The sequence below is a fragment of the Triturus cristatus genome, chromosome 7, assembly GCF_964204655.1.
Source record: "Triturus cristatus chromosome 7, aTriCri1.1, whole genome shotgun sequence".
NCBI lineage: Eukaryota > Metazoa > Chordata > Amphibia > Caudata > Salamandridae > Triturus > Triturus cristatus.
Window position 1 is genome coordinate 1,280,889,383 of NC_140590.1, and position 64,490 is coordinate 1,280,953,872.

At 45.7% G+C, this 64,490-nt stretch overlaps 1 long non-coding RNA gene and 13 pseudogenes across 1 annotated transcript; all 14 read right to left on the reverse strand.

Annotated features, from left to right (window-relative positions):
• Positions 1–21,175: 21,175 nt before the first annotated feature.
• On the reverse strand, positions 21,176–21,294 carry LOC146811847 (5S ribosomal RNA; annotated as a pseudogene).
• Positions 21,295–21,398: 104 nt separating this feature from the next.
• Positions 21,399–21,507, reverse strand: LOC146811848 (5S ribosomal RNA; annotated as a pseudogene).
• A 342-nt stretch (positions 21,508–21,849) lies between these two features.
• LOC146811849 (5S ribosomal RNA) lies at positions 21,850–21,958 on the reverse strand (annotated as a pseudogene).
• A 113-nt stretch (positions 21,959–22,071) lies between these two features.
• On the reverse strand, positions 22,072–22,190 carry LOC146811850 (5S ribosomal RNA; annotated as a pseudogene).
• Positions 22,191–22,756: 566 nt separating this feature from the next.
• LOC146811851 (5S ribosomal RNA) lies at positions 22,757–22,875 on the reverse strand (annotated as a pseudogene).
• A 301-nt stretch (positions 22,876–23,176) lies between these two features.
• LOC146811852 (5S ribosomal RNA) lies at positions 23,177–23,295 on the reverse strand (annotated as a pseudogene).
• A 995-nt stretch (positions 23,296–24,290) lies between these two features.
• LOC146811853 (5S ribosomal RNA) lies at positions 24,291–24,399 on the reverse strand (annotated as a pseudogene).
• A 110-nt stretch (positions 24,400–24,509) lies between these two features.
• Positions 24,510–24,618, reverse strand: LOC146811854 (5S ribosomal RNA; annotated as a pseudogene).
• Positions 24,619–27,931: 3,313 nt separating this feature from the next.
• On the reverse strand, positions 27,932–28,040 carry LOC146811855 (5S ribosomal RNA; annotated as a pseudogene).
• Positions 28,041–28,149: 109 nt separating this feature from the next.
• On the reverse strand, positions 28,150–28,268 carry LOC146811856 (5S ribosomal RNA; annotated as a pseudogene).
• A 326-nt stretch (positions 28,269–28,594) lies between these two features.
• On the reverse strand, positions 28,595–28,716 carry LOC146811857 (5S ribosomal RNA; annotated as a pseudogene).
• Positions 28,717–28,819: 103 nt separating this feature from the next.
• Positions 28,820–28,938, reverse strand: LOC146811858 (5S ribosomal RNA; annotated as a pseudogene).
• A 1,249-nt stretch (positions 28,939–30,187) lies between these two features.
• On the reverse strand, positions 30,188–30,306 carry LOC146811859 (5S ribosomal RNA; annotated as a pseudogene).
• Positions 30,307–49,021: 18,715 nt separating this feature from the next.
• Positions 49,022–52,016, reverse strand: LOC146811860 (uncharacterized). The gene is made up of 3 exons (XR_014965842.1): positions 51,947–52,016; positions 50,156–50,540; positions 49,022–49,411 (listed from the first exon to the last, which is right to left on the reverse strand). It is a non-coding gene; the product is annotated as an uncharacterized LOC146811860 (long non-coding RNA).
• Between the last annotated feature and the right edge of the window lie 12,474 nt (positions 52,017–64,490).

The following is a 64,490-nucleotide window of genomic DNA, read 5'->3' on the forward strand; positions in this document are numbered from 1 at the left end:
ACAGCTCGAGGGGTGAGGTCATGGGTTCATTTAAAAGTCAGTCTGTTCTAGTGTACTGTAAAGTCAATTGTTTTCTGTCTTGGCCGTCTTCCCACTGTGTCCTTGCTCGGGTACATGGGGGACCAAGGTTGTGACGCGGTTTAGGAGACTTCTCGCGCCTGCGCAGCTCACTTCGCGCCTCGTGGGACAGTGGCCACTTCGTCGTGTAGCATCAGCGGCCATCTTTGATTTAGGCCCAAACGCCAACTTAAGCGAAAGAAACACAAAAGAGTCATTAATACATAGAAATAATAAATCTAATGTTAACCCCTTACTAATCCCTCTATGTGTTTGTATTTATCTAGCGCACAGCTTTCCAAACTTTTCAAGTTGGTGACACACCTTTTAGAGAATCTTGAAGTAGGGACACGGTAATGCGAGCGAGCGCAGCGAGCGAGCCCAAACCACATCAGGGGGGTCCGGGGGGGTTCTCCCCCCGCGAAAATTTTGACAAAATAGTGGCCAAATGGTGCATTTCCAAGCAAATTTGAGAAAGCAGGAAGGTTAATAAAGCAATTGTGAAGCTGTTCTAACAAAGACTGTGACTGGCAAAACTGGGTGTAAGCAAGATTAGGTTTGTGCCTGAAACAAGAATATAATCATGCACACATTGACACATGCCCCAGTGATTTACGGCACAAAAAGGTGGGGGGGTGCACGCACTGCCAACCCTTTCAACCATGCACAAAGTCCACCTGTTGCCTTGCTGAATATGAGTTATACAAAAATCCGTTCAGGAAGGGGATATTGCGAGTGGTAAAACTATCATTCAACCTATCAGCCGGTCTCGGCGCATTGAACTCAGGTGGGACCGCTTTCCTCATTGCAGCGTGCCAAAAGGCAACAGAAAATAAGACAAGTGATATGTTTTTCCATTCAGTACTTTGAGGTAAAAATAACCGGATATAAGACAGAAGGATAAATACTTACATGCCATATAAATTGCAACTATATCAAAATGTATGGGGACACAACATATCTCACGAAAACCTTTCATTGATTTTTAAACTGAACTGAACTGATTTTTAAAAGAAAAAAATAAGATTTGTAATATAACACACATATATTCCCAAAACATGTTGTTCTTTATGAGTAACAATATAAATATGTGCAAGAATGAAAAACTTTGAATAAAAACAACAGCACTTACTATTTTATTGAGATGAATGAGGTGGATAGGATGAACACAGCTGGTCAATATTTCGCATTTCGGCATTAAGCATTTTCATGGGTTTCAACATTTGGTAAGTAATGATGAAGGTTCTCTCCGAGCAATGTTAAATGGTCAACAATCAGGGGGCTGATATCACATTTCAGCAGGCACTTAGCAGTTTTGGAAAACCTTTCAAAATTTCCTCCTTGCGCTTTGCTTTTCCAAATTGCTCTTTTGTCTCTCATAGCACAAGAATGACAAAATTTGAATAAAAACCAACAGCACTTGTCTTACTATTTTAATGAGAAATATGAGGCTGATAGGATGAACACAGCTGGTCAATATTTGGTTGAATATTTGATAAAGACACTCGCATTTCATCATCAAGCATTTTCAAGCACCCACGTTTCAGTGTCTTTAAGTTTGTCATCGTTGAAAAGGATACTTCACAAATGTATGTAGTAGAAAACTGCAAGAGAATATGTAACGCTTTTTTACCTATGTTTGGATGCATTTTTGTAACACGAATCCAAAAGCTGTCTAAATCACCCTCTGCATGCATCATGAACATACTTCGATCATTTTTTATTTCAGCTAATTCTTCTTCTTCAATTAGTGAAAAGTTCCCAGTTGCAAGAAATGGATTTCTGATCCAATCATAGTCTTGGATTTCAACATTTGGAAAGTAATGAGAAACTTTCTCTCTGAGCAATGTTAAATGGTCAACAATCAGCGGGCTGATCTCATTTTTCAGCTGGCACTCATCAGTTTTGGAAAACATTTCAAAACTGCCTTCTTTCACTTTCCTTTCCCAAATTTTTATTTTGTCTCTGAAAGCACAAATTTTATCTACTGCTGTTAAGATATTTTCTCCTATTCCTTGCATACTGGTGTTAATTTTATTCAAATGTTCAAATATGTCAGCAAGATATGCCAATTTTGTGCACCAAAGTTTGTCTTGAATTAGATCGCAGAATTCGTGTTGCTGATTTTCCTCAAAAAGCTTCAGCATCATTTCCCGCAATTCGTATACACGACAAAGCACGCGACCTCTTGAGAGCCAACAAACGTCTGTGTGCAGTAGGAGCTTTTTAAACCTTGCCCCCATTTGTTCACAAATATGAGCAAATATTCGTGATTTAAGAGGTCTGCTTTTAATGTAATTGACCATTTGAATCACTTTGTCCATAACTTGTCTTAATTCATTTCCAATGGTTTGCGCGACTAGTGCCTCACGATGTAAAAAGCAATGAGTAAATATGATATTTGCATTTTCTTTCTTTGCTAAAGCTATAAAACCTTTTGTTGAGCCGACCATTGAGGGTGCACCATCCGTGCATATCCCGACACAATTTAACCAGCGCAAATTATTTTCCTTCATGAAGCAATCTAAAGATGTAAATATATCCTCACCTCTAGTTCTCAAGGGAAGTTCTAGGCAACACAGGAATTGCTCAATAATTCTGTCACTATGAATGAAACGTATAAAAACCAGTAATTGAGCTAACCCACTGACATCCATAGATTCGTCTAATTGCAATGTAAAGACCATATTATCGTCTTGGAAAATATCCTTCATTTGTAACTTAACGTTAGCAGACATATCTTGAATACGTCTTCCAATTGTGTTATCTGCCAAAGGGATTTTATTAACTTCTATCTCAAATTCTGGCCCAAACATTGTTCGAACAATAGCACAGCAAGATTGCCTTATGGTGGTTTCGGCAACAGTGTGTGGTTCCTTGTTTTTGGCAATTATTTGAGCAACCAAGTAACTTGCCTTTTGAGCTTTTTCTGATGTCTTCATTCTCTTTGTGAATGATGCAGACTGCTTCCTTGTAGATTTAGAAAGCTCAATAAAGTATTCTTCTGGTTTTTCTGACAAATGTCTGTGTTTTGTGGTAAAATGTCGTTTTAACTTATTTTGTACCATACTTTCATTTGCAAGTATTTCCCCACAAACTGAACACTGGGGGCAAGGATGGTTTTCATTACCAGAAAATGTGAACCCCAGTTTCATATAAGCTTTGTTATATAAACGAGGATTGGAGATTTTCCCCTTACACTTCTTACGTGCTGAGACAGACCGCTCGGTTGATTCTTGGGTACTTTGTTCAATAGCTGCTACATGTTGTTCTTCGCAAACGCCATCTTCACCAGCTTTTCGCTTCCTAATTATAAACTTATCCATTTGGAGTTTGTTTGCCTTCCGGGAATATGAAGAAATGTGGAAATCTAGAGATAGGAAGAACATGAGACACGGAGTTTAACATTCTTACGCCTTGCTTACAGTCCTCATTCTCTCTAGTATCCTTGAGTAGTAGACAATCATGTGAAATCAGAGCTCACAGCATAGGGGTGACAGAAGTAATAACTGCATTGACGCTGGCTTTGAGAGACTCAGGATGCCAAGTGAGCTGTCCCGAACCCACAATTGTATTCCATCCTTTATCAGAAGGCCCTTACAGTTCCATGCCATGGTCTTCCCCGCCAAACTAGATTGCTTACTTTCCTAAAAAACAATTTGTCTCATTTTTAATCTACCTATTTGAACAGGAAGCAATCAAGAGATAATCACATAAACAACCTCATATTCTTCCGCTATGATCCTGAAGCCTTTTTGACTGGATCAGAGACAGGCAAACTAAATGAGGTAGCACGCGGAAAACATGACATTGAAGGTGGAAGAGCCACGCCAACATTGCCCACGGGAAATTGTAATTAAGTTGGAGAACCATGTTTCTGAAACCTCAAAAATGGTTAGGAAATCAAACTGTTGCCCGAGCTGTGTTGTCATCTTTCAATAATCTAGTTCTAATCTAGTCAATAATATCAAAGGACTTAAGATTGGTCTAGAAAACAACGAAGCAAACACAAGGAGATGATGGACGGAGCGCAGAAACTTTACAGACACTGACCCCCAGTCACAGATCTGGGTTTAATCCATAATCATTCTTTAGCTCACTGTGCCACCTCAGTTCAGACCCAGCTATATGACAATGAATTTACACTGGAAGAGCAAGCAGTAAACACAAAGCTGGAATCTCAACCAATTTTGAAAGTCAGAAATATAAACAAAGCATTTACTTAACAGCAAAAAAACCAAAAACAGCTTGCTTGAAACGTGACTTTCGGAATGTACAAACAACCAGAGTGCAACACTACCTTGATGGCTAACTGACCAACTCTAGTTTTACAGTTATATACACAAACATCACAATCCAGCATATAGTAAGGCTCACTTTAGTGCACAAATAACAGAGCAGTCATAGGATGGTAAGCATATAACACAGGTTATTTGAACATGGTTTTTCACGTGCGCAGCTTTAAAAATGAATATCTAGATTAGAATTAGAGAAGCTGAACTGAGGCAGCTTGCTTCTGTGACTACATGATCCACACTAATGGTAAAGTATCTTCTGAAATTTGGAGAAGCCTGGTCAGCCCCAGGTCTGTTAGTGTTTGCTAGGCATAAATGTGCATACAAATATGTGACATTTCCAGACTCGAGCACACACTCTCTCACATAGACACACTCACACACACAGATATGCCCCAAAGAAGTGAATACCTTACGAATCACTCATTCGGTATGTCGCAACTGCCCTCATTTTCAAACATTGGCCACTTTACTAGCTGTATAATTAACTAATGGGGGGCAGGCCCGGTTCTAGTGGGTGGGCCGGGTGGGCCAGGCCCACCCAAACATAAGACTGGCCCTGGCAGTGAAGTCTTGAAGGCCAGTAGTAAAAGGCCACTTCAATTTAAAACGTTCTTCCGAAGGTTGATTTTATTCCTACGAGTTGCGTGATTGGGCCTGGGCTCTCCCACAGGCACCCCCAATCACGCATCGCCTTTTAGAAAGTACGTCCACTCGTGCACGTACAATTGGGTCACTGGAAGGGGACACATCCTTTCTTTGGCACCGGGCAACCTTAACTGTAACTTTACCCGTTCTGCGGCCTGGGTATTTCCTTTTCGATTCCACGCTGGAGAAAAAAGTTTGTTCATCCTGATTCACCTTTCCTGGCCTGACAGCTGTTTAGTAGATGGCTGTGAGGAGGAACCAGCACGTAAGAGAATGTGTGGCTATTTGTTCTTTTTACAAATCAAGGCAGGCCCAGCAAGACACATACTTCATGTATGCTTCATTTATAATAAAACATGTCTATATACATCTGGTGATTAATGATCCTGCTGGAGAGCAACCCTTTGTCTTTTGGTAATTTTGAAATGCAGATAAACTGTATTCTATGTGGATAGCTCATTGGGTTACTGCCTTTGTCACAGAGATTTGTGTGTTCCTTGCAGTTCAGAAGTTACAAACCTATCATAGGACAGTGACCTATGAACTGTCATCAAAGAGCTGCATGCAAACCTGAATAGTATAGTTAGAACGTAGCTTTTTTTTGTGTTGTGATATATTTAGAACTTTCCAGGTATTTTATTATTCTAATGTTGCTAAAAAATAGTTTGTTTGGGCAGATCTACATTTATGTTAGTAAAGCCAACCCGCAAGCACTGGAGACATCTTTAAATCCTGAGTTTGTGTTTCTCCAGACCAAACCCTCTTAAAATATACTGCCGACCAGTATGGCTGACGTGATTACTACACCTTGCAATGCTCACTGGTTTATTTGACATTCCCTGTAGACTGATTTACGTACTTGTATAATTCATTGTATCTGTATAATGTATGCATGATGTAAAGTACTGTGACACCCTACACTGCAAGTAGTGCTATACAACAAATGAAATGCATATGAGAGAGGGGCTACGGAGAGATGAGGGGCATTGGAGGAGGGTGTCAATGAGGGAACCCGAAGAGGAGGTCATGAGGGGTAAGGGTTACGGACAGATGAGGGGCACTGGCGGAGGGTGCAGTGAGGGAGTCTGAGAAGGAGGTAATTGGGAAAGGGGCAACAGAGAGATGAGGAGCACTGGTGGAGGGTGGTAGTAAGGGAATGCGAGGAAGAGGTCATGAGTGGGAGGGGCTATGGAGAGATGAGGGGCACTGGTGGAGGGTAGCAGTGAGGGAATCCGAGGAGGAGGTCATGAGGGAGAGCCCGAGAAGTGTCACTTGCCTTATACTCCCACCTCAGAAACCTCCTCTTCCCATCAAAGGGGCATTACATAGAAAAAAACACTTTTATAAAGTGATAACATATAAAAAGAGATTTGGAAAGAAAATAATGCTTTTCCTGGCCCTTGTAAGACTAAGGAGAGATAAAGGAGGGCCCTGAGTAGGCCTGGCTAGACATATATGTGACAAATCGGGCCCGCAGTGGCTCACCCGAATGCACCCTTGGCCCACCCAAATAAAAAGTCCTGGGGCCGGACCTGAAGGGGGGCCACTTTTATTTGATGCCAGGACTATTTTCGGGCCCAGTCCGACCCGGCTGTTGTGTGTGCATGGAACTGCACCGCTATGAAGGAATATAAGAAGGGTGGCACTGTACTGTGAAAGAAATGATGTAGTGAGGAAAAAATGGGACGGTAGGGATGAGGGGAACAGAGATGCAGCAGATTTATGTTGATGGATGATACGGAAATGGCAAAAGCGGGGTGTTGTAAGAATGGAGTGGATGGCAGAGTGATGGAGGGCATGATGAGAACTGTGGAAAGGGAGAAACATTAAGCTGGTGATTCGTGGGATAATGGATGCAGCCAACATCATGCGCCTGCCAGGTTTCAAGATTGTGTAATTAAATGATGTGTTTCGTTTATTATGTAGGAGGAAGGTGTTATGGGGGGATATTTAATGTGGTGGGTTTTGTCAGTTTTAATATTAATTTTCAACGGTTTATTGTGTAAAGAGAGAAGAATAGTTATGTGAGCTGGCAGGTTGCTCAGTGATTGTTGCCATTGTGCCCAGGATTTTGATTAGTGATTGCAATCCTGCATTCAACTATGGTGGCAGCTCTCCAGGCAAGGGAGCTTCATGTATGTGGTTGGTTGTGAATAAACTCTATTTCCCCTGTTGCAGTTGCATGAAGTTTACTTCAGTAGCACAGAAAATTAAATTAAACTTATCCACTGAATTAAATTCGAAATGCTCCTCGTTTTCCATTCTGGGCTCCAGGAAGCACACGCAGAAGTGATTTCGCTACAGCAAAGTGCCACGCAGAAGAGTGTATTTCTTGGCAGTGGGGCATGTCTCCCACTGCGCGACGCAAGGACTTTATTTTCTGAAAGGTGGCTAATTACTTACTGCTGGGTTACAGTGGCTTCAGGGCAGCCATGGTTTTAGACCAGAGGCTCCACTGACCCATATTCATTTGTGCTCATGGAGGGGGGCTGTTAATTTCGTGCAATATCAGCAAACCACCTAAATTAAAACCAAGTACACAAGGAAAGGGCACGTGTTAAGGGAATAAAGTTCATGTGTTAAACATCTGTTTTGGGGGGGAAAAAAAGACTATGAAGTTGCAAATAAAATACAGTGCTTTGTCAGGAGCTGTTCAGAAATGAAACACACCACGAGCGGCTCAGGAAACAAATATAATTACAGTGTTTGTTTTTAGCATTCAAAATATGCTCATTACGTATGCTACCAAACACTTAGGAATACTAAGCATTAGCTACTCTGAGTCAAACTCAAGGTCCATTTCTTTAAATTTGACCTGTACTAAGGTGCTGCCAGCACGAATGTGAAGAAAGACCACGTCACTGTAATATGCAAGGTTCTGTTGTTAAAAGTGATATTGCCGCTTTGCATAGTAAGAGTCTTGGTTTTGTTTATCAAATCAAATATAAATGCTGCAATTTAAAAACAATGGCAATGATCTCATTCATCTCACAGCCCTAAACTCCAATGGCAAGTAACTTTACATCCCTGCACAATTACCGCCGTGATTAGTCTCTCTCGTTGACTTTATCAGAACACCCTGCCAGGCTCCATCCTTTGATTACGGAGAGAGGGTTGAAACACTTTTCTGGGAAAAACGTCGACCATGCACAAAATGTAACTTTCTGGACAGACCAGATTATGGCACTTATAAATATTTTATGTCAAGTCTTCTGGGCTGAGTGGGCTCCCTTTCCACACTTCAAGTTAAAATCGGAAGAATGTAGGAAATTCCCGGAGACTCGTTATGTATTTTATTTGTGGCTTTACAATTACATTTCAAAGGCTAAAAAGAGCTGGATTTGCATCGTTAGCTCGAGAATGATAAAATACCCAGGAGCCAAGCAGCTTTGACCTGCATAAATCTACGCTGGAGGGGGTGGGGGTCGTTCGGTCTTTAAATCAACTATAATTACAGGGTGTTCTGAAATCCGACCCACTTGCAATCCCGGGAGGCCTAAATGGAGTTTCAAAATAACAAAGATTTCACTTACCGAGTGCCTGGGGAACAGAGGCAGCTCCGTGGTGTCTCTGTGAAAAAGGGAACAAGGCCTCACGCTCGCCTAACGCTTCTCCTTCCTCTCCGTACGTCGTCGCTGTACTGCACTGCGTCACTGCATGCAAGCTGGATTAGCCTGAATATGCCGGCCGACGTCATCGCAGCGCGACACACCCACACACTAGAGGCGACACAGCACTGTGTCGGGACACACACTTTGGAAAGCACTGATCTAGCGTATAGCAAAATTTAAAGCAATTATATTCACCCTTTTGGTCCTCATTTCAAAAGCAACATATATCATGCAGTATTCTATTTACTACGTATACTACTGTTCGTATGCGTACGGATTTTAGTCATAAATGTTATTTAGCCATGCAAAATGCAAATCCCACGTGTAATTCGAATATTTATAATGTTGATTAATAAACATGCAAACTCATTTAATAATATTATAGTTAATAGATTATTTAATTAGTATTTTCATGCAGAATGGGGGAGGTGTACAAAATGTTATACTACCCGCTCCATCAAGGACGCAGAAGAGGCAACAACAGGGGCCGAACAACAGGCAACCAACAACAAGTGAGTTGGGACCCAACAATAGAACAGAGGGTAACCAGGAGCATGACAGCGTCAACAAGCGACCAGGTGATCTAGTCGTTAACCTCCGCTCCAAAACCCTTACTGCTCTAGAAGATAGTGTGTTGTCCAAAGGCCTAGGTTTTGTTCCCACAAAACTAGGTGATGATTTCATGATTCATAAAGAATTGGCAGAGTTTTTTCGGAAAGTACGATTGCATTTTTTCTTCGCTTATTTGGATAAGGATGGCTTAAATCTCGTTCCTAGTACTGGCCTTAAGAATAAATCTACCTTCCTTCCATCATTACAACATGTACCTTCTGAGGTAAATACCTTTGAAAAGGCCGTACTTAAAGAATATGTGTCTACACTGGAACATCTCGAAGAATCTTTCTGTAATATCTCCAAGGCTGGGAGGAAATGTATTGAAGAACTAGGCAATGATGCCAACAATACGATTAAACTGGCCGATAAAGGTTGGGCTACGGTCATTTTGGATACTGAGGTTTACCGTAATGAATGTCTAAAACAACTGAATGATGCTAGATTTTACACTTGCATCCTACAGAATCACACACCTAGGCTACAACAACAGATTAAAGCTCTTGGGGAAGAGGGAAGAGGATCACTAGGAGTAAGGCAGAATTTTTGATCCAAAAACATCCTAAGGTGTTGGTGTTTTTATATTCTTCCCAAAATCCACAAGGAAATAAGACCCCCACCTGGCAGACTGATTGTGTCAGGTATTGGTTCTATTTTAGAACCTCTTTCAAGGTTTGTGGACTATTTTCTCCGACCCATAGTGGCAGAGATGCCCTATTATCTGTTGGACACAAAACATGTTCTCTCCCTTTGGGAAACAGTGCCTTTCGACCATATGGTGCACATGATGGTGACATATGACGGTGAGTCATTATATACTAACATTCCACAGGATGACACTCTTGACATTATAGAACAACTGCTTGAGTGTCACCCACGCGAGGATCAAACACCTAATACCTTTGTCATGCGGTGTGCCAGGATGGCCCTAAAAGAGAACTTCTATAGTTATGAAGGTAATCTATATTGGCAAACGACTGGAACTTCGATGGGCAGTACCTGTGCCCCAAGCTTGGCTAATTTGTATATGTATGGCTTTGAAACCAAGTTCATATACTCCAGTACTACTCCGTTTCAACTTCAACTTAAACTTTGGAGACGGTATATAAATGATATACTGGTCATCTGGGAAGGTGACCAGGTGTCTCTAGATGCCTTCACTAATTGGTTGAACTATCGGGATACTGGTGAAGCAAGTCCCATGGCAGTATCATACCTGGATCTTCGATTGTACCCCAAAAATTGGAAGATTCATACAGAACTATACTAAAAATATATGGCGAGGAACTCACTACTTAGCTATCATAGCTTTCATCCATGCGCTTTATTGACCAATCTTCCGATAGGTACATTTTTAAGGCTTTGTAGGAATTGTAGTGAGATTACAAGATATACCAAAATTTTGAGTGAAGAACTATTGGCAAAAGACTATCCTATCAAATTGGTACATGGAGTAGAAAAGAGAGCGCGTACAAACCACAGAGAAGCGCTCCTTGAATCGTATAGGAAACCTGAAAACAAGAGAATGGTCTGTGTGACTACTTTCAGCAATTTGACTGACAACATAAAATAGGCAATTAACAAATCTTGGCACATTCTGAATACGGGGGCCTTGACTTTGGAGAGACCACTTTTTGCCCTGAAACAGAGTAGTATTCTCCGAGACCTATTGGTACATACGAGAACAAGACTGGGACAACATGGGGCTAGACAGAGCAGATTGTGGGGAGCGTCCCCGGTGACAGGGCACTTCCCATGTGGTTCTTGTTCTGTTTGCCCATTCCCCAAACATGTTTGTCAGGTTGTCAGCAGCTCAACAAAGGAATATATACAGCCCACTAACCTCTGCGTAGCAGCCAGCAGGGACGATGTCGTGAAGAATAGGATTCCTTCGCCACCGAACACCTTCACCCCAAAGTGTAATGGTTTTACAGCTCTGAGGGAACGCACCCGGGGGACAAGGAACAGAACAAGGGTCTCCGGGGTCTTGGGTCAGAGGGTCTGGTCTAAGAGGAGTTGCAAGCTGCCTGTAAGAACAATAGGAAACTCACATTAGAGAGAGGGGGGCACTCTATCTCATTCCTTCTCTACTTCCCTCTTGTCAGAAACGTACCTGAAAGGCTTAACCCTTCAGCGAACCTTTTTTCCTCGACACAGTCTCGAGTGACTCCTCTGTGCAATGTCGTCTCTGTTGTAGTCACAGCGACCGACAAATAGTTTGCCCCAACTTCCACAGTGTCTAGGAAGCAGGCCGATGTTCTGAAACTTGTGAAAATGAACACAATAGTCAGGTCAGAAAATATACGGGGATTCTCTCGGAACTCGAGGAACACACCAGGAACTGGGGAATGTGGATGGGAAACTGGGAGTACCAGGTGTCTAGGCTGTTTTTTTCTTGTTTTGCTTTAGGTGAATGAAGGCGGATTGTCTCACTTACTATGGCCATCACTGAAGCAGAATGGAAAGAGCTAAGAGCCCCTATGTGATCTTCATACCTATGGCCATACCAATAAAAGCACCTGATCTCGTCTGATCTCAGAAGTTAAGCAGGGTCCGTTCTGCTTATTACCTGGATGGGAGATTGCCTGGGAATGCCAGGTGCTGTATGCTTTTTATTTTTTTTGTTTTGCTTTAAGTGAATGAGGGTGGCTTGTCTCGCGTACTATGGCCAGCACTGAAGTAGAATGAAAAATTCTAAGAGCTCCAAAGTCAGTGCTCTTCATGCCTACGGCCATACCACCTTGAAAGCACCTAATCTCATCTGTTGTCAGAAGTTAAGCAGCGTTGGCCTGGTTAGATAATAGAAGGGAGACTGCCTGGGAATAACCAGGTGCTAACGTCTTTTTTCGTTTTTGTTTTGCTTGACGTGAATGAGGGTGGCTTGTCTCACTAGGTGTTTGGAGTATTGCTTGAACCATATCTTCATCAAACGCCAAGCCTGTGTTTTCCATCATGTTAGCAAAGTGTAAGGAACAAAAAGGTGTGTATACAATCTAAAAAACACCCACAGCCCACAGCTGTACTACATATAATCTCACAACAAGGTCATAAATAGAGGAATTGTTATCATCCATGGTGCAGCACCTAGTATTCCCAGGCGGTCTCCCATCCAGGTACTAACCAGGCCCGACCCTGCTTTACTTTCTAGATCAGATGAAATCAGGTGCTTCCAGGGTGATATGCCATAGAAAAGAAGAGCACTTGACTTTGGGGCACTTATCTTATTTCATTCTACTTCAGTGCTGTCCATATTATGCGAGACAAGCCATCTTCATTCACCTAAGGCAAAACAAAAAAATAACAGCAAAAAAACAGCACCTGGTATTCCCAGGCAGTCTCTCATCCAGGTACTAACCAAGCCTGACCCTGCTTACTTCTGAAATCAGACGAGATGAGATGCTTTCAGGGCGGTTACGCATTAGGCATGAAGAGTACTGGCTCTTAGCTTTTTTCATTCTAATTCAGTGCTGGCCTTAGTATGCAAGACAAGCCATTCTCCTTCACCTAAAGCAAAACAGAAAAAACTAAAAGCCTACAGCACCTGGTATTCCTAGGCGGTCTCTCATCCAGGTAATAACAAAGCCTGACCCTATTTAACGGCCGAGATCAGTCGAGAACAGGTGCTTTGAGTGTGGTATGGACCTAGGCATTAAGAGCACTGACTTTTGGGTTCTTAGCTTTTTTCATTCTACTTTAGTGTTGGCAACAGTAAGCGAGACAAGCCACCCTCATTCACCTAAAGCAAAAAAAAAAAAAAGTGTAGTATTTTGAAGTTAGACGCTGGAAACAGGCTGGTTTATTCATGAATAAAGATCCCATCCAACAGGAAAGGCAGAAGCCAACTGACATTGAGCCTCCAGTTCCACCAAGTTCTACATACAGGCTCTTCTGACATGTAGACATTCCAATAAGACATATGAGTAAGGGGAGACAATGCTAACAAGGATGAAGACGTACCACACACCTCCCTTCCTTCATAAATTATATACAAACTTTAGCAAATAATATAAGCACATAACAAACTAAGCATAATCATCCAGGTAACCAGGACGTTTGACCATCCTGGATGATCGTCTAACATTTTCCGCATGTGATCGTGGGCTGTAGGCGGACTGGAAAAGCAGGCAAGGAGGCCGGATATAGTGGGCAATATTGGCTTTTTTATTGTACACAAGTCAGGTTGTATAGTAAACAAGGGGCCCCAGAAAGGTCTCCAGCCGTGAGAGGGACGACACTTCGAGTAGGATTCTTCCTCTTCCTCCGTCTTTGTGGCGTCCCAGGAACTGTATATCGATGACGTCGACTTCGGCACCCGGGACCCGATGGGGACGGTTCCTCGGAGGGCAGTAAGAGAAAGAAAAGGAGCCGTTAGTCCTACTGAGGCTCGTTGTTTTAAACCGTAACCATAACCAGGGGTGAGAAAGGCGAAGAAATGACCGTGAGGGCAAAGGGGAGAGAAGGGGGACGGAGCGGGGCTGACAACGGGAAAAAGGGGTGCTCGGAATGGGACGTGTGGGATAATATTCACAAGTGCACGGTGCTGTATGTGATTTAGATAGGATCTAACCGGTGAAAAAGTACGTGCCTAGGGGAGAGGGGGCATTTACAATGGAGTTACACTATTTACACAGAGCACCTAGCGTGCTATTAAGATGGTAACTGGTACTCACGCGCTCCGCCGTAACTCTCCTCCGAGTTACGGCCGCTCTTCAGCCACCTCCGTAGGAGTCCACCACTCTTCGAACCACTCTTCGATTTCTCCGCCACCGCCTTCACCGTTCTCCACACCTCCAGTCGAAACCTCCTGCCACGATACTCCGACGTCCGCTGACTCCTTTCTTCCGTCTTTTCTCTGACTGGCCGGCATTACGGAGGAGGGACTTCCGGGGTCACGGGGCAGTCCTTCCGGTTCGCTGTCGTTCCGGATGGCTCCTGTAACAGAGAGAGGGGCGGGGTCTCCGTTGTCACGGACGCTGTAGATCGTTTTCCGTATGGTGTACCCTGGAAGGGAGAACATTGGAGGGGGAACAATCCGGGGGGGGAAGCACGGGATTTGGGTGGCCGGGGACTACCTCACATTCCCTTTCCCTAGCTGTCTTTCTTGTACGGGTTGTGGACATTGGGTAGCGGGAGAGGTAGTCCGCACTACCTTGGTTCGCTCCTTTCCGATGCACTGTGGTGAAGCGATAGGGTTGGAGGACCAGGAACCAGCGGAGGACCCGATCGTTATGTCCTTTGTTCCGAGCCATCCATTCTAGAGGGGCATGATCCGTGTATATGGTGAAGTCCCTTCCTTCCAGATAATAGCGGAGGCTCTCCGCGGCCCACTTGATTGCCAGAGCCTCTTTTTCTATAACCGCATAGTTCTTTTCTCGTGGAAATAATTTGCGGCTGAGGTAGAGGATAGGCTTCTCGTTCCCAAACGGGTCTCTTTGGGACAACACCGCCCCTAGTCCCTGTTCTGAGGCGTCTGTCTGGAGTAGGAAGGGTTGGGCATAATCAGGACTGACTAATACGGGGCTAGAGGTCAGGGCATTTTTCAGGTCGGTATAAGCTTGCCACAAAGCAGGGGTTGGGTTCCGAAGGAAAATTTCTGTTTTTATGGACTTCTTTAACAAATCTGTAAGCGGCGCTGCCCTTTGGTAAAAGTTAGGCACAAACCTCCGATAATAACCGAGGAGGCCCAGGAAAGCACGAAGGTCTTTTCTGGTCTGGGGAAAGGGAAGGGAATGGATGGCTTCAGTTTTGCTTTGCTGGGGTCGTATCAGGCCTTCACCCAGGAGGTATCCCAGATATTTAACCGTTTGGGCTGCTAGGGTGGTTTTGGCAGGGTTGATGGTGAACCCATAAGACCCCAGGGAGGTGATGACTTTTTGCAGGTGTTCTAGGTGTTGTGTCCAGCTGTCGCTATAAATGACGATATCGTCCAGATAGGCTCCCGCATACAAGCTGTGGGGCCGCAATATGTGATTCATTGCTCTTTGGAATGTGGCAGGGGCGCCATGTAGGCCAAACGGAAGTACTAGAAATTGGTACAACCCCTCAGGGGTGGAAAACGCCGTTTTCTTTTTGTCCTCCTCTCTGAGGGGAATTTGCCAATACCCTTTACAGAGATCCAGCGTGGAGATATACTGAGCCTTCCCTATACGCTCGACCATCTCGTCGACGCGAGGCAACGGATATGTGTCAAAGGAGGATATCTTGTTGACTTCCCGGAAGTCAATACAGAATCTGACAGACCCGTCTGGCTTGGGTACAAGTACTATCGGGGAATTCCAATCGCCCACCGAGGGTTCTATTATACCCATTTTCAACATCTGCTCGACCTCCCTCTGTATAACCACCCTGCGGGCTTCAGGTACTCTATACGGTCTTTGCCGCACCACCTTCCCAGGTACTGTTCGTATGGCGTGTTCGGTGACGGTGGTATGGCCGGGAAAAGACGAAAACACCTTGCGTAAGGGGTATAGACTATTTGTTAGTTCGAGACACTGTTGTGACGTTAGTCCAGAGTCTATGCAAGGGGAAAAGGAAAGGGGAGTAGGGTCCACCGAGCCAGATAGGGCGAGACGGGGGTCTTCCCATTTTTTCAACAGGTTTACGTGAAATATTTGAGTGGTACCGCGTGTGGGATCAAGCTCTAATTCGTAGGTGACTGGGGTTACCTGGCGAAGGACAGCATAAGGACCCTGCCACTGGCCTAGGAGTTTTTGATCGGAGGATGGCATCATTAGGAGAACCTGGTCACCCACGGAGAAGAAGCGGTTTTTGGTACCCCTGTCGTATTGCTCCTTCTGTTTTGTCTGCGCGTTCCCTAGATTACGGTGGACTATGTCTCTTATCATGGATAAGTGTGTTTTGAGATTCTCCATGTATTCGGGGAGGGGTCTAGTACGATCGGGTTCCGCTTCCCAGGCTTCTTGGGCCATCTCCAGTAGGGTACGAGGGGGTCGGCCATAGAGCAATTCATAGGGCGAATAACCGGTGCTGCTCTGGGTCTTACAGCGAATAGCGAACAGGGCCAACGGTAACATGTCCTCCCACCGCTTTGCCTCTAGCCCCAGTAATTTTTTTAGGGTTTGCTTTAGTGTGGCATTATACCTTTCCACAAGCCCGTCGGTTTGGGGATGGTATGCTGAGGTTCGGATCTGTTTGATCCCTAGGTGGGAGCAGACTTGCTTCATGAGATTGGATACAAAAGGGGTGCCCTGGTCGGTTAGGATTTCCCGGGGAAACCCTACCCTAGAAAACACCGAGATGAGAGCTTTGGCGACATTTTGGGTTGTTGGTTGACGCAGCGGCAGGGCTTCAGGGAAACGCGTGGCATAGTCCACTATGACTAGCGCGCACCTACAGCCGCTTCGTGAGGGCAACAAGGGACCTATAATGTCCATCCCTACTCTACTGAACGGAACATCAATAACCGGAAGGGGTTGTAGGGGTACCCTAGGTGGGCGATATCGGCTATGCTTTTGACATACCGGGCACTCTCTACAATACGTTTTAATGTGTTGGTGTACCCCTGGCCAGTAGAACCGTTCTATGATGGATTGGCTGGTTTTTTCCTCCCCAAAATGACCGCCCAGGAGGTGGCTGTGGGCCAAGAACAGGACCTTCTCTCGAAAGGGGCCAGGGATCAGAAGTTAGGGCTTTTGTTGGGTCCCCCCTTTTCGATATAATAACCCATTCTTCTTGTAGAAGTAAGGACCTACGGTAAGGGGATCCTCGTGGTCTAACGCCTTTGCCCATGCTTCCTGTAGGTTAGGGTCCTCTCGCTGTGCCGCCCTGAATTCCCTGTTGGTCTGCCAAGGGTGTTCTTCCGGTATGACGGGAAAAACCCCGGTGTACTCTCTTTTCTCCTTTTTCTTTTGTGTTTTGGTTTTCGGGACTTTGGATTCCATCGTCGGGGAGGATGGCCCCTGGGGAAAAGGGGCTTCTTCCCACCAGCGGGTCAGGGAATCGGTGGTGTCCTGCAGCAGCCCTGGTAAGCCAGAATAGTCGCTCCCCAGGATGGCCTGTTCCGGAAGAGCAGGTATCAGACCTACTGTGAGGGTGGTTCCAGGATCCTTGGGGTGTTGTACTTGCACTCGGGTGGTGGGGTAACTTTTAGTGTCGCCGTGAACACATTGAATGGCGACTGTACCTGACAGGGAAGGAACAGGGTGAGGCAAGACCTGAGGCCTAAGAACGCTTTGTCGACACCCGGTGTCTGCCAGAGCCATCAGCGGTTGTCCCTCAATGGTCACCGGACAATGGAAGGGTGGTGGTGCAGTACCCGGGACTGAGCACACATAGTTTCGGGCCAGGCCAACCTCCATCGGTTCTTCCTTATGCGGGCAAACCCGAGCGATATGTCCAAACCCACCACAACTGTAACATTGGGGCCCGGGGTTGATAGGCCTCGGTAGCACAGGGACAGGAGGTAGAGGGACTGGTTCTGGTCTTCTTGGGAAGGGAGGACGGTGAGCTCGTGGCCCTATTGCTGGGTGGGCCTTAGGGGGATGATCCTCCTTGCCTCGTTGCAGGTCCTGAGCACGACTGTAGGCGCTTGCTATTTCTACTGCGACCTCCAGGGTAAGACGAGCATGTTGTCTTACCCACCTTTGCGATGCTAGGATATAAGGACATCAAAAACTGTTCCAGATAGATTTTCTCGAGGATTTCCTCTTTGGTGGTAGTATCCGGTCTCAGCCATCGATTGGTTAAGTCCTTGATTCGAAATGATAGGGCTCTGGGGGTTTCTTGGGGTCCTTCCCTGACCTGACGTAACTTGACACGATAGGTTTCATCGTCAATGCCCAGTCGTTCGAGGATGCATTTCTTGATATCCGCATAAGGAGTGGTACCCTGTATATTGGCCTGTTGATATGCGGCCTGCAAGTCACCGGTCAACAAGGGACCCAGGTAGTGGCCCCAACGGTCGTTAGGCCATAAGGCAGCTTGTGCTAGTCGTTCGAAATTTGTAAAGAAGAAGTCGGGGTCCTCTCCTGGCACGAACTTTTGTAGAACGACAGAGGGCAGGGAGGTTGTTGGTCTCTGGTGTTCCAGAACGGTTGTCAGTTTCCCCATGGCTTGTTCGTGGGTGTCCCCCTGTCCTTTCAAGACATCGTGGAGCTGTCCCCGATCATTTTCGGCGGTCTTTAGGAATCGCTCCATTAACTGTCCCAATTGTTCTTGGGAATCGGCCATCCTCTTCATCACGGCCTCCATGCTTCCAGGTGATCCCACTTCTGACACCAAATGTGATCGTGGGCTGTAGGCGGACTGGAAAAGCAGGCAAGGAGGCCGGATATAGTGGGCAATATTGGCTTTTTTATTGTACACAAGTCAGGTTGTATAGTAAACAAGGGGCCCCAGAAAGGTCTCCAGCCGTGAGAGGGACGACACTTCGAGTAGGATTCTTCCTCTTCCTCCGTCTTTGTGGCGTCCCAGGAACTGTATATCGGTGACGTCGACTTCGGCACCCGGGACCCGATGGGGACGGTTCCTCGGAGGGCAGTAAGAGAAAGAAAAGGAGCCGTTAGTCCTACTGAGGCTCGTTGTTTTAAACCGTAACCATAACCAGGGGTGAGAAAGGCGAAGAAATGACCGTGAGGGCAAAGGGGAGAGAAGGGGGACGGAGCGGGGCTGACATCGGGAAAAAGGGGTGCTCGGAATGGGACGTGTGGGATAATATTCACAAGTGCACGGTGCTGTATGTGATTTAGATAGGATCTAACCGGTGAAAAAGTACGTGCCTAGGAGAGAGGGGGCATTTACAATGGAGTTACACTATTTACACAGAGCACCTAGCGTGCTATTAAGATGGTGACTGGTACTCACGCGCTCCGCCGTAACTCTCCTCCAAGTTACGGCCGCTCTTCAGCCACCTCCGTAGGAGTCCACCACTCTTCGAACCACTCTTCGATTTCTCCGCCACCGCCTTCACCGTTCTCCACACCTCCAGTCGAAACCTCCTGCCACGATACTCCGACGTCCGCTGACTCCTTCCTTCCGTCTTTTCTCTGACTGGCCGGCAGTACGGAGGAGGGACTTCCGGGGTCACGGGGCAGTCCTTCCGGTCCGCTGTCATTCCGGATTGGCTCCTGTAACAGAGAGAGGGGCGGGGTCTCCGTTGTCACGGACGCTGTAGATCGTTTTCCGTATGGTGTACCCTGGAAGGGAGAACACTGGAGGGGGAACAATCCAGGGGGGGGGAAGCACGGGATTTGGGTGGCCGGGGACTACCTCACACCGCACCATTCGTGTTTTTATCCATTTTCAACAAAGAATGTTATCAAGGTATGAAATTTGCCACTTGCAACTACAACTCTGTTAAGATTCCAAATGCGATGGTCCTGTGTCTTAACAGCATAGCAGAAAACTTTAATGACCATTAGAGGCTTCATGAACTTGGAAGAACCGCCAATGAGATCAGGACGTTTGATCATGACCCAATATCCCACTTTCACCACCAATTTCATTACAGCCTTTCTAGTATCAAAATAATTTTCCTTTCAGTAGCTTTTAACTCTTCCCTCTGTTGCACATTGCTTCCAACACATAAAGATTCTTTGCATCTGGATAATTCATACTTGTTAACCCAAGTAGGTTCAAGACAAGCATTAGGCACTCTACCACGAAATAACAGAAAAGGAGTTTTCCCAGTAGTACCATAGGGAGTCATCCTATATTCTTCTACTTTCTTAAGCACTTCTCCTTTCCATTCTAGGGACAACGACTTTGCAAAAACGATTGTCTCTTTAAGGACTCTGTTGAATGTCTTGACCATCCCATTTGATTCGGGATGATAGAGAGAACATGCTTTGTGAACAAGACCTCTTGCAGATAGAAAATGCTCAATCTCCTTTGAAACCAGTTGGACACCATTGTCGGTTAAAATAGTTTCAGGCAAACCTTCCCTTGAAAATAACTCTTTAAGACCCTTAATAACGTGCCGAGTCAATCATAGATGTAAAGAAAACCTCAGGCCATCAAGAATACATATCAACAATGACCAACAGAAACATTTGTAAACCACTGCTGTGCATCCGACCTAAAATGTCCAACGCAATGTCTTGCCAAGGATGTGAAGGACGCTTTCTTACAATCATGGGTTGCACCAGAGGAGTTTTAGATTTGTCACTCATGATACAAGGAAGACAATCTCGCACCATGCGCTCCACAAGTTTGTCCATTCCAGGCCACCAGTAAGACATATGCAATCTTTCCTTGGTCTTTGTAATGCCCGCATGAGTTGTATGAGCTAAGACCACCAATTCCCTTATGAGACTACTAGGTGGAATCAACCTTGAGCCTCGAAATAACAACCCACTCTCAACAGACAATTCATCAAGCAAAAGCCAAAAGGGTCTTATAAAGTCTGATCCGGCCTTAACACCAGACCAACCCTTATGTATTAAAGACATTACTTCATTGAGTGTAGAGTCGATAGCCAACTCCCCACGCCATCTTTCTTCAGAGATTATGCTATTGTCTAATACAATAACCCTTTCATTATCCACATACAACTCATCTTCCACCAGAGTTTCTTTGGGAGTGAGTTATGAAAGCACACCTGCAACACCATTTTCAATGCCAGGAATGTACTTCAGTGAAAAGCTTCCAGGGTGGTATGGCCATAGACATGAAGAGCATGGTCTTTAGGGTTCTTAGTTTTTTTCATTCTGCTTCAGTACTGGCCATAGAATGCGAGACAAGCCACCCTCATTCACCTAAAACAAAACAAAAAGCCTAGAGTGCTTATTATTCCCAGGCCGTCTCCCATCCAGGTACTAACCAGACCCAACCCAGCCGAACTTCTGAGATCAGACGAGATCAGGTGCTTTCAAGGTGGTATGGCCATAGGTATGAAGAACACTGACTTTGGGGCTCTTAGCTTTTTTCATTCTAATTCTAACTGGCGAGACAAGCCATCCTAATTAACCTAAAGCAAAAAAAAAACAAACTAAAAGCCTACAGCACCTGGTATTGCCAGGCGGTCTGCCATCCAGATAATAACAAGGCCCGACCCTATTTAACTTCTGAGATCAGACGAGAACTGGTGCTTTGAGGGTGGTATGGCCCTAGGCGTGAAGAACACTGACTTTGGGGCTCTTTGCTTTTCTCATTCTACTTCAGTGTTCTCAACAATAAGTGAGACAAGCCACCCTCATTCACCTTAAGCAAAACAAAAAGCCTACAACACCTAGAATTCCCAGGCGGTCTCCCATCCAGGTACTAACCAGGCCCGACCCTGCTTAACCACCGAGATCAGTTGCTTTCAGGGTGATATGGCCATAGACATGAAAAGCACTGACTTTGGAGCTCTTAGCTTTTTTCATTCTACTTCAGTGCTGGCCATAGTACACAAGATAATAGTAAGAGAGACAAGCCACCCTCATTTACTTAAAGCAAAACAAAAAGCCTAGAGCACCTGGTATTACCCGGCGGTCTCCGATTGAGGTCCTAACCAGGCCCTAGCCTGCTTAACTTCTAAGATCAGATGAGATCAGGTGCTTTTGTGGTGGTATGGCCATAGGGATGAAGAGCACTGACTTTGGGGCTCTTAGATTTTTTCATTCTACTACAGTGTTCTCAACAATAAGCAAGACAAGCCACCCTCATTCACCTTAAGCAAAACAAAAAGCCTACAGCACCTAGAATTCCCAGGCGGTCTCCCATCCAGGTACTAACCAGGCCCAACCCTGCTTAACCACTGAGATCAGTTGCTTTCAGGGTGATATGGCCATAGACATGAAAAGCTCTGACTTTGGGGCTCTTAGATTTTTTCATTCTACTTCAGTGCTGGCCATAGGACGCAAGACAATCCACCCTCATTCACCTAAAGCAAAACAAAACAAACAAAAATCCTACATCACCTGGTATTCCCAGGCCGTCTCCCATCCAGGTACAAGTCAAGCGTGACACTGCTTAACTTCTGAGATCAGACGAGATCAGGTGCTTTCAGGGTGGTATGGCCGTAGGTATGAAGAGCCCTGACTTCAGGGCTCTCAGCTTTTTCCATTCTTCTTCAGAGCTTGTCATAGTAAACAAGACAAGCCACCTTCATTCACCTAAAGTAAAACAAAAAAAAGAAACAAATAGCTTAGAATACCTTGTATTCTCAGGCGGTCTTCCAGCCAGGTACTAGCCAGGCACGAACCTGCTTAACATCTGAGATCAGACGAGATCAGGTGCTTTCTGAGTGGTATGGCCGAAGGCATCAAGAGCACTGACTATGGGGCTCTTAGCTTTTTTCATTCTACCTCCGTGCTGGCCATAGTAAGCAAGACAATCCCAGCTTGTTCACCTAAAGCAAGATAAAAAAACAAAAACTACACACCTGGTAATACCAGGCGGTCTCCCATCTAGGTACCAACCATGACCTAACCTGCTTAAATTCAGAAATCAGACAAGATCATTTGCTTTCAGGGTGGTAAGGCTGTAGGCAGGAAGAGCACTGACTTTGGGGCTCTTAGCTTTTGTCATTCTACTTCATTGCTGCCATAGTAAGCAAGACACACAACCCTCATTCATCTAAAGCAAAACAAAAGCATTCAGCAACTGGCATTCCCAGGGGCTCTACCATCTAGGTACTAATCAGGCCCGACCCTACTTAACTTCTGAGATCAGAAAAGATCAGGTGCTTTCAGGGTGGTATGGCCGTAGGCATAAAGAGCTCTGACTTTGGGCTCTTAGCTATTTTCCTTCTTCTTCGGTGCTGGCCATAGTAAGCAAGACAAACCACCCTCATTCACCTAAAGCAAAAAAAATTCCTACAGCACCTGGTATTCTAGGCGTTCTCCCATCCAGGTTCTAACAAGGCGTGGCCCTTCCTACTTTGTGAGATCAGTCGAGATCATGTGCTTTTAGGGTTGTATGGCCGTAGGCATGAAGCTTTTTTCATTCTAGTTTAGTGCTGGCCATAGTACGCAAGACAAGCCACGCTTATTGAACTTAAACAAAACAAAAAGCCTACAGCACCTGGTATTCCCAGGTGGTCTCCCATCCAGGTAATAACCAGGCACGACCCTACCTAACTTCTGAGGACAGACGAGATCAGGTGCTTTCAGGGTGGTATGGCCGTAGGCTTGAAGAGCACTGACTTTGGGGCACTTAGCTTTTTTATTCTACTTCCGTGCTGGCCATTGTAAGCGAGACAATCTACGCTTGTTCACCTAAAGCAAAACAAAAAAACAAAAAAAATCTACAGGACCTGGTATTCCCAGGCAGTCTCCCATCCAGGTACTAACCAGGACCGAACCTGCTTAAATTCCGAGATAAGACGCTTTCAGGGAGGTACGGCTGTAGGCATGAAGAGTACTTACTTTGGGGCTCTTAGCTTTTGTCATTCTACATCAGTGCTGGCCATAATAAGCAAGACACACCACCCTCATTCACCTAAAGCAAAACAAAAAGCCTTCAGCACCTAGTATTCCCAGGCAGTATCGCATCTAAGTACTAATCAGACTTGACCCTACTCAACTTCTGAGATCAGAAAAAATCAGTTCCTTTCAGGGTGGTATGGCTGTAGGCTTCAACAGCACTGACTTTGGGGCTCTTAGCTTTGTTCATTCTACTTCGGTGCTGTCCATTGTACGTGAGACAATCCACCCTCATTCAACTTAAACAAAACAAAAAACATATCTACAGCACCTGGTATTTCCAGGCAGTCTCTCCCATCCAGCGTATTATCAGGCCTGACACTACATAACTTCTGAGATCAGACGAAATCAAGGTGCTCTCATCAGGTGTGTCCCTAGTCATAGCCTTAGCTTTTTTCATTCTACTTCAGTGCTGGCCATAGAAGTGAGACAAGCCACACTCATTCACCTAAAGCTAAACAAAAACAAGGAAAGACTTCAGCACCTGGTATTCCCAGGCGGTCTCCCATCTATTATCTAACCAGGCCCACCGCTGCTTAACTTCTGAGAACAGATGAGATTAGATGCTTTCAAGGTGGTATGGCCCTAGGTAAGAAGATCACTGACATAGGGGCTCTTACCTCTCTCCATTCTACTTCACTGCTGACCATAGTAAGTGAGACAATCCACCCTCATTCACCTAAAGCAAAACAAAAAATATTAGCCTAGAGCACCTGGTATTCCAGTTCAGTCTCCCATCCAAGTACTAACCAGGCCCGACCCTGCCTAACTTCTGAGATCAGGTGCTGTCAGGGTGGTATGGCCCTAGGCATGAAGAGCACTGACTTTGGGATTCTTAGCTGTTTCCATTCTACTTCAGTGCAGGTCATTGTAAGCGAGACAAGTCGCCCTCATTCACCTATAGCAAAACAAACAAAATTAGCCTAGAGCACCTGGTATTCCCAGGCGGTCTCCCACCCAGGTACGAACCAAGCCCGACCCTGCTTAACTTCTGAGATCAGTTGCTTTCAGGGTGGCATGGCCATAGACATGAAGAGCAGTGACTTTGGAGGCATGCTGATATGGGTAAGAGCAGGTGTCCCATTCCAATGCACATCACAACTGACTGACCCAGAGGGCAGATATGTGGCTTGATGGTAGGGATCTAACCCTGGGTAGTATTTTTGCGCCCAACTCAGACCAACCGGCCTTCTTCTTTCTTCTGTCAGGAAAACTGGTGAAGGTAAATCAGGGGCCCTGCTGGCTTGGTTGGCCAACCCAGCTAGACAGGGGTCAGTCATACTGGAGATCAGGGATCAGAATGGGGTAGCCAGGTATAAGCAACAAGGGATCAATGACATATTTTTGGAATATTATACGGAGCTTTATCGCAGTCAGATGTCCCCAACAGAGGAGGAGCTGCAGGAGTTCACGCACGGGATTGAGCTGCCTACGCTAGACGAAGATGCAGCACACTCCATAGGGCGCGAGATCGAAGTAAGGGAAGTGCATAGTGCTATCGAGAGTATGGCCTGTAATAAAACTCCAGGCTCTGATGGTCTCACGATGGAATTCTACCTCGCATATATTGACCTCTTGGCTCCCGTACTCGTGCAGTTATATAATGAATTGGCAAACTCCCTGTCTCCACTAGGGAAGCAATCATCATCCCTCAGATGGAACCGGGCAAACAGGCGCAGGATAAAACAGTATCCCGCCCGTTATCCATTCTTAATATCGAATATAAAATACTAATCAAAATCTTAGCCGCCCGTCTGCTCCCTCACATGACCACCCTTATACATAAGGACCAATCCGGGTTTATCCCCACCAGAAACACAGCGTTCAATATCAGAAGGCTCCTGCACATCCTGGAACCGAACACCTATTGTGGTGAGGCTGCCGCGATATTTGCAGTGGACATAGAGAAAGCCTTTGACAGTCTGGAGTGGGCTTTTCTATTTCATGTGATGCGGAGAATGGGCCTAGGGCCTGGCTTTGTGAGTTGGACGGCTCTTTTATACACTGAATCCACTGCCAGAATTAAAACTGGGGGTGCTAATCTCTGACGGGGCGGGCTTACCGGGGCCTTGACGTAAACGGACAGGTTCAACATATTGCATTATATGCTGAAGACCTTTTGCTTTTCCTCGCTGACTCGGGTCCTGAACTCTTTGGGACGAAAAATCTGCTCCACGCTCTTAGCAGAGTAGCAGGATTAAAGGTGAACTGGTCGAAATCTTGCTTGTTCCCGGCACGTGGGAATAGAGTAGACCCGCAGCTTACAGAAGGGGTGAACTGGGAGGACAAATGCCTTCCCTACCTGGGCACGCTTATTTACCACAAGCAAGAGAACATTCATGAGGGTAATATTAGGAAGGCTCATCAGAGGGACAAAATCCAACTTCGAATTCCGGGGATCCCTGCCACTGTCGGTAGCGGGTCGGATGGCCCTCCTAAAAATGATCACCCTCCCGAGCCTCTTATATTACTTTGGGACCCTTCCGATCTGGATTCCGGCAACATATTTCAAGCTGCTACGCTTAATGGTCACAGCCTTCCTTTGGGGCAAGAGCAGACGGAGGGTGGCACTGGATACACTCATGAGGCCTCGAGCAGAGGGTGGCCTGGCGGTTCCAGACTACGAGACCTATTATTTGGCAGCACAATTCCAATGGCTTACGCAGTTGGTAGCGAGGGCCATTAGGGGAGCTGAGGGGTACAGGGAAGATGTGGGACCGCTGGTATTGCTGTCCCGTATTGTGCTGCGGCTCCCGGTTAACACTGCGACCCTCACCCTGGAACTCACCACGGCTCGGAAATGCTGGCACAGATACCTGCGCAGAGCCTCTATTAAATGCACTTACGCTCCTGAAATACCACTGGCCATGTGCATGGCCTTACCACACGGTGGCAATTGGCTGAGACTGGACGCTTGGGTGGAGCAAGGGCTGACTACTATAGGGGACCCATATGAAGAGAGCGCCATGCTCCCGTTTAATGACCTGCAAACCTGTTTTGACCTGCCTGGGGGTGATTTCCTGCAGTACACAGCCCTCACGGCGGCTATCAGGAAGCACTAGAGTAGAGGACTTACAGAACCACCAACTTCCATGGGCTGTCAATATGTAGTGATGGCAGCAGGCACATTTAAAGCTGTGACGTGCCTCTATAGGTGCATGACGCTGGAATCCTTACTCCCATTGTCCGTCCTGAAGCTTAAACGGGAAGCTGATATAGGGGGGAACATCCCCGATAAGGCATGGGGTGAATTAGCGGAGAGAGCCTGGAAGAGCACGAGGAATGCAAGATTTCAATTGGTGCATTTCCATATTTTACATAGAGCATACCTTACCCCAGCAAAATTACACGCATATTTCCCCGACCACTCAGCGGCATGCCCGAGATGTAACGCAAACAGCGCAGATTTTAAACACATGTTATGGGGGTGCCCGTTTTTAGACAGTTTCTGGGAGGAGGTAACGACAATACTATCAGACCTCACTGATAGAGAGCTGGAACCAACCAGGGCTCATTGTATTTTGCACTGGTTCCACCACCCGTCCAAAAACAAAATTACTAGCAAATTCATAGACCTGGGTCTGCTCCTGGCCAAGCAGACCATCACCATCCAGTGGAAGGCGAAACAGGGCCCTAGTATAGCTAAATGGAAAGCAGAGTTCCTAAAGTCGGCTGAAAGTGAGGGAGTAATTAGGTTACAAATAGCAAAGCGAACCGAGAGTGAAAAGGCCCTTGAATGGGTGAGAGCATTGGAAGTACTTGTTGTGGCACTCAAATCCCCCGAAGCGAAGGAAGATGACGCATCTGTAGGAGGCCCTGGAGCAGCTATGGGCTAATACCTACACAGCTCTAATACCACTTTGATCTGTTGCCCCATGTTTAATAATGGTACTTCCCGAGTGCACCAGGTGACATTTAGGGGCAGTAGTCCCCTCTACGACTTAGTTGCCCGACAGAGATAGTAGTCCCACTGGTTTATCACAAATTGCACGTAACTGACACGCCTGTGGGGTGGGGGGGTGCAGGGTGGTGGTTGGTAGGGGCTGGGAAGTTTCACTGGTTGCAAATATTTGGTGTGATGACCGCAGGCAATGCCCGAACAGTTGATATGGACATCGCATGGTGCTTCAGTTATGCCATAGATAGTTTGCATTGCACTGTGACCTTGATCCCTATTGGGGTATGTAACCGAAACCCCCCTTATTATTTCGGATGTATGAAAATCAATAAAAATAGTTTTAAACAAAAAAAAATTAAGAGCAGTGACTTTTTTTCATTTTACTTCAGTGCTGGCCAAAGTATGCGTGACAAGCCACCCTCATTCACATACAGCAAAACAAAAAACCTACAGCACCTGGTTTTCCCAGGTAGTCTCCCATCCAGGTACTAACCAGGTCCAACCCAGCTTAACTTCTGAGATCAGGTGCTTTTAGGGTGGTATGGCTATTGATATGAAGAGCACTGGCTTTGCAGCTCTTAGCTTTTCTCATTCTTCTTCAGCGCTGGCCATAGTAAGCCAGACTAGCCACCCTCATTCACATAAAGCCACCCCCAAAAAAAGGCCTACAGCACCTGGTATTCCCAGGCGTTATCCCATCCAGGTAATACCAAAGCCCGACCCTACTTGACTTCTGAGATCAGACAAGATCAGGTGCTTTCACGGTGGTATGGCCCTAGGCATTAAGAGCACTGACATCGAGGCTTTTAGCTTGTCTCATTTTACTTCAGTGCTGGCGATAGTAAGCGAGACACGCCACCCTAATTCCCCTAAAGCAAAACAAAAAGCCTTCAGCACATGGTACTCCAGGCGATCTCCCATCCAGGTACTAACAAGGCCCGACCCTGCTTAGTTTCTGAGATCAGACGAGATCAGGTGCTTTTAGGGTTGTATCGCCATAGGCATGAAGAGCTCTGACTTTGGGGCTCTTAGCTTTTTTCATTCTACTTCAGTGCTGGCCATAGTACGCGAGTCAAGCCACCCTCATTCAACTTAAACAAAACAAAAAGCCTACAGCACCTGGTATTCCCAGGTGGTCTCTCATCCAGTGAATAATACCCAGGCCCGACCCTACTTAACTTCTGAGGTCAGACAAGATCAGGTACTTTCAGGGTGGTACGGCTGTAGGCATGAAGAGTATTGACTTTGGGGATTTTAACTTTTTCATTCTACTTCACTGCTGGCCATAGTAAGCGAGACAAACCACCCTCACTCACCTAAAGCAAAACAAAAAGTCTAAAGCACCTGGTATTCCCAGGCAGTCTCCCATCTAGGTACTAACCAGGCCCGACCCTGCTTTACTTCTGAGATCAGACATGATCAGGTGTTTTCCGTGTGGTATGGCCGTAGGCATAAAGAGCTCTGACTTTGGGCTCTTAGCTTTTTTCATTCTACTTCGGTGCTGGTCATTGTACGTGAGACAAGCCACCCTCATTCAACTTAAAACAAAACAAAAAAAAAGTCTACAGCACCTGGTATTTCCAGGCACGCTCTCCCATCCAGCTTATTACCAGGCCTGGGCCTACATAACTTCTGAGATCAGACGAGATCAGGTGCTCTCATGGTGGTGTGGCCCTAGTCATAAAGTGCACTGACTTTGGGGCTCTTAGTTTGTCTCATTCTACTTCAGTGCTGGACATAGTAAGTGAGACAAGCTACCCTCATTCACGTAAAGCAAAACAAAAACAAAAAACGACTTCAGCACCTGGTATTGCCAGGCAGTCTCCCTTCTATTATCTAACCTGGCCCAACGCTGCGTAACTTCTGAGAACAGATGAGATTAGGTGCTTTCATGGTGGTATGGCCATAGGTCTGAAGATCACTGACATAGGGGCTGTTAGCTCTTTCCATTCTGCTTCAGGGATGGCCATAGTAAGTGAGACAATCCACCCTCATTCACCTAAAGCAAAACAAAAAAAAACAGTCTAGATACCTGATACTCCCATTTAGTTTCCCATCCACGTACTAACCAGGCCCGACCCTGGCTAACTTCTGAGATCAGACGAGATGATGTGCTTTTAGGGTGCTATCGCTATAGGAATGAAGAGCACTGGCTTTGGGGCTCTTAGCTTTTTTCATTCTACTTCAGTGCTGGCCATATTAAGAGAGACAAGCCACCCTCATTCACATAAAGCAAAACGAAAAGCCTACAGCACTTAGTATTCCCAGGCGGTTTCCCATCCAGGTACTAACCAGGCTCGACACTGCCGAGCTTCTGAGATCAGATGAGATAAGTGCTTTTTGGGTGGTATGGCCATAGGCATAAGGAGCACTGACTTTGGGGATTATAGCTTTTTTCATTCTACTTCAGTGCTGACCATAGTTAGCGAGAGAAGCCACACTCATTCACCCGAAGCAAAAAAAAAGAAAAACCTACAGCACCTGGTATTCCCAGGCGGTCTCCCCTCTAGAATCTAACCAGGCCCGACCCTGCTCAACTTCTTAGACCAGACGAGATTAGCTGCTTTTATGGTTGTATGGCCGTAGGCATGAAGAGCACTGACTTTGGGGCTCTCAGCTTTTTTTGTTCTACTTCAGTGCTGGCCACAGTACCTGAGACAATCCACCTTCTTTCACCTAAAGCAAAACAAAAAAATCATAAGCCTACAGCACCTAGTATTCCCAGACGGTCTCCCATCCAGGTACTAACCAGGCCCGACCCTGCTTTCCTTCCTAGATCAGATGAAATCAGGTGCTTCCAGGGTGGTATGGCCATAGACATGAAGAGCACTGACTGAGGTACTTAGCTTTTTTCATTCTACTTCAGTGCTGTCCACATTATGCGATACAAGCCATCCTCATTCACCTAAGGCAATACAAAAAAAAAATAATACTCCCAAAAAGTAACCGGGTGGTGTGCCAACTATATGTAAATATGGGTTAAGAACAGGTTTGAAAGTAGAAAGCAATTGCTTTATAAAGACGAGAACCCTCACTCACCCAGAGGTGACATGCTTCATCAATGGGTTCCCTCTTGCACACTGCGACCACAAGGTACACAGTTTGGGCTACGACTTTCCCTCAGGAGAGGATTGTGAGGTGTTTTTATCACCCAATGTTTCAATTAGTGAGGGGCAGAGTGCAAAAATTAAATCAAACACGAATTAAAACTATCTCATCAGAGGAAAATGAATTTAATAAGTATACCCAGTGGATAGAGCTAACAAACAGTGTGAGGAATAGGGATATGGATGTTCCCTATACGACTAGGTCAACATATTTCTGCCTTGATGACCAGAGGTTCGTGGCATTCTTCAGGACCGACATCATGTCACTCTGCTGTCAAAGTGAAAAAAAATAATTAATATAAAAAACATACTTATTTATATGGTCAATCAAGGAACCATCTGCAGTCTGGTCCGTTTTCTGTGAATATAAAAATACATTCACTATATCAAACTTTGCTAGCATCCCATATAAACAACCAAATAACCAAGTGTCGGAGGGATGGGTGGAAACAGAAGCGAGGAGGCCGTATGGGGTTAATAGTAGAGCTTTAATAGTCAAGAGAACATCCGTAGTATACAGGTTGTTGAGTCCCAGAAGTGTTGACTAAACTCCTGAGGCGGAAAGCCGGGAGCAACGCTACCTTTTTATTTTGATTATTGGCATTTCGTTTTTAGCTTTTGGGCACTTACCCCCCTCACTCCTCACTTCCCCTCTCCTGCACAGCCGATTAGGCGCTGTAGCGGGTTACAGGGAGGATTGCCGCCATCGCGGGGGAAGCCTTGGGTGACGTTGCTGACGCTAGGCCACGCCCACTCTCGCCTTTACTTAACTGCGCCCTAGCAGCGTGCGTAATCAGACATTGACTAAACTCCTGAGGCGGAAAGCCGGGAGCAACGCTACCTTTTTATTTTGATTATTGGCATTTCGTTTTTAGCTTTTGGGCACTTACCCCCCTCACTCCTCACTTCCCCTCTCCGCTTCTACCTGCACAGCCGATTAGGCGCTGTAGCGGGTTACGGGGAGGATCGCCGCCATCGCGGGGGAAGCCCTGGGTGACGTTGCTGATGCTAGGCCACGCCCACTCTCGCCTTTACTTAACCGCGCCCTAGCAGCGCGCGTAATCAGACATTAACTAAACTCCTGAGGCGGAAAGCCGGGAGCAACGCTACCTTTTTATTTTGATTATTGGCATTTCGTTTTTAGCTTTTGGGCACTTACCCCCGTCACTCCTCACTTCCCCTCTCCGCTTCTACCTGCACAGCCGAATAGGGCGCTGTAACGGGTTACGGGGAGGATCGCCGCCATCGCGGGGGAAGCCCTGGGTGACGTTGCTCACGCTAGGCCACGCCCTCTCTTCATCAGCATAAGAGGATGTTCCTCTCCCAGCCGCGCAGCGGACGCGCGCAGCGGGTGCGCTGCCGGCACGCCGAAGTCGCGCCAAAGGCAAGCCCGTCTGCGCCCGTCCACGACCCGGGGCCCCTCACTATGCCAATTTTCTTATATACTCTGCTGCACAATTGCTTGCTTTCCGTGCCGATTGGCCTATTAGCAATTCCTTGGTGGCTCGCCTTAATATTCTTCGGATCTCTCAGTTAGACCGCACTAACTTGCCGACCCACCTGCTTAGACCGCAAACATCAGCGTTGCCTTCTGTACACCTGCATCCGCTGCCTCAACCCCGTGTAAATCCCCCCCCTTCAGCCACCGCCTACCTCCTCAATACCCGCTCTGCGGTCAAACATCAAGTGGAGCTCTTTGATCTCCTGGATACCACCAAGCCCGATGTTCTCTTCCTGACCAAAACCTGGTTCACTCCTGACTCTTTGCCAGATGTGTTGGCAGCCCTTCCTATCCCGTACTATGTCCTTCGTGCCGCCCGGAGGGGAAGACCGGCGGTGGAGTGGCGATGATAGCCAGCTCCAACCTCCAGTTTCAACCTCTCCCCCACCCCCCCATTGTAGCAGTTGACTGCTTGGCTGTTCGCTCCACCAATCTAGCGACCCCTCTTACCTGTGTGCTTCTCTATCGGCCTCCCCAGGCAATGCCCCACTTTATTCCTGCCATACAGGAACTGTTGGCCACTCTTGTTGTCAATAATTCCGCGGTACTACTTTTAGGAGATTTTAATTTCTGGCGGGTGATCCTCGCGAGGACCCCATGTCCAAAGATTTCAATAATACCCTTCACTGTATGAACTTCACATCTCACATCTCCATCCCCACCCACATACACGGTCACACCCTGGACCAAGTCTGGTCCGCCAATCAGCCAATTTCCACCCCCTTGGTGCTTCCCTGTGTTTGGTCAGATCATTCTTTGATTTCGTTCCTTCTTGACTTGCGGGTGGCCACTAACCCCTCCCTTCCCAAAAACATCTGTGCCCGAAAATGGAACCGTGTTGATTTGCCCGCCCTTTGCCTCTCCCTAGCGTCTTCTTCCCCCGTCTTAGTTGATACCTCCCCTAACTCTCAGGTGACCACCATCCATAGCTGGCTGCTCGCTACTTGTGACCAAGTTGCCCCCCTCAAACGGGTTAGAACTTGTCGCTCCCACGACGCCAACAGATGGTTCACCAATGGTCTTAAAACCCAGAAACTTGCGCTTAGGCAGGCCGAACGCTGCTGGAGACACAAGTATTGCCCGGATTTGAAGGCTCATTACTCAGCCCTTCTCCGGGATTATAAAAGAGCCATACTCTCAGACAAGTCGGACTATTTTTCCCAAAAAATCCATCAAGCGGCCAATAAACCCAAAGAGATCTTTACGATTGTGCACGAGCTCGCAGCCTCTGATAGAGTTGCCCCTAAGCCTACTCCCTCTCAGTCCCTCTGCAATGGCCTCAACGTCTACTTCATTGAGAAGATTGCCAAGATCAAGCGCCACATTCCGCGGCCTCCCCCTTTTTTCTCTGTTCCTCTACTACCGCCTACCCTTCCCATCCTTGACCATTTTCCTCTGATCTCCAAGGAGGCCTTCCTCACCCTGTTGAGGAAAGTCAAGACAGGCTCTCCTCCGACCCCTGTCCTGCCCATATTCTGAGGGAGATATTTTCCAGCTGCCCGGATCCCCCCTTACCCTGCTTAATTCTTCTATCTCTCAGGAAATTGTTCCTGACTTCTTTAAAGTCGCCACAGTCATTCCCATCCTCAAAAAGGTGGGTGCTGACCCTACCCTTCTTTCGAACTTTAGACCTATTTCTTTACTCCCATTCCTGAGCAAGATCCTGGAGAGTTACCTCACTTCCTGCCTCTCCACTTTTATCGAAAATAACCACCTCCTCGCCGCCAACCAGGCTGGTTTTCGCCCTGCTCACTCCACGGAGTCCGTTGTTCTCTCCGTGGTGGATGAGCTCAGGAGGAGCGCTGACATTAATTCTCCACAGGCCCTGGTCCTCCTTGACCTGTCCGCCACCTTCGACACGGTCGACCACTCTACTCTTTTAGACCGTGTCGGGGGCGCCAGCTTTCGGGGTCCGGCTCTGGCCTGGCTCACCTCCTTCCTGACGGACCGCACCCAGGCCGTTAGACTGGAGGGCTTTTCCGCCCCCATCTGTCCAGTCTCTTGCGGGGTGCCCCAGGGCTCGTCCCTCTCCCCTCTCCTTTTCAATCTTTATATACACCCTCTGATTGCCGCTTTGCAGGAAATGGAGGTCACGGTGTTCAACTATGCCGATGACCTTCAGCTCATTTTCAACCTCTCCCCTACTCCTGATTCTATTCTCAAGTTCCGCTCCACTCTGACATTCATCTATAATTGGATGAACCTAAACCAACTTAAATTAAATCCCGACAAGACGGAGTTGGTTCTTATCGGTGGTCCTTCTAACCCCTGGACCCCCGCCTTTTGGCCCCCTACCCTCGGTTCTCCTCCTCTTCCCTCTGTGTCTGTGAAAACCTTGGGTATTAAAATCTGCCAAGACCTTTCTATGCGCGCCCAGATCAGCTCGGTGGTCTCATCCTGCTTCCTGTCCCTTAGAATCATTCATAAAATCTCCTGTTACTTCTCTGTGGAAGCCCTCAAACTCATCATCCTGGCCATGATTCTCTCCCGCCTGGACTATGGAACGTCATGTATGTCGGTATTCCCGGGTACGAACGCCGCCGTATGCAGCTCATCCAAAACCAGGCAGCTCGTCTTATCTACAGGCTTCCGAAACTCCATCATATTACCCCCCTCCTAAAGACCCTACACTGGCTTCCCATCCTGGAACGATCCTTATTCAATCCTTATTCATGGGATGCCTGATCTTTATTCCACTGGCCGGCACGGCTCCAGACTTTATCAGATCAAAGATCAGAGCTTACGTCCCTGGCAGAAACCTTCGCTCCTCTCATAAGGAGATGAATCATTTAGTTGTTCTCTATGGTTTTACTGACTAAACTCATTTATCTATACTCTACTCTTTATCCTAATTCTCTTCTTCAAATAATCGACACAACACATTTGTCAATTAATCAAATATTCTTTATCTAAGAAATAGTGCAAATGGTTAGAAATCATCAGCAGCATTGCAGAACATCATATTTACCTAATCTGGCTAAATGTCGTCCTCTAAGTCAGTCAGGTCGAGGAAAAATCTTTATTTCATCAAAGTTAGGCCGCAATTCAGTCTCTCAAAGATTCAGGATAACAGCTGTCTGGCAGTGTCACCGTCCTCTCCGTCAGCATAACGTCAGGAAATCGAGTTCGTCAAAGAAGAGCGAGTTTTTTTTAGTTCAATTCCCTACCTACTTTAATAATGAAAATAATGTTAAAAAGTATCAAGATTGGGGTTTTAGAAAGTTCTGATTGGTCGTCATGGGTCGAGGGGTAAAGTTCTCATAGAGTCTGCATAATGAAGTCATCGCACTTGCTGGTTCCGGTTTTTAAATTGTCTATTGTCGTGTCGTTGGCGAAGTTCCCGGAATAACCTTGAATAGTACATCTTCTCCCGGGGTCAGAACTAGGCCACTGCTGCTGGCGGCGACGCATGCACATTTCACCCAGAACCTTGTGTTGTCAGGGGCAGTCACGTTCAACGTCTCGTTCAGCCATTTTGACTAGGCCGAAATGGGCAACTTAAGCAAAACAAACATAAAAACGGAATTAAAACATAGAAATGGCTAATAAAATGTTAATCCCTCGCTAATACCCTTATGTGTAAGTAATTATCTAGCAGAATAGCAACATTCAAAGCGTTTATACTCACTCAATAAAGCACAAATCACAATTACATCACAAAAGCAACATGTATCATGCAATATTCTAATTTTCTACTATTAGTATGCGTACATGAGTTAGTTTACAATTAGTTTAGCTATGCAAAGTGCAATTCCCACGTGTAATTCTTTTGTTAATATGATTGATAAGTATTTCACTGCAAACACATTAATAAGATTACTATTAGTAAATTATTCTGATTAATATAGACATGCATAATGGGGGGGTATACAAAACTTTTTGTACTACCCGCTCCAGCAATCCCCCCTTTGGTGATTATATCACCACACCAACAAAAATGTTGTATCCCTTTTTACGGAATTTTAAATTGATTTCTTGTTTCATTCATATTTCAGTTTCCCCTGTTTCTTCTCTTTTTGCTGTTTTATACATGCTCTCCTTGATCTCCTCCAATTCTATTTCTTCAAATTCTCTTTCTTGTTTCTTATCTTTTCTTCTTAAGTTTTCTCTTTTTATTCTTTTCTGACTTTTGCTTTTTCTACGACAAATACATCCTAGTTTAATTATTAATACTAAGAAAATCACACATGTTAATGGAAGTAATATCTTACCTATAAATGTACTACCTAATTTTACTACAAAGTCTTTAATAGCTGATATTTTCTTACCAATCTTCTCCCAGACACCTTAAACCTCCAGTGGTACAATTTCGTCATGCAATTCTGTAATATTTTTAATATAAATTTTCAAATCTCTACTTTCGTCAGGAATGTAAGTACAACAATGTTGAACTTTCAGCATTCCACAGACTCCACCCTCTTTTGCCAATAAAATATCACGGGCAAGTCGTTTTTGCATTACCATAGCACGCATGGCAACCATTTCAGTATTTACCAATAAGAATCCTCCAGCGGTGCTTGTTGACAAGCGATCCACTACTGTTGAAAGTCTTCTAATTTTGTCTGCATTCAGAGATATTCCCACTGCGGGTATCAGTGCTCCAAAAATGTCACCCACAATTTCAGTCCAAGATTCTCTTTTACTACGTGCTAAATAACTACCTAAACTATATACACCATCTTCTCCTCTAGCCATATGAAAAATCTTTGGAAAAACCAGGCCAACATAACATGTGCCATACCAATGGTCTGGCAAACGATAATATGCCCTGTTCCCACAAATGAAATACAGTCCTGGAAAGGCTGGATCTCTTCCACCTTTAAATCCCCATCCTCCCATGATTCGGTATGTATCATGGCACTCACTATTCCCTACAAAATAATTGTCATACGCCGTTTGATTCCTTCTTATACACAACTTCCCTTTCTGAGGCCAATCTAAAGCCATAGTTGGACTCGTTTCCCCTTTCAAGTGTTTTTCCATTTCTACATCCCAAACTATTTTCTCCACTTTCCCTTCTGAAGCCTTTCTTTGCATTTTCAATCTCCTTTCTTCAACCATATCTAAAAATGTCTTCTCCTCTTTCTTTAAACTGCAAGTCAAGTTATTTCTAAATATATATTCTAATGTTAGTTCTTTAGTTTCTAAGAAAAATTCACCTAATACCTTTGCAGGTTTTACCTTGTTTAGTTTGTTAATTGCTGGTACTTGTGAAAATATAGTATCTACATCTGAATAATAATACTCTAATTTACCTGTTTGATAAAATAAACTAGCTATTACACTACATGTTATTCCATAAGTTACTGGAAGGTGATAAGTCACTCCTTCAGATACAGATGCAGGTAATTGCATACATACGTAGCAATCCCTTATGTCCATTGTTTTCACATATTCATACAACAATTTTGAAAATACATTTTTAGAAAAATCTGTTATAGACCTGTCTTTATGTAAATATTTTTTATCTATTCTAGTCGGAAGTACCTTTTGAACTTTCCCTATTTTAGTTATGTTATCACAATGTCCTTCTAATGTGTCAATAGTAACTTTAAATGAAATTAGTAGGGCGAGTATACTCCAAAGAAGCATTAATAATCCTGTACAACAACAACACATTTTGCACCATCTTCTAAAGAAGGTACATCTACTTTTGCTACTTTCTATGTTTGCCATCTTAACTAAAATGAGCTGTGTCTTTTGACTTAGCCTCTTCTACTTCACAACTAGTTTCTAACCCAAGGTTCTAAACACCTACGTGGTTCTACCAGTTTTTGTCTTTTTCAATGTTTTATTGTCTTTCCATCATTAATTTTCTTGTCTCATTCAGTTTGGCATCTCATCATCTTTCACCTTCCCTTCGTTTTCAGCATACAGGTTGTCCTGAACATTCGCTTCTTCTCCAATATCGGACAAGATAACTCTCAGGATTTCCGATTCTTTGTCTTCCTCAACCACTTCTGGTACAACCACCTCTGGATTTCCTTGGCTATCCGCCTCTTCTTTTACTTCAGGCAGGGCCACATATGTCCATTCCGGTGATTTATACTTCTGGTTAGGTTTACTTGTTCTTTTGCTCTCCTTCACCACAATTGTTTCTTCTTCCTTTGATTTCTCTTGACTTGTCTCTTCATTTACTTGTTCTGCTCTTGGTGAATTTACTCGTGTCAGTCGATATTTCAGTCTTTTAATTTTGTTCGGCCACACCTCGTCCTTAGCCACTCTTTTCAGTTTACTCCCTTTATCATTCTTCTCAGTCCTCCAAGCTCTCTTTCTCAGAACTCGGCCTTCTGGTATTTCATCTTCGCTTTCCTCCGACTCTGTTTCAACTTGCTTTTTACTCTCAACAGTTTCTTTTTCCACCACTTCTTTTGTTTTCCCTACTTATGTCCCTCCTCGAATCTCCGGCACGCAATCTTCCTGCTGACTACTTGTCCCTGCTTCTAACTGGATGTTGGAGTTCCCTACACCTCCTCGGGGGTCTTCCGCAATAATCTTTCCCTCTCTCTGTTTCTGGCACCTGTCCATCTAAAGGTGTTGTTTCAGGTGGAATTTCTCTCAATCTTTCATCTGGCACTTCCTTCTCATGGATTTCTTTTATTGTCTCTCCACTGTCCTTTTCTTTGTTCTTCCCTTGTTCTTTCTTGGAAGAGTGTGCTCTTTGTTCTGTCTTCGAATCTGAACTGGTATCAGAAATCTGTAACCTTCTCCTCAGGGAATTACTTCTGGGGACCAAAGTTAAACTCAGCTCTGTTTCCCCCCTTTCAGGGTTTTCTTTGTCTTTCGGCTCTCCGTCATCCGACTCAGTACTGGATTCTGATTCGTCAAAATACTCCTTCTCTTTGCTGTCAACTGGATTTAGGATTCTCAAAGTATGACTTGCATGGATCCAGTTCTTCAATCCAGCACACTTCACAGCTGTTGTTGTGGTCAAGATGACTTGCCTTGGTTTTCCCCACCTGAGAACCAAACAGTTACTTCTTCTGTGTACTTTTATCCTTACCCAGTCCCCTGGGCTTAGATCATGGGCTGGCTTCTTTTCAAGAGTGGTGGCATCCGCTCCAACCTGATGAAACACAGAATGAACTGCGCCAGGCAGGCTTTTACAGTATTCCAACACCATGTCATCAGTTATTGTCATCAGCTTGTTGACTGGTATAAACACATGGCGCATGGCACGTCCCATGATGATTTCATGCGGACTCAAACCAGTAGTTCTGTCTGGAATTGGTCTAATAGTCATGAGTACTAGAGGCAAGACATCGGGCCATTTCATACCTGTGGCTAAACACATTTTCCTTATTCTGTTTTTGATAGTACCATTCATTTGTTCTACTACACCAGAAGCCTCTGGTCATTAGGCACAATGCAGTTTTTGATCATTCATTCAATGCTTCACAAATCAGTTTTATGATCTCATTATGAAAATGTCCTCCTCTGTCTGATTCAATTGTTACTGGGAACCCAAATCTAGGGATGAATTCCCTCAAGAGTATTTTTGCCACTGTCATTCCATCATTTCTTCTTGTTGGGAACGCCTCTACCCACTTGGAGAATAGGCATACCATAACCGAAACATACCTCAACCTGTTACAAGGAGGCATCTCAATGAAATCCACTTGCATTCTGGTAAAAGGCCCTCCTTCTCGACCTATTGTCCCTAGACTCACTACTGTCTTTCTTCCTGGATTATATTGCTGACAAATTAGGCATCTTTGACAAATACTTTCTGCTACAAGTCTGAACTTGGCATTATACCAAGTCTGCTTAAAAGACCTAATCATAGCGTCTCTCCCTATATGTCCCTGTCCATGATACATCCGTGCCATGGCAGACTTAATGCTATCAGGCATAACTGGTCTTCCATCTCGATAGACCCACACATGATCCTTCTCTCTTGGTGCACATCCTGCTTTTATCCACTGTTTTATTTCTTCCTCTCCTGCTTCTTCCTGCAATTGTCTTACTTCTTCCCATGTTCCCACAGTGTTAGTAAACATTGGGAAACAAGAAATCAATTCCTTTTCCTTTGCCCGATTGATTCAATTCTGATTTTGTGCACAGTATTGCACCATATCGTTTACGAATTTATTACCAGTGGCAATGTAATCGCCACTGCGACTATGAGCAGGACATTTTACCACAGCCAATTTCCTAGGCAGCTGTATCGCCTCAAGCAACTTTCCAACCACTTCAGCATTCTTAATGGGAGTTCCACTTGAGGTTAGGAAACCTCTCTGCAGCCATATTTGGCCGAAGTCGTGGACTACTCCATAGCCGGAATGGCTATCAGTTATCACAGTCACTCTCACACCTTTCCCAATCTTACATGCTCTGGTCAGGGCAACAAGTTCAGCTACTTGGGCCGATCTTACTCCTTTCAAATAGGATGCTTCCATCACTGCTGCAACTGTACATACTGCATATGCTGCACTCAGCACTCCATCATCTGTCCTCAAACAGGATCCATCAACAAACATGACATAATCACTTTCTGGTAAAGGTTCATCTTTTATGTCAGGTCGTGGTTTTGTACAAAAATCAAGTACATCCAAACAGTCATGATCTGCTTCATCTCTTACTTCCACATTTTCTACGTCTGGCAATAACGTTGAAGGATTCACATTCACACATCTCACAAGACTGACATTTGTTGCACCCAAAATTACCTTTTCATACTTAGTCAGTCGGCTGTGCGTCATATACTGAGTATGACTCCTTGTTCAAAGGATCGCCACATCATGAGGTACAAACACTTTCACAGGATGTCCCATCACAATTCCCTCACTCTGTTCCAAACTTCGACATGTAGCAGCTACTGCTTTCAAACACCCAGGAAGGGGTACAGCTACTGGGTCCAACATAGATGAAAAATACGCAATTGGTTTCCTCAGTTTTTCATGCTTCTGTACTAGAACAGAGAGTGCACATCCATTTCTCTCACTGCAATACAACTCAACTTATTTATCATAATCAGGCATACTGTGGACTTGTGGGCAGGGCGGACCGGAATAACAGGCAGGGAGGCCGAATATAGTGAGCAATGTCTGTGCTTTAATCAACAGGGGAACAGATGTACAGAGTCAAAAAACAGGACGGGACGGTTGACTTGGCTCGTGACCCGGTTCGGTGTGGTGGAGTCGAGATCGAGTCCGGCTTCTCCTTTGCAGCTGGTGATCCCCTCGATAGGGTACTGGGGCTCCACGGAGGCTTGAAACAAAGGAGAGAAGCGTAAGGGCTATTAGTCCGAGCGACACCGTCGGAATACTTCCACCGACACCCGAGAGTGAGGGATTACGAAAGGGTGAAGTGAGGACGGGACGGACAGGGGAGGTGGAAAAGGCAAGTAAGAGAGGGTAGGGGATAGAGGTGCCAGGTGCTGGGGCAGTGATCGGGATCTATACAGTGCTCGTGAAAAAGGGGGATAAGTATACTGTGTCTTAGTGCGCGTGTCTCCTATGTTATTTACAGTTCTATATTTACAACTCTAACTACAAAAGGGCCACGGAGAAAGGTGACGTGTACTCACGTGCCCCGCCGCAACTCTCGTCCGAGTTGCGGCCGCTCTCCAGCCTCCTCCTGAGGATGCCACCAGTCCTCCGTCCAGACGTCCTCGTCCTCTTCCTTGCTTCGGTCCAGCCGTGCTGCGCCGCTCTCTGTCGGGGGTTCGTCGCTCTCCGTTGTCTCCTGCCACGAGTCGGTTGCTCCGAACGACGCTCCGTCGTCCTCGGGGCTTTTTCTACCTTCCGGCTTGTTGTCTGGCTGGCCTCTTCCGGGGTCAGGGGCGGGTGCTTCCGGGTCGCTCGAGGTCGTCCAGTGTCTGCGTCCGGGACGGCTGGCGAGTGTTTCCGGTTCACCAAGTCCAGGAGTCGGTACCTGCAGGGGACGAGAAAGAGAGGGTGTCCTGGGTGACCGGGACGTTAATCGGTCGAGCGCGGGGGACAGGATCCCCGCGCCCGGACACCGCTGTAGTGAGGTAGTTGTCGCCTCCGTTCCACACATACCTAATGCAGGTGCTTCACACAATCCTTCTCTCAATCTTTTGAATGCTGTCAACTCCTCTTTGTTTAAATCAATTGGATCTCTCACATCACTTCTTGTCAAACGTACCAAAGGTTTTGCAATCAATGAAAAATTGCTTATCCACTGACGACAATATCCAACCATTCCCAGAAACATTCTCACTTCTCTTTGGGTCATTGGTGGACTCATTCTCTTTATGATCCTGATTCTGCCTATAGTTATTTTCCTGTGTCCTTTCTCAATGTTATGTCCTAAATATTGTACTTCTTTCTTACAAAATCGTAATTTCGATGGTGACACTTTCAGTCCTCCATCTGTCAAATGATTCAGCAAGGCTACTGTGTCTACCTCACAAGCTTCACGAGTTTTCGATGCCACAAGCAGGTCATCGATGTACTGGACTAATACAGAGTTTTCAGGCATTTCTAGACTTTCCAAAGACTTCTTCAATAGCTGATTAAATATTGAGGGGCTTACTGTATACCCCTGTGGAATTCGGCACCACGCCAAAATACGCTCACCGAACCGAAATGCAAACATTTGCTGACTGTCATGGTGTAATGGGATAGAAAAGAAAGCATGGCACAGATCAATCACTGTATACCATTCTGCATCATGAGGGATCTGATACAAAATCACAGATGGATTCGGTACAATGGGACAACATGGTACAACAATTCTGTTTATCTTTCTCAGATCTTGTACTATCCTGAACTTCCCACTAGGCTTCTTCAGTCCCATTATTGGTGAATTACATGGGCTACTCATTATTTCTCTCAAAATTCCTTGTTTTATCATTTTCTCAATCACAGGAGTAACTCCTTCAATTATTTCAGGTGTCAATTTATATTGTGGGACATTTGGGTAACTTACTCCTTCGTTTACAGTTATTTTTACTGGATCTACATTTCTCATCAGTCCTACGTCTTCTCCTGTGAAATCCCACACTTTCAAAGGCTATTCCATCCGGAGTACAAAATATGGTGCAGTTCATCTTGCACAATAAATCTCTACCTAACAAATTCACAGGACTGGTGTCGCACACGACGAACCGGTGCATTTCAGAACATTTCCCTATACTAACTTTCACTGGTTCTGTAAAGTATGTTTTAATCTGTCTGTTGGATTCACCAACTACTTGGATTGTTTCATCCGAGAGAGGATTCTTGACATCAGCTGATCTAACAGTTGATCGAGTAGCACCAGTATCAACTAGGAAAGTAATATTTTCATTATTAACTTTTCCATCTACAAATGGGCCTGTCTGGTCTACTTCTAGAGTTGCGCCAAGTACGCACTCCTCTTCCTCCCTTCGGCACCGTCAATAACCCTCTTCTGAATCGCTTTCATCACGTTGCAGCCAATACTGCTAAGCAGTGCTAGCGCATGGCGGCTTCTTTACCTGTTCTTCGTTGTAGAATCCATTCTCTTTACTATACTTCTGGCTATTTTTGTTCTGTGGAAAAGGTAGTTTTGGCACCTGATTCTGTTGGTTTACAACCTGCTGTTGTCGTTGCTGTTGACCACTCACCTCATTCTGCACCTGTGGATTCAATGATGGATTTTCTTCGTTAGTACTTGGAGGAAATTTACACTCGGATTTCCAATGTCCTATCCTACCGCAATTATGACACGGAAATTTATTTTTAGCTTCCTCAATATTTCCTTTATTTTTCCCAGGATTACATTTTTGTCTTGACCCAGCTTGTTCTGCTAATTGAGCTTCCTGTCTCTCTGCTACCTTTACTTGTGCCCACATAGCCTTTTCTTTCAATTTCCGCTGTTTTGCTTCAATTTCATCACTGAAATATTTAGCATGTCTCAGTACTTTGTCTATTTTCTTATTTTGCCAATCTACGGTATGCTGTTTTTTCATCTCACTAATTTCTGGACGAAGACCATATACAATTCTGTATACAAAATGACTCAAATCCTTTTCACTTAGATTTTCATCTCCGCTGAATTGTTTAAAGGCTAGAATCAACCTCTCATAATAGGCATGTACTGACTCTTTGCTTTCCTGATGTGTTCTGTCAATTTTTACCCAGTCTGTCTCTTTAGGGGGTACCTTGTTTTTTAAAAATGCCATTACCTGTTCATATTTCTTCATTACCTCGGGGTCTGGAGCTCCTGTTTTTGGATCCCTTGGGTATTCCTGTGTCGGCCAATCTATCATGATCTTACACTCTGTCCATAAATCTGCTGGTACTATTATGTCGAACAAGCTATTTAGAACAATCCACAATACTTTGGATAATTTTGCAAATCTATCCACCTGTCTGTACCACTCGACGGGTTTTTCACGCAGTCGAGGGAAATCGTTCGTAAATGACAAAATATCCTGTCTAGTCCATGGGACATGTACATATCCTCCTCCTGGAATCTCTCTCATAGGGCATTCTGTCACAACCTTCTCTTTCTCTCTCACAGGGTAAGCTGAAAACGTTTTGTCTGAAACTTCATCTCGTTTACGATACCATCTGCTCTTCCATTTGTCCACATCTCCCCATTTTCTCAACAAAATAATTATCTCTTTTATCTGACCTATTCGTCCTGTGGTATTCATGTTTTCAATATCTTTTTCAGTGAAAACTACTCGATAGGGTTTCTGTAGTGCTTTTACCTTTCAATGTCAATACCCATTTCATTTGCCACTTCTTCTAATCTTTCATAAAGACTTTTTGCTCTCCATGTTACGCTTTTACACAGAAATAACAACTCCTCATCTTGGGAAGCTTTTAACTTTTCCGTAGGGATTGTTCCTACTATTAACTCTTCCAGTACCATTCGTAATTTGGCCATATCTATTGACTGAGATTCTTTATCTTTCTTTTGCAAGCTTCTCAACCATTCACTCAACTCCTCTGTAGATGGTCCTACTGGCTTCTCTACATTTCCTTGTCCAAAATCCTTTTGTGTTTCTGACATTGACTCTATTATCGTCATACGCCTTTCTGCACAATTTTGACCTACAAATGGGTTATTGGAAAAATTCGGTTCAATCATACTCATTGTCTGTCTCCATGGATTCTCATTCTGACTCATTCTTGGTTGTTCAGCCGGTTTATTACTCTTATAAGGAACCGTCAAACAATGTTCGCTATCGTTCTGTTTATCGAAAATGGGCATTACTGGACCTATTGTTACTGGAATGGTTACGCTTCCAGATTTTTAGTCAATTCTCTTATTTTCTCGGTTAATTCTAGGGTCGTTTTTGCTAATTCTGCTGAATTTTCTCCATCTAATTTTCCTCGGGACTTCTTTTCTACCTCTCTAATGGAATTGTTTCTTCCCAAATCTTGGAACTCTGGTTCCGATTTTATGATTCGTACTGTTTCTTTCATTGCGGCACTTGGGGTTAATATGTCTGGTTCTGGTCGATATGGAGGTGGATTCTTATAGAACATATCATCAAGAACATCATCCTCTGATTCATTCATTCCATACCCTCTTGATTCCACATTATACCTATTTTCTACACACTTTCTTCCTTCATTCTTTCCTGCAGTTCTTACGGGAAACAAACCCTCAGTCATACTCGCATTCCACCACCTTGTCATTCGATCATCATGCGTCTCATGTCCGTATGATCTGCCAAACATGTACCTATATCCTCTACCATTTCTCTGTCTTTCTTGGTCATGCATCTCGTCTTCCCACTCCGTCAATGCTTCAAATTGTGTCGGTCTAAGTCTTGGTTCTAAATTCATCATTTTCTCTCTCAAATTTCTCAAAACAGCCAAATTAAATGAACCATGCTCTGGAAAAGCCAACACTCCGTCCTTCTCGGTATAATTGACCCAGTTATCTAACCAAATACAAGTGTGATATCCATATTTCGCAACCATGAAGGATGCAGGGGTTTTCGGTGGAGGAAGTAACTGTCCTTCCCTAGTTACAATCGGTTTGTCCTTTTTAAACCACTTCTTAATTCTACCAAACCAAGACTTTCTCCTTTTCTGGTGGATCGTAATACATTTTCCTTTCTTTCGTGTTTCACTAGTTTCTCCTTACAACTGTACCGCTATTCTCTCCAATCATAGCGCGACTCACACTAACGCACCAATCCGGAGCGTCTACGTCACTTTCACAATTCTCAAATCCCAACGCGACTCACACTAACGCACTAATAGGGAGCGTCTACGTCACCCTGTATTTCTCTAATCCTAGCGCAGCGCACACTAACGCACCAATCAGGAGCGTTTTACGTTTCTGACCGACTGTCCAATCCCAGCGCGGTCGTTTTGACGTCAGCAGCCGCTGCGGCAGCTCCTGCTCCTGTCTACCCCTCCTTCACAAAATCCTCTAGGTAAGTTTGGTTTCGAATTCTACAATTCTGTTAGTAACAACATAAAAACACCACCATTGTCCGCATCACTAACCAAGGAATAGCAATAGACCTTTCTCACGAGAATTCCGTCTTTCCCGAGAGCAGCGCTTACCTCTGCCCTACTACGGAATCGTTACTTCCGTTGATAAAGTAGCACATCCCTCTACCTTACCCTTCTAACAAGCATTAGCTAACCGTTTCTCCAGAATTAATACACATAGTTGGAGACCCAATGCTCCTGAGAAATAAAACTAGAGTTTCACAATTAACCCGAATGCCTTTACATTCACGCACTTTCACACCAGAAAAATGTAGTACATTCACACAGAATCCTGTCTTTCCCGAGAACAGCGAACAGTCTGTTCTACTACAGAATTATGACATACGTTAACAAAGCAGCGCTTCCCTCTCCTTTGTCCTTCTAGCAAGCTCAGAGAATACCTATTACCTTTCCAGTGATAAGCGTTATCGGAATGCCATTTGGACTCCTGGTACCTAAGACCAAAATTTCACAGGTAACCTTCGCTATCATACACACTTCTCTCACACAGAAAATGTCTCTAATGGCAACACACGACGATGTCACCGAATCGAACCCAGACAATGCGTAGTGCAACTTCAATCGTTACACGTTTCTCCCTGTGTACCTACAGGGCAACAACAACAATTCCGTCTTACCCGAGAGCAGCGCTTACCTCTGCTCTACTACGGAACCGTTACAAACTTCCGACTTCCTACATCCCAGAAGCCGTGCAAACAACATAAAACTCAACACGACTCACATAGAGTGTTAGTACATAAACCAATCTCAATAACCAATAATCAATAAGCTATTTACAAGCAAATATCACCAAACCAGAACAATAAAAACCATCATACTGCTACCAGAAAAACTGTTACAGCGTGGAACATCAAATTCCCCCTTCGTCACAGACCAATTACCTCAACAGCAAATTCACTCAAATACATTCATTGGTGGGGCCCATAACACCAATACTCACACTCAGTTGATCTGCTTCCTTAGAGGAATAAGCTTCCAAACGCTGACATGAAAGGAATATCATTACCTCACTCTAAATACATTGACTTCAACCCTAAGATATTCCTCTCATAAGGAGATGAATCATTTAGTTGTCCTCTATGGTTTTAGTGACTAAACTCATTTATCTATACACTACTCTTTATCCTAAGTCTCTTCTTCAAATAATCAACACAACACATTTGTCAATTAATCAAATATTCTTTATCTAAGAAATAGTGCAAATGGTTAGAAATCATCATCAGCATTGCAGAACATCATATTTACCTAATCTGGCTAAATGTCGTCCTCTAAGCCAGTCAGGTCGAGGAAAAATCTTTATTTCATCAAAGTTAGGCCGCAATTCAGTCTCTCAAAGATTCAGGATAACAGCTGTCCGGCAGTGTCACCGTCCTCTCCGTCAGAATAACTTCAGGAAATCGAGTTAGTCAAAGAAGAGCGAGTTTTTTAGTTCAATTCCCTACCTACTTTTATAATAAAAATAATGTCAAAAAGTATCAAGATTGGGGTTTTAGAAAGTTCTGATTGGTCGTCTTGGGGTCGAGGGGTAAAGTTCTCATAGACTCTGCATAATTAAGTCATCGCACTTGCTGGTTCAGTTTTTTAAATTGTCTATTGTCTTGTCGTTGGCGAAGTTCCCGGAATAACCTTGAATAGTACATCTTCTCCCGGGGTCAGAACTAGGCCACTGCTGCTGGCGGCGACGCATGCGCATTTCACCCAGAACCTCGTGTTGTCATGGGCAGTCACGTTCAACGTCTCGTTCAGCCATTTTGACTAGGCCAAAATGGGCAACTTAAGCAAAACAAACATAAAAAAACATAGAAATGGCTAATAAAATGTTAATCCCTCGCTAATACCCTTATGTGTAAGTAATTATCTAGCAGAATAGCAACATTAAAAGCGTTTATACTCACTCAATAAAGCACAAATCACAATTACCTCACAAAAGCAACATGTATCATGCAATATTCTAATTTTCTACTATTAGTATGCGTACATAAGTTAGTTTACAATTAGTTTAGCCATGCAAAGTGCAATTCCCACGTGTAATTCTTTTGTTAATATGATTGATAAGTATTTCACTGCAAACACATTAATAAGATTACTATTAGTAAATTATTCGGATTAATATAGACATGCATAATGGGGGGGTATACAAAACTTTTTGTACTACCCGCTCCAGCAGAAGCAGGTGCAACAGGAGGAGGACCATCGACTGCACCCACAAACACAGCCCTGGAGGACCTTGTTGAGGCGACGATCCAGCCTGAGGCTGTTGTCGGAGTCACACAGCTGGACACATCCGGCGCAGCAAGTACAACACAAGGTAAGATGCATGCAAGTGTTAATCCCTTGCGTAATGTATAACCATGCACATACCCCCAGGCAAACACAGTATACAGATCAAACTCCAGGCCATGTCTCCCCTCATACACAAAATGCATCATGGGAGTTGTAGTCATGTCAGCAAATAGTGCATTTTAAAACAGCAAGGGCAATCAAAAAACACAAAGACTGCATGGCAGCCAGAGTATTTATTCAGTGAATTAATCTGAGCAAAGTATGCTAAATGCTTAACAAATGTAGGATGAACAAAAATTAACATTGCACTGTTTCACATCACAGATGCAGCTGAGGTGGACTCCGATGATAGTGACCACCTCCAGTGGCCCAATTATGCACACCTCCACCACCACCAACACGCAGGGCACAGGTCCCCTCACTGCAGCCAATGGAGGCTGAACCAACTCCAGCACCTACTACAGTCTCCATCCAGCCACGTGTTGCAACACCAACTCCACCACCAGCACAGGTCCAACCAGGGCAACAGCGCAGGTCCAGGGCACGTATTGCTGCACGTGATGATCAGGTGACAAATATGCATGGTGGTGTGGAGTCACAGATGCTACGCGTGCAGCGCCTGCAGGGGAGACACATGGGCACAATCACTCTTCAGATCTCCAAGCTGGCAAAGAATATAAAAACAATGACAGACAGTGTGCGCGACCTCACAACAGTTGTTGAAGAGGGCAATCGGGAAACTAACTCGAGCCTACAGGAGCTCACACGTGAAGTGCTTGCAGGACAGAGCACTAAGTGGCGAAGGCATCGCCAAAGCCTGATACGCACATCAGCAAATACAAGGGCCATCAACAAGCTCTGCAACACCACGGCGCTCCGTTGCAATGCAAGTTGACCTTGGTCATTTCTGTGGGGATGTTGCAAGGGCCTTGGGACAAGTGACCACAGCGGTGGAACACATACAGTCTGGGACAGTGAGAGCCATCAGCTTGGAAGGGGAAGAGGGGAGTGAGGAGGCATCGAGCCTCAGTAGCATGTCGGTGCCAGTGACCCCTGCCAGGAGGCGCAGTTCGTGCAGCACCACATCCGCACACACACATCCTGTTGATGTTGCAGAGGCACGTGAAAGGAGGCTGGGTGTACATGGCAGGAGGCGCAAGACATGCATATCCTCATTACTGGGTCATGGTGGTTTAACCATGGTCATTTACGACGTGCTGATTGACATCCAGTGCTTTTTCTTTTAACTTTATGCCTCAATTCAATCACCCTCCTATTTTGCACTATTCATATCTTAATAAACATGGGTTCATGTTAATAAAACATTTACGTTCACCATTTAGTTGTTCTGGCTAATCATTACCTGCATCAGAAATAATGTTGTGTGATGTGTGCACGTCTCCTTTGGCCTTCTGCTGAGTTTAGCACATGTGCTTGTTGGTGTTGTGTGGGTGGTTGGTCGTCCCCATCAGACTCACTGTCAGACATCTCGATGTGTATGCCTCTTCTGGTGGAAATGTTGTGCAACATGGCACATGCAGCCACTATCCTGCAGCAGGTCTCTGGCCAGTACTGCAACGCTCCACCAGTTTTGTGTAGTATATGGAAATGACTTTTCAGGATTCCAAAAGTACGTTCAATCACATTTCGTGTGCTGATGTGTGCAGCATTGTACCTCTGCTCATGTGGTGTTGCTGGATTGAGCTATGGCGTCAGGATGTAGTCACGCACGGCGTATGCGCTGCCACCTACAGGGTTGAAAGCAAAGGGTTAGCCACAGTAATGCAATTTCATCTGTATGACTGATGTTGCAAATAGGCATATGTGTGTACCAAGTAGATGTCTTTCTTCAAATTCACCCCAGACCAGGCGCCTGTGGATGCCACTGTGCCAAAATATGTAGGAGTCATGGGTGCTTCCTAGAAATTGTGCCACGATGTCTGTAATAATGTGCTTAGCATTGCACACAACTTGAACATTAATTGAATGGTAGGATTTCCTGTTCCTGAAGATGTATTTGTTGTCTGCTGGGGGACAGATAGGGACATAAGGACAGTCTACGCATCCAATCACATGAGGGAATTGGGCTACCTGGTAGAAGTCAGGTTTTGTTTTATTCAACTCATGTGGGGTTGTGAGGAAGGTGATGTGGGTGTGGATCCTTGTCATCATGGTGTCAAGGAAGTTTTTGAAGAAGCGTGACAGTGAGCTTTGTGATACCCCTCCGGCTATGGATACTACCCCCTGGAAACTGCCTGACACTAGTAGGTGCAGGCAACATAGGACCTGTACTTGTGTGGGTATGGCATGGGTCCTATGGGTCTGGTGCTGCAATAGGGGTTCCAACTCTGCAATTAGGTGCATGATCATTGCACGGTTCACCCTGTACTTATCGTATATTTCATCCTCATTTTGGCCCTGCAATGTGATGCGCACACGAAAAATCCTTTCCTGTATCCTCCTCCTGCGCTGTGCTGCTGCATTGATCCTCATTCTCCTTGCCAGTACGTAGAGGGCTGCCATTGTGAACGTCTTCAGGGGTCTCCTGAGTCATTTTTAAGGGGATTCAGATGATTTGCACCTGTGTGGTTTTTTTTGTGCTCTTTTATTAACTTTACCACCTGATTGTGATTCCCCTTATTCTGCACTTGCTAAATAGCGATTTTCAGGTGAATCGCTGTTTGCGAGTTTACATGCATTGGATAGCGATTCTTTAATTGCTAATCGTAATTAGCGGTTACTGTTGTATGTTCCGCTTTTAGCAAATTTGCAATCTTGTTTCTCACAGTTTTAGCGACCGGATTTTAGTGATTTTTTGACATTTTTTCAGTATTTTAGATGCCGCATTGGAAACTGGTGTTTTGCGGGCGCTAAGGGTCTAATTTACTAATTCGCTATTTTTTAGGGTGGATTTTGGCTTGATGCATGTGCCAGCAAGTCTCTTACAAGTCACAACCTGAATGTATTCTAAATATAGAGGTTCGAAACCTTCCACACTCCTTTTAAATCGTTAGTGTCCAATTATACTTTTGCCCCATCACAGACTGATAGCCTATGAAACAAGAACATGATAGACAGAAGCACCAACGAGGCATAACGTAAGACGCGTTTCAGGTTACTCACATATGACGGATTTCAAACGCGGTGTTCTTACCAACTTTCCCGGCTCTTCCAGCTAATGCATAAAGGTCGAAAGGGGACAGGAAAGCGTCCGCATCCGCTTTTAATGCCCTTCCTGCTTCATGCATCAGGTCACAGAAGTGAAAAACCATTTCCGGTTCAGCAGATATTAATAAAAATTCTTTCAAAACAGACTCATAACGTGAAAATAAATGCCAAGAATGTCAGTGCATGTGTTGTACAAGTCAGATCAACACATGCTTCCACAGACCAGCGGGATATAATATTACTCTCCCTTTTTGTTTTTATTTAGCGAGGACTACAACGGTGATGGGAATTGTAGTTTCTCCAAGGACCAGTTAGTATATAGCACGTGTGGTATAATGATGGAAATTCAAAACTGACCAAATTAAAGCCCATGCCCAACCAAGTGTATTCAAAAGGGCAGAATTGCACCACCTTTTCCACAATAGGCTATAACTACGTATATGTGCAGTATGTGTCAACTATATACATAAAGGGCATCCTATCTAAAGAAATATAAAAAATGAGGAGCATCCTACTAAAAAAAAATGTATGAACATGTTTACTGAAAATTTTGTTTTTTAACAAATATACTCTGTACATATGTCCTCACTTATAGTGAACACCATGGGATGTCCTCATTAAGTCCTGTCGCATGACTTTTAATGCAGAACACCCATCTCTGTTCACGTCGAAAAAGTACTCTGTCAAGGGGCCCCATATTGACTTCATATCTTGGTTTGTCAATAATATCCCATTCAAACTCGTCCTCCGTGTGGCCCATTTTGATGTAGTGTCTTGTCATGCATGTGTTTGTGTTTTTTACATCCAAAGGCACGTCGGTGCTCAACTATCCTGTGTTTAACCTTGCGAGTAGTCATCCCAATATATACCAAAGAACACGGGCATGTAACCATATAGATTACTCTGCTCGTATTACAATTAGTATGTGAATTGAGTTGCCAAGGTGTTTTCAAACCCATGTCCAATTGTGTAACATTGTCATGCTCCTGTACTCACGGAGCCGAAAACAAAGACGCGAAGGTCGATTCCTCCCGTTCCGTCACAACCAAGGCGGAAAGACTACAATTCCCAGAGGCTGGACCATTTCCGGGGAAGGACTCTGCGAAGTCGGAAGCACATAAAAACACTTCCGGGGCCTCGGAACGGCGCTTGACAATCCGTTCCGGACCCTGGCTTCAAGCGGACGCTTTCTTTCCCGCAGCACTGAGAGAGGAAGCGAAAACATCGGTTATCTACCTGAGAGGACTTCACAAGGGCGGAGGGATTCCACCGGAGCCTCCGATTTCCAAGTCTCGTCCTGCCGAGGTAATCTGCCATTTCCCCTGAGGACTTCAAAAGAGCGGAGGGATTCCAACTGGAGCCTCCGATTTTCAAGTCTCGTCCTGCCGTGGTCATTTACCATTATCCCTTGAGGACTTCAAAAGAGCGGAGGGATTCCCACCGGAGCCTCCGATTTTCTTCGTATTTTGCGAGTCCTGCTTTCCTGGTGGAGACGTGAGTACTTATAGGTAATTCAGTATCTTCCTTAGATTCCCCAGTTCCTGGTGTGTTCCTCGAGTTCCGAGAGAATCCCCGTATATTTTCTGACCTGACTATTGTGTTCATTTTCACAAGTTTCAGAACATCGGCCTGCTTCCTAGACACTGTGGAAGTTGGGGCAAACTATTTGTCGGTCGCTGTGACTACAACAGAGACGACATTGCACAGAGGAGTCACTCGAGACTGTGTCGAGGAAAAAAGGTTCGCTGAAGGGTTAAGCCTTTCAGGTACGTTTCTGACAAGAGGGAAGTAGAGAAGGAATGAGATAGAGTGCCCCCCTCTCTCTAATGTGAGTTTCCTATTGTTCTTACAGGCAGCTTGCAACTCCTCTTAGACCAGACCCTCTGACCCAAGACCCCGGATACCCTTGTTCTATTCCTTGTCCCCCGGGTGCGTTCCCTCAGAGCTGTAAAACCATTACACTTTGGGGTGAAGGTGTTCGGTGGCGAAGGAATCCTATTCTTCACGACATCGTCCCTGCTGGCTGCTACGTAGAGGTTAGTGGGCTGTATATATTCCTTTGTTGAGCTGCTGACAACCTGACAGATTGTCAAGCCCAAGAAAGACGCCCAGCCCGGACGATGGACACCAATGTTGTGATGTCCTCACTGTTGGAGAGTCTAACCGCTCTTCAACAAGAGGTACAAACTTCACGGTTAGAAAATCAAGAAGTACGTAAAGAAGTGAATTCCTTACGTAGGGAAGTCGCTGGATTATCCCGTAGGGGTCCAAGTTCCTACATCAAGGAGGCAACCCTACCACCCCCTTCTCAATCGACCCGATTCCCTTCCGTAGGTGATCCTCGAGGGGGTGGTTTCTTCACAGCCTCTCCAAGTCCCCCATCAACCTCCGAGACTGCTCCTGCAATCCATGTGATCCAAAAGCTCAGTATACCCTTAGCGCCACCAGAACGCTTCTATGGAGAACCAAAAAAGTTTGAAACGTTCCTCAATCAATGCCGCCTGCACTTCTTATGTAAACCGACGGTCTTTCAAGAGGACTCGGCCAAAACCGCCTTCATGATGTCCTACATGGGAGGAAATGCGGCGAGTTGGACCATACCCCTAATGGAACGAAACGACCCAGTCTTGCATCATTTTGGGGATTTTTGTGTGGAGCTGAGGAAACTTTTCGATAGAAAGTCCCATATGATGTCCCTGGATCGCGAACTCCTTACTCTGAGGCAGGGGTCACAAGACCTCTTAACGTACATTACCTCGTTTAACAGGTTAGTGGTTGAAACGGATTGGCCACCGGAGAAACGAACCACCCTTTTTTACCAGGGGTTAAGAGGAGAATTGAAAGACGTTTTGGCACAGGTAGTTCAATTACCTTCCACGTGTGAAGAACTAATAGATCTAACAGTCCAATTGGATCACCGACTGCTGGAGAGAAAAGGGGATCGGAGTCGTGGGGAGATGCGTCCCTTCGTTCCGCGCCCTAGAAACACCTTGGAAGAACGCCCCAAAGGAACCGAAGGACCTGAACCGATGCAAATAGGGGGGATCAGAGGTCCCTTAACGACCGAAGAGCGAGAAAAACGGAGAAAATTGAAAATCTGTTTATATTGCGGCAAAGGAGGACACTTTATACGTGAATGCCGAGCACGAGCTCAACTACCCGAATGGAGCAGCTCCCCAAAGACCGTTGCATCCATGGAGAGCCCAGAACCATCGGAAAACTAGCAAACCCGAGCCAGCCAGAGATCTCTGGGTCGGGTCCTTTACATTTACCGATCTCCTCCCTCATAGCAAACACTCTCCAACCTGCAGTAGCACATCTGTATGTAGGTGTTTCCCTGTGGATTATAGGGTCAAAACCAGTGAAAGTAGAAGCCTTAATCGACTCCGGGGCAACAGGAAACTATATGGACCAAACCTACGCAAAACACCTTGGAGTAACAAGTGAACGAAAGAAGATCCCTGACAACGTGAGAGCTGTGGATGGCTCCGAATTGACATCCGGACCCGTTGTAAGCCATACACATCGCCTTCTGATGAGACTCGGGAAGGAACATTATGAACGCATCTCTTTTGATCTAATTGATGCCCCCCAGTTTCGGCTCATACTAGGCATACCGTGGCTTACCCTGCACGACCCCAAGATTAGTTGGGCCGATCGCACGGTCTCTCTGAATTCCCAGTATTGCAAGGTACACTGCACAGAAGAGAATTCCGAACCAGAGACCAACACCGCGTCCCTCGCAGTATTGGTGGCCCTCGCATGTAGCCCATCACTCCCAGCGAAAACCAGCCGGCTACCCGAGGCCTATCAGCAGTACCAGTCTCTCTTCAACAAACAGAAGGCCACGCAACTACCTCCGCACCGGACCCACGACTGCAGGATTGACTTAATTCCCGGCGCCGACATTCCGTGCAGTCGTGTTTACTCTTTGACAGAGCCTGAAACACTATACCTAAAGAAGTATTTAGAAGAAAACCTGGCTTCTGGATTCATCACACACTCTTCCTCACCAGCCTCGTCCCCTCTTTTCTTCATACCGAAGAAAGATTGTGCCGAATTGCGGACTTGCATAGACTACCGAGCATTAAATCGAGTCACAGTAAAAAACCGCTACCCTCTCCCTCTGATCCCGGTTCTCTTGGACCAACTGAAAGGCGCCCGAGTTTTTACTAAGTTGGACTTGAGGGGTGCATACCATCTCGTCAGAGTTAAGAGCGGAGACGAGTGGAAGACCACCTTCAGAACCAAATTCGGGCTTTTTGAGTACAGAGTGATGCCGTTTGGGCTCTGTAACGGCCCAGCGGCGTTTCAATATTTCATGGACGAGGTGTTAAGAGGCCTTCTGGAAGTCTGTTGCGTGGTGTACATAGATGATATCCTCATCTACTCTTCCTGTCTAACTGAACACGTCAAGCATGTGACAGCCGTCTTGGAAAGACTGCAACAGCATTCCCTATACGCAAAGCTGGAAAAATGTTTGTTCCATGTCCCTGAAGTAGCCTTCCTCGGCTATGTGATTAATGCAGAGGGTTTTCAGATGGATGACACTAAGGTGGAGGCGATCACCCGCTGGAAAACTCCTCAGCATGTCAAGGCAGTCCAAAGTTTCTTGGGATTCGCAAATTATTACCGGCGTTTTATTAAAGATTTCTCCAAGGTGATCCAGCCCATAACACAATTGCTGAGAAAACATGCCCCATTTGTGTGGGGAGAGGAGGCCGAAAATTCATTTCGGGAATTGAAATCCAGATTTACCCAGGCCCCCATCCTACGACATCCTGACTCTTCTCTCCCATTTGTGGTAGAAACGGACGCGTCCCAGTACGCCCTAGGAGGGGTATTATCCCAGCGACACCCCCAAACGGGACAGTTACACCCAGTGGCCTACTTCTCAAAAAGACTGACAGCCAATGAACTGAATTATTCTATTTCGGATAAGGAATTACTCGCCATCAAACGGGCTTGTGAAGAATGGCGCCATTATCTCTTTGGGGCACAACATACCATCGAGATATACACTGATCATCGGAATCTGTTGTTCCTTAAGACAGCGAGACCTCTTACACCCCGCCAGCTTCGCTGGACCTTGTTTTTTGCTGATTATGATTTTGTCATCAAATATAGACCTGGCTCCCAAAATGGGAAAGCAGATGCGCTCTCTCGCTTTGAAGACCTTGAGACACAGGGGGACCTGGAAACGCAGGAACCTCCCTTGATCCTAGCAGAAGGTACCATAGCGGACTCCACCCTAGCAGTACTATCCTCCCAGAACTTTCTCGAGGAAGTTAAGACGGCCCTGGCAGCTATGGATGAACGGGGTTGGATTCAGGAGGAACCTGAGCTCAGAGTCATAAATAAAGATTTATGGTACCACTCGCAAGCACTATACGTACCCACGATGGGTCTACAGAGACAGGTCATGGCCTGGGCCCACGATACAGCGTTAGGAGGACACTTGGGAACCTCAAAAACCATTGCCAGTATAGAACGCTCCTTCTGGTGGCCGACTGTAAAGAAAGATACCAAGGAATACATTAGTGGGTGTTCGATATGTGCTCAAGGAAAAGCGATACACCTGAAACCCGTGGGACTCCTACACCCTTTACCGATCCCTCCCAGGCCATGGCACACAGTATCTATGGATTTTATAGTGGAAATGCCCCCCTGCAATGGATACACAGTAGTGCTAGTAGTGGTGGACCATTTAACTAAAATGGGGCATTTCATACCCTTGAAAGGGCTCCCTACCTCCTCCGAACTGGCCTTTGTTTTCCTCCAGCATGTCGTGCGACTCCATGGCATACCCAACGTTCTAATCACAGACAGGGGATCCCAATTCACCTCTAGGTTTTGGAGAGAGTTATGCAAGGTCATGGATATCGACGCCAGGCTCTCTACCAGTTTCCATCCTCAAACTGATGGGAAAACAGAACGCCTCAATCAGACAGTGGAACAATACCTTCGTTGTTTTTCCCTTCAGAGCGCTACCAGCTGGACTACCCTTCTCTGGACGGCAGAGTTTGCGTACAACAACTCTGATCATTCGACATTGGGATGTTCTCCATTCTTCTGTTTGTACGGGTACCACCCAAACATGCTCTCTTTTGATTGGCCTATCCAAACACCGGTCCCTAGCATACAAGAACACCACACACATCTGCGCACTGTGTTACAAGAAGCGAAACAACACCTAAAGAAGGCACAGGAAGCGCAAAAGAGATTTGCAGATCGCAAAAGAACAAAAGAACCCGAATATCAGGCGGGGGACATGGTCTGGCTGGCTACAAAGAACTTACATTTAAAAGGGGCCAACAAATTCAAACCGAAATACATAGGTCCTTATAACATAGTTGAAGTAATCAACCCTGTAGCCATGAAACTATCCTTACCCCCGTCATGGAGAATACACCCTGTATTTCACGTATCCTTGCTCCAACCATGCCCTACTCACATTCGATTGCCAGAACGACCCCCCCCGATTGCAATCGAAGGACAAGAGGAATACGAGGTGAAAGAAATCCTAGATTCAAGATTGATAAGGGGTAGGATTCAGTACTTGGTAGACTGGAAGGGTTATGGAGTGGAGGATAGAACCTGGGAACCGGTACAGAACCTTAATTGCCCTGATCTCGTAGAGAAATTCCATGACACTCACCCTGGTAAACCAGGACGACCGCCGAGGCGACGTTCCTTAAGAGGGGGTTCTGTCATGCTCCTGTACTCACGGAGCCGAAAACAAAGACGCGAAGGTCGATTCCTCCCGTTCCGTCACAACCAAGGCGGAAAGACTACAATTCCCAGAGGCTGGGCCATTTCCGGGGAAGGACTCTGCGAAGTCGGAAGCACATAAAAACACTTCCGGGGCCTCGGAACGGCGCTTGACAATCCGTTCCGGACCCTGGCTTCAAGCGGACGCTTTCTTTCCCGCAGCACTGAGAGAGGAAGCGAAAACATCGGTTATCTACCTGAGAGGACTTCAATCAATCAATCAATCAATCAAGAAATTTGTATTGCGCACTACTCACCCGGAAGGGTCTCAAGGCGCATGAGGGAGGGGGTCTGCTACTGCTCGAACAGCCAGGTCTTGAGCTGTCTCCTGAAGGCGAGGTGGTCCGGGGTCAGTCGCAGGTGGACGGGCAGGGAGTTCCATGTCTTAGCCGCCAGGTAGGAGAAGGATCTTCCTCCGGCGGTGGTTCTCTGGATGCGAGGGACGACGGCGAGGTTTGCGGATCGTAGCTGGCGGGTGGGCGTGTAGAAGGTCAGGCGGTCGTTGAGGTATCTTGGGCCAAGGTCGTGGAGGGATTTGTGTGCGTGGGTGAGGAGTCTGAACGTGATCCTCTTGTTGACGGGGAGCCAGTGCAGGTCCCTCAGATGGCTCGAGATGTGGCTGCGTCGGGGGACGTCCAGGATGAGTCGGGCGGAGGCGTTCTGGATACGTTGAAGTCTTTTCTGAAGCTTGGCTGTTGTACCGGCGTAGAGGGTGTTTCCGTAGTCTAGTCTGCTGGTGACGAGGGCCTGGGTGACCGTCTTCCTGGTCTCAGTCGGGATCCAGCGGAAGATCTTACGGAGCATGCGAAGGTTGTGGAAGCAGGCTGAGGATACGGCGTTGACTTGTCTGGTCATAGATAGGGAGGAGTCCAGGATGACGCCCAAGTTGCGTGCGTGGTCCGTAGGCTTGGGTGCGGTGCCTAGGGCCGGGGGCCACCAGGAGTCGTCCCATGCGGAGGGCGATGGTCCCAGGATGAGGACTTCTGTCTTGTCCGTGTTCAATTTCAGGCGGCTGATGTCCATCCATTTGGCGACGTCTTTCATCCCTTCGTGTAGGCTGGTTTTGGCGGTGTCGGGGTCTCTGGTGAGGGAGAGAATCAGCTGGGTGTCATCGGCGTAGGAGATGATGTTGAGGTTGTGTTGGCGTGCGATGGCAGCGAGGGGTTTCATGTAGATGTTGAAGAGAGTGGGGCTGAGCGATGATCCTTGCGGGACGCCGCAGATGACTCCGGTGGCCGCAGAGAGGAAAGGAGGGAGGCGTACTCTCTGTGTTCTGCCGGAGAGGTATGAGGTGATCCATTCCAGGGCCGTCCCTTGGATGCCGGTGTCGTTGAGGCGTTGGACTAGGGTGCGGTGGCAGACAGTGTCAAATGCTGCGGAGAGGTCTAGGAGGATGAGTACCGCTGTTTCACCGTTGTCAAGCAGGGCTCGGATGTCGTCGGTGGCTGCGATGAGGGCGGTCTCGGTGCTGTGGTTGGCTCTGAATCCGGACTGTGATGGGTCGAGGGATCCGTTCGACTCGAGGAAGGCGGCCAGTTGCTTGTTGACTACCTTCTCGATGACTTTGGCGGGGAAGGGAAGGAGCGAGATGGGGCAGAAGTTCTTGAGGTCGGTCGGGTCCGCTGTTGGTTTCTTCAGCAGAGCGCTGAGCTCGGCGTGCTTCCAGCTTTCCGGGAAGGTGGCTGTGTCGAAGGAGGTGTTGATGATGTCTCGGAGGTGGGGTGCGATGGTAGAGGCGGCCTTGTTGAAGACATGGTGGGGGCACGGGTCTGTCGGCGATCCGGAGTGGATGGTGTTCATCATGCGTGTTGTGTCTTTGGGGGTCACCTTGGTCCATGTCTGGAGGATGGCGGCGGGGTGCGTAGGTTCGACCGATGGGTGCGGGGGTGAAACGCCGAAGCTGGGCGGAGGGATTCCACCGGAGCCTCCGATTTCCAAGTCTCGTCCTGCCGAGGTCATCTGCCATTTCCCCTGAGGACTTCAAAAGAGCGGAGGGATTCCAACTGGAGCCTCCGATTTTCAAGTCTCGTCCTGCTGTGGTCATTCACCATTATCCCTTGAGGACTTCAAAAGAGCGGAGGGATTCCCACCGGAGCCTCCGATTTTCTTCGTATTTTGCGAGTCCTGTTTCCTGGTGGAGACGTGAGTACTTATAGGTAATTCAGTATCTTCCTTAGATTCCCCAGTTCCTGGTGTGTTCCTCGAGTTCCGAGAGAATCCCCGTATATTTTCTGACCTGACTAGTGTGTTCATTTTCACAAGTTTCAGAACATCGGCCTGCTTCCTAGACACTGTGGAAGTTGGGGCAAACTATTTGTCGGTCGCTGTGACTACAACAGAGACGACATTGCACAGAGGAGTCACTCGAGACTGTGTCGAGGAAAAAAGGTTCGCTGAAGGGTTAAGCCTTTCAGGTACGTTTCTGACAAGAGGGAAGTAGAGAAGGAATGAGATAGAGTGCCCCCCTCTCTCTAATGTGAGTTTCCTATTGTTCTTACAGGCAGCTTGCAACTCCTCTTAGACCAGACCCTCTGACCCAAGACCCCGGAGACCCTTGTTCTGTTCCTTGTCCCCCGGGTGCGTTCCCTCAGAGCTGTAAAACCATTACACTTTGGGGTGAAGGTGTTCGGTGGCGAAGGAATCCTAATCTTCACGACATCGTCCCTGCTGGCTGCTACGCAGAGGTTAGTGGGCTGTATATATTCCTTTGTTGAGCTGCTGACAACCTGACAAACATGTTTGGGGAATGGGCAAACAGAACAAGAACCACATGGGAAGTGCCCTGTCACCGGGGACGCTCCCCACAATCTGCTCTGTCTAGCCCCATGTTGTCCCAGTCTTGGTCTCGTATGTACCAATAGGTCTCGGAGAATACTACTCTGTTTCAGGGCAAAAAGTGGTCTCTCCAAAGTCAAGGCCCCCGTATTCAGAATGTGCCAAGATTTGTTAATTGCCTTTTTTATGTTGTCAGTCACATTGCTGAAAGTAGTCACACAGACCATTCTCTTGTTTTCCGGTTTCTTATACGATTCAAGGAGCGCTTCTCTGTGGTTGTTACGCGCTCTCTTTTCTACTCCATGTACCAATTTGATAGGATAATCTTTTGGCAATAGTTCTTCACTTACATTTTTGGTGTCCTGTTTGTATCTTGTAATCTCACTACAATTCTTACGAAGTCTTAAAAATTGACCTATCGGAAGATTGGCCAATAAAGTGCATGGATGAAAGTTATGATAGCTAAGTAGTGAGTTCCTCGCCATAGATTTTGGTATAGTTCTGTATGAATCTTCCCATTTTTGGGGTACAATCGAAGATCCAGATATGATACTGCCAAGGTACTTGCTTCACCAGTAAACTTGAGATTAGTATCCTGACAGTTCAACCAATTAGTGAAGGCATCTAGAGACACCTGGTCACCTTCCCAGATGACCAGGATATCATTTATATACCGTCTCCAAAGTTGAAGTTGAAACGGTTTAGTACTGGTGTATATGAACTTGGTTTCAAAGCCATACATATACAAATTAGCCATGCTAGGGGCACAGGTACTGCCCATCGAAGTTCCAGTAATTTGCCAATATAGATTACCTTCATAACTAAAGAAGTTCTCTTTTAGGGCCATTCTGGCACAGCTTATGACAAAGGTATTAGGTGTTTGATCCTCGCGTGGGTGACACTCAAGCAGTTGTTCTATAATGTCAAGAGTGTCATCCTGCGGAATGTTAGTATATAATGACTCACCGTCATATGTCACCATCATGTGCACCATATGGTCGAAAGGCACTGTTTCCCAAAGGGAGAGAACATGTTTTGTGTCCAACAGATAAGAGGGCATCTCTGCCACTATGGGTTGGAGATAATAGTCCACAAACCTCAAAAGTGGTTCTAAAATAGTACCAATACCTGACACAATCGGTCTTCCAGGTGGGGGGTCTTTGTTCCTTGTGGATTTTGGGAAGAATATAAAACGCCAACACCTTAGGATGTTTTTGGATCAACAATTCTGCCTCACTCCTGGTGATCCAATTGGATTCTCTTCCCTCTTCCACAAGAGCTTTAATCTGTTGTAGCCTAGGTGTGTGTAGGATGCGAGTGTAAAATCTAGCATCATTCAGTTGTTGTAGACATTCATTACGGTAAACCTCAGTATCCAAAATGACCGTAGCCCCACCTTTATTGGCCGGTTTAATCGTAATGTTGGCATCATTGCCTAGTTCTTCATTACATATCCTCTCAGCATTAGAGATATTACAGAAAGATTCTTTGGGCTGTTCCAGTGTAGACTCATATTCTTTAAGTCCGGTCTTTTCAAAGGTATTTACTTCGGAAGGCACTTGTTGTAATGATGGAAGGAAGGTAGATTTATCCTTAAGGCCAGTACTTGGAACAAGATTAAAGTCATCCTTATCCAAATTAGCGAAGAAAAATGCTATCGTAGCTTCCGAAAAACACTCTGCTAATTCTATATGAATCATTAAAATTAACACCTAGTTTTGTGGGAACAAAACCTAGGCCTTTGGACAACACACTAAGTTCTAGAGCAGTAAGGGTTTTGGAGCTGAGGTTAACGACTAGATTGTCTGGTCGCTTGTCGACGTTGTCATGCTCCTGGTTACCCTCTGTTCTATTGCTGGGTCCCAACTCACTTATTTTTGGTTGCCTGTTGTTCGGCCCCTGTTGTTGCCTCTTCTGCGTCCTCTTCTCCATCAGTCCTGCCCAAAAAAAGGATAATTCTTGCCTCCAAATGGAGGACAGGCATTGAAAGGTTGCGGTGGATACAACCAAGGTTGTGGTGGCCACCATGTTGTCTGTTGTGGGTATGGATGTACATTAGCTCGTCCTCTTTCTCTTCTTCCAAAGTTTTGGGGTGTACAATCTGAATCGGAGTCATTCGAATCACTCCACTCATCGGAGTTAGAGGTCCATTCGTCTGTATCTTTTCGCCAGCCTCTTGTTCCTCTTGTATTTATCTTCTTATTCAAAGATGTTTGATACCCTTCCGCTGTATAGGGGTAAACCTTCTCCAATGTGAATCTATCCAGATCTTTCTTAAATTTATTAATTTTGAACTTAAGCAATTCATCTTTAATTTTGTTAAGATTTTTAGAGATCTCCTCAAGTCTCTTCTTGTACATCATGACATGTATTTCAGATTTCAATTGGCTTTCTAACACTTGTATTTCAATTACCAAAAGATTGTCTGTTTCCTTAGCTGTATTAATTAGCAGAACCAGCCAATCCCTGGTACACTGCCAGGCAATTTTAGACCAGCTAGTCACAAAGACGTTTTTATCTAGGAAGAGTCTAGGGGCATTAGACACAATTAACCCAGGAGGAGCAATTTTCCCTCTCAAATATTCTGTCAAAATAGCTGCATGTAAGATAGTCCTAACATGTTGTTTCTTGGTATTACTAAATTATGTCCACTCTTCTGTATCTGATAGGGTTTGTGTGATATGTGTATCCAGAATACTAGGCGTTTGGAGTATTGCTTGAACCATATCTTCATCAAACGCCAAGTCTGTGTTTTCCGTCATGTTAGCAAAGTGTAAGGAACAAAAAGTTGTGTATACAATCTAAAAAACGACCCACAGCTGTACTACATATAATCTCACAAAAACGTCATAAATGGAGGCATTATTTCCATCCACGGTATTCCCAGGCGGTCTCCCATCTAGGTACTAACCAGGCCCGACCCTGCTTTACTTTCTAGATCAGATTAAAACAGGTGCTTCCAGGGTGATATGCCATAGACAAGA